Source organism: Gymnogyps californianus, chromosome 1 (assembly GCF_018139145.2).
Source record: "Gymnogyps californianus isolate 813 chromosome 1, ASM1813914v2, whole genome shotgun sequence".
NCBI lineage: Eukaryota > Metazoa > Chordata > Aves > Accipitriformes > Cathartidae > Gymnogyps > Gymnogyps californianus.
Genome location: NC_059471.1, coordinates 178,270,464 through 178,321,322, shown reverse-complemented (window position 1 = coordinate 178,321,322; position 50,859 = coordinate 178,270,464). Strand labels below are relative to the sequence as shown.

The 50,859-nt window shown below is 39.4% G+C and overlaps 1 protein-coding gene across 3 annotated transcripts; it reads left to right on the top strand.

The window, feature by feature from the left end:
• The first annotated feature begins 238 nt into the window (after positions 1-238).
• On the top strand, positions 239-28,193 carry TMEM19 (transmembrane protein 19). 3 transcript variants are annotated; one of them, XM_050897869.1, is made up of 8 exons: positions 239-328; positions 8,495-8,539; positions 12,272-12,422; positions 19,257-19,370; positions 21,515-21,652; positions 21,981-22,235; positions 23,343-23,552; positions 26,428-28,193. In XM_050897869.1, exons 3-8 carry the CDS (start codon positions 12,293-12,295, stop codon positions 26,589-26,591), a joined length of 1,011 nt encoding a protein of 336 aa, XP_050753826.1. In that variant the 5' UTR covers positions 239-328; positions 8,495-8,539; positions 12,272-12,292; the 3' UTR covers positions 26,592-28,193. The 3 variants fall into 3 exon arrangements, with proteins under 3 accessions (XP_050753826.1, XP_050753834.1, XP_050753817.1); XM_050897877.1 differs by lacking the exons at positions 239-328; positions 8,495-8,539 and adding an exon at positions 11,970-12,004; XM_050897860.1 differs by lacking the exons at positions 239-328; positions 8,495-8,539 and adding an exon at positions 12,082-12,141.
• Positions 28,194-50,859: the final 22,666 nt, after the last annotated feature.

Sequence of the window (50,859 nt, the reverse complement as noted above, 5' to 3'; positions counted from 1 at the left end):
AAAGAAATCTTTAATTGACACTGTCTTGGCATGAGAAGAGTGGATTGGGCTCCACCCTGTTTGTTAGCGCCTTGATTTCTCCATTTTTCATCTGCTTCATGACAGGATGTGGCATCACTTTACTGTTTGTGACTGAAAGAATAGGAATAAATTATCACGGCAAAGCAGCAGAATAGGCAGCTAAATATTCTTTCTGAGGAGAAACTTCAGTTGCTGAAAACGTTGGGAATCTGCAATTCTTTGTCATAGGACTTAAGCTCATCTTGCTTTTGAAATACTTTTTCTGCACTGGTGCTACTGAATCTGGACTGAACAGAAGTCTTGAAAGGTAAGTGATATTTCTGCATAACTTTTGAGCGCACATTGTTATAGCCACCTCTTTTAGGTAAAACTTTCCTTCCTCACTCCATAGTTTTGGTTTTCCAGGATGTCTTCACATTTCTTACAACTGAAAAACTCTTCAGCTCCTTAGCAGTGTTTAAAGTTAGATGTGCAGGTGTTTTCCCCAGGTGAACCAGGACTAAAATTCTGTATTGCCAAAATCAAAAGTATTGTATTTGCACAAGTAAAGTATTTAATGATACAAAAAATGTTCTTTATTAAAAAGCAAATCTCCTGAAATGCTGTTTGTTGGCTACAGAGAACTTGCTGCTTTCATCTATCTGCAAAATGTAGCTAAATCTGTAGTACGCTTAGCAAGTGTGTTATCCTCTAATATATATCTCTCCAAGGAAATAATATTTATCTGTTTTAACAGAAAAGTGAACATCTGTCCAGGTACTACACAATATATAATTTTTCAAATGCAAGCTTAGAAGTACATATTTACAATCTACTGTAAATCTAAGAATTATGGGTTTTAATTTATATTATAAACTTTATATCTTTACAATAATGCTGCAGTGTAGGTAAGAAAAATAACCCTCTTTAAAAACACATCAGACACCATTGCTGTCTGCAGTAGTTTTTAATAGGCTACTACTAATGTGTAGGGTCTTCTGTGTCCTGAGACCAAATCAATACAAGGCTTCTACAATGTATGAAATGTGTGGAAGGTCCCGTAGTGCTGTAGATTTGAATCCGGGTACAGCCCTCAGCTGGATAATTCCTACATGAACTTTCCTTACAGTTTCTTCGGTAGTTATTGAGGTAAGCGTTGAAGGATGATTTTATCATTTATTTTATTATAGGATTCAGAGACTCTGCTTAGGGCTTAAAGTATCTTTTACAAATGTTTAATATAACATTTCATTGTGTGTGAAAGAACTGGCAGATCATGTGGTTTTATGTTGGTCTTGGTTAAGTTACCCATGTGGTCTGGAACAAGACGTTTACCAATACTATGTCCCTCCCTTAAACTGTGCCAAAATGTAATGTTTGTGAAGCTTTTTAATCTCTTACGATTGAATGGCTATAGAAATACAAAATATGTGTTACTAATTCAGAGAGACAGAATACCCTCAGTACTTAAGCTGTGTTTTCATAATTGATGTTCCTGCCTCTCAGTTTCATATAACATCCAGCCATAATGTTACACTAATAGTGCCTTCATACCATAATTCATTCAGTTCAAAATTCAGATTGCTTTTGATACTTCACCTTCAGCTATCCCATACTTTTGGTAACCTAAAAAAAGTGAAATAAAGTTGCTTTGGAGTTGATTTAAGAGGCATTTTACATGCTTCACTAGATTTTATATAATGGATTATAAATTTAAGCTAAGAATATATAACTCCAGAAAAAAGTTGTGAAAGCTATTTTTCTATACTTCCCTAGTCAGACCTGAATTTAGTACATATGCAGTAACCTCTATTGTAACTAATCTTAATCAACTGAAACCAATAGAAATGAGGACTACATTCAATAGTGGATGAAGTGAAGTGATGACTACTTTATTTCTTCTATCAGAACTACCAGGAGCACATCAGTATTCATCATATGATTCAACTAGAAATATGAATTGTATCACTTTCATCCATGCGCCTAGTATCAGTCCAAACTGTAATGGCTTAGGCAACTAAAGCAAAATATACTAGCAGGGACAGTGCCTTCGTCATCTGTTCCTTGCTGTCATGTTTTTATCAACTCAGCAAAGGCTGGCTTGTGGCCCATAGCTTTGCTGTCTAGTAAGTATCTAAGCATAATTCTTCCGCTGGTTTAAAGGAGATATATCTACCAGGTAGAGGTAATCCAAACCCAGGCATTTTGCGATTTACCACTCTGAAAACATTTGTCACACTAACGAAAAATACCACTTCCACTTATTTCTCAGAAGCAATTAAAAAAAATTGTCAAGTGGAAATTTAATAAGGAACAAGCAGCAAAAAAGTAGAGACAAGAAAATAAATGCATTTAAGTGGTATTTGAGAACCAATCTCTCCTTTAATAAAAAGCAATTCTCACTGCTTTTGAAAGAATAATTAGTGAGCAAACGCATCCATTTGATGGTGTTAACAGCCTCTACCTTGAGTTGTGGGGTCAGATCTGCACATTGCATCACCATATCTTCACTGACTTGCGTGGCATTGCAGCGTCGTACAGCCAAAAAGGGTTCATCCCACAATTTATGTAGGTCTGTTTTGTTACAAAAGCATCCCACCCTCCCTCACATGGAAAAGGCAGAGAACTAGAGTCACTATAGCTCAGAGCAACTGAAAAAATGTTGGAAAAAGGGATTAGGAGGAGACACAAAGTCATGCCCTGACTGGAGACCTGGCAGGTGAAACACTACCACCCGTTGATGACACTGGCGAGTTACCCCTGCAAACAGCCATTGTGTAGTTCAGTGCTGTTTTATTTCAGATGCAGATAAAGACATGGTGAGCAACTGCTTGAAAAGTCTCAGTTAAAAGCTATTCACATAGACACAGCATTTTGGTACTTCAGCCACTGCTCAAGGAAAGCATAGTTTCCCATTCTATTAAGGAGATTATTTTTGAAATGTGAGTCACATATTTCCCTGTTGCTCTTCATCTTCCAGTGGCTTATAGAGTGGTCTACTTTTTGAACCTCTACAATGAAACGTAAATTCAACAAATAGTTCGACTTGATAGCCTGTTGGCACGGTTCCTCTATCAGGAAGAAATGTTTAGGAATTTTACAAACTTTTTTCTCCTTTTGGGAAGTGCTGTTGTGCTAAAATCAAAACATGTAAGTTTCGACTAATTTTTTTGTTGGGAAGCTCCTAAAGTCTGAACAGAATGTGGACAAAACTCTTATAATAGGGACATCCCTTAGAAAAGCCAGTAGTCTGATGGTTGGAGTAGTCAGTTAAAAATAGTAAACCCAATTTCAATCCTTGTTCTGCTTAGTTCTGTGAAGACAAATAAAGACCAGTAAACATTGGTCTTCTACATGCCCAGTGATTTCCAAGCCATTAAATCATTTGAAGGTGAATGCACTCAATTTAGATTTTTTGATGAAACTGTCGTGTCTGCAGCCAAATCTTTTTGAGCTCAGTTCATTTGATCTTGCTGACAAGAAGACAAAAAAAAGGGATTTCCTCTGTTCGCATTTAAGTCTGAAAATTGGTGTCGAGGTGTGTTGGAGCATCCACTTCACACTTGTGCATCCACTCATTATGTTACCACTTCTACCTTCCTACCTATGTGTTTCTTCTTCCTGATGTCATTCAGCAAAGCCTTTTCTACCTCTTGTTCTGCCTGAGGGTTCTTCCCATGTTCCAGCCTATCTCCACCAGTGTTTCCCAGGCATTCTGCCTGCCCTTCTTTTCTTTGCAATCCTCATTTTTGCCCTAGACTTTTTCTTAATTTTTTTTTTTTTACCTGAAGCCACCAGTCTTCTTTTATATGAACTCCCAGCTCAACAATTTCATAGCTCCCATCTGCCCTTCCGCTGGACTGCATTTCCAAGTATTTTCCTTTTAAAGAACTACAGCTTATGTCTTCACAGATATTTGGGCACCCATTTCCAGCTAAAATCAATGGGAGCTTGGCAAACCTGTAAGAATCCAGGCCTAGTTACTAATAACCTGGAGGACAATATTTTTTATTAAGACTTTATTCCATATCTAGATTTAGCTTTGGTTCATCCCCTACCCCCCAGTATCTCTTACAAATTTTTTTAAACACAGTAAAAAGAAGTTAGTTATCTTAAATCTTTAGCAGTATTTACCAGAGTTGTCCAATTCTGCTAAATGCCCTAAAGGTAAATGTGACATAGTTCTTTTGCTGAAAATCTTAAAATCTAACTGTGATCTATGTAGAAAAAAATCTGTATGTACATAGTTCCATCACTTCTGCTCAGTCTGTCTAAACAGGTCAAACTGCTGATTTGAATCATTATGTATGTATGACAAGTTACACCCACTTGTGTTGAGGCAGACGTGGAACGACATGTGTTTTCACAGGCTAAAAATGTATGTAACTTAATGATTCTGAATCATTTAAAAGTTATCTAAATCTAAAAGCCAGCCAATCCTGTTCCCTTGCATAGCTATTATTCTGTCATCATAGACTACGGTCTACCTAGTACAGTGATACAGAACAACAGTGCAGCTTTGACGCCAGTCCCATGGTTGTTCTCATCCACCATATGTCAGTATTCATTTCTCGAAGCAGTTTTGGTGTACATGAGCTAGATTCCTCCTGGAGGAGCCTAACCTCCCAGTTTCCTTCCAGACACACTCAAAGGCTTGAGGGGTCTGACCCCACATGTGGACCATGCCATCGCAAAGTCCTGCAGCGTGTACCACACAAATGCCAATAAGAGGTTCTCAAGCAGGGCAGAGCTCTCCAACACTGTGGATCCATCTGATGCTCTAGAGAGCCAAATGCCATGGGAGCATTTGCTTCTGCTGCCAGCTCTCAACTCTTTCCTGAAACTCTGCTGATCCTTCCTCAATCATCCACATTCCTTGTGCATAGTCCTTTCACATCTTTACCTGCCTTACTTCCTGTTACTGTTCCCCATTGCCGAACCCTTTATTTTTTTATTACCTTATTTTTACAGTCTGGTTCAACCTCTTTAACTTTCCTCCTATGTAAAATGCCTTCCACCTCTCAGAAATCCACTAACAACATTACTTGTTAATCCGAAGGGGACAAAGCTATCACAAAAACAATAGGATAACTTAGCAACAGTGCCAGGAGGTTGCTAACCTCAGGACTGCTACCAAATATAAGAGGATCACTGAGCAATAATTTATTAAATTTAAAGAAAAGCAGATGGTCTTCTCAAAGACATTGAACACTCCAGGAGTGTGCGTCTTGGGATGGACGCTGGATAGTAATGTGGATCCCCTCAACACTCTCTCAACTTTTTGGGAATGCAAAAGGACCAAAGGACAAAGTTCACTGGAACCATTATTCAAACAAAAAGTGTTTCACAGATGGCCTTGAAGACTTTGATCACTGTTTTGCCCACAGTGGACTTGTCTATGCAAAGCTGGTTAGCCACTCATTAGTAGGAGTTGGGGGTTGCAAGACTCCACAAGGCAGTGGGTACTCTTTTGAACACAAGTATGGATTCCAAAATACTGTCCAAAAATGGTAAAGGAAGGGAGCCAGCTCAGAGACACCTTCAAAAGGCACCTCTCCACATCTGAAAATTTCACACCCATTGTTGATTATCCCATATGTTATGATTATGCAGTTCCACAAGCCTGAGGTCACCTCCCATCCCCAGGAACTTCCAGTCAACCATGGGCAAAGCAGCTGGAGCAGCAACATCTTCAGAAGCACATTCTTCCACTGCTTCCTCAGTGAAAAGACATGCCAGAGGAAAGGAGACCACTTTGTTCATGGTGTCTTCCCAGCATTGCTGCTGCAGGTGCTGGATTAAGTCTGTTCTTCCCCACGTCTTCCTTGCAGTGTGTGTTGTTCAGACTCGGACAGAGGAGGTAGATCAGACAGCACAAGCCCTTGTGTCACTTGGAAATGGTACAAATAATAACACTAAAAAGGCTTTCATATGCATTTTTTTTATACTAGTGATAATAATATGGGCACTGGTGCGTTAATTCCATTGGCATGAACTAAATGAATGGAGAGGTTGGTGTTTCCAGAGGGACCCACAGAAAGGTTTGTAGGTTATCTTCCTTTCAGATAGTTTCAAACTACAAGTGTAATAGAGATGTGCAGCACTGGGCCAAATTATATGTCATCCAAAATAAACTCCCCAGATCAAATATACTAGAGATATCAGAAGCCTGAACACCCACTATTTTCAATATATTGATCCTTTCCTGAATTACTTGCTAAAGTAGATAAATACAGAGTAAACACATAGTAAAAAAGTAAGTCATGTGTAATAAATGTTTCCACCACTAGAAAAAGACAGTTTTGCTGCATCAGAAAGCTATCCTGGAATATAGGGCAGTCTCTGGGCATATAATGCCATCACAAAGTATGTCCAGCTGAGGAAATGGGAGACCAGAAGGGATGGACTTCTATCTCTGAAAGTATCCCAGAATCTCAAAGACTAAACAGTCCAGAGTTGATTTCATCTAATCAAAGGAACTGAAATAAATGGATCACTACCTATCCAGTGTAAGTTTTCAAACAATAAAAAATCCTCATAATATCACTGTCAGTTTGGGAACATCTGTTATACTCGTTAGGCACATGCAAAAATAAAGCATGGGAAAATCCTTTGTTAAGGTTCACAGACTATCAGTGATCAAGATAGGGAATAGAACTGATTCAGCAAAGCATTTTATCATAAACCAATAGGACTAATATGTTTAGAGTCAGGCGCTTGCAGACGTTTGCTAAACTGGGATAACAACTTGATATAGATTCGTGAAGCATTTCTCTACACCACACCTTCTCACAGTTGTTTCCAGTAGTACTCAAATGTGTTCACAAGCTTTATGAAAAACACAGTCCTTGTTGTGAAGTTACAGATGAGGAAGGAAGATGATAGTTCTACCTGGTATAAGTTCAGTTTTGCACAGCATGCAAAGTGTTCAAAATGCTTAACTTGAAATAAAATTGATATGTACTTTTTAAAAATTTGGCATGCCCAGTGAAATACCAAATCAATTTTGAAAGGCAAAGTAATACTTTGGATACTCTGAAAAGGTCAAAATATTTTAGGATATTATGAATGAATTTAACTGGTGTCATTGTCCTTGGATAAACTGAATCGACGCAAAGCTAAATCCTATCCACATATTTAATAAATTTAATATTTAAAGCATCATTCTGTGTTCTGTTCTTTTCAGTGAGGCAGTTGGATATTTACTTTACTCGTCATCATTTGTTGCTTTATAGTCCACAATCCAAATCCTGCTATGAATGGTTTTCCTATAGTGTTAATCACTGGCATTTTTGACTGCCTCAAAAATGTTATGAATTCATCTGTGTGAATGATACCACTCCTGTGGTATGAAAATGATTGTTTGCAATTTGGACGGTATTTTCACAGGTGACTACTAATTTTGGGTGCTCTACTTATGATGGATATTTACCTGCAGTATTATGGTTTTCCTTCTGTTTTCTGTAGACTATCTAATGACACTAGCAGCATAAAATTTTACAGTCTTACTATTTTGTTTTTTCTACGAGTGGGAATATTATTCAAGGCCCTTGCGAGTAGCTATACTTAGTACAACGTTAACAATGTTTACAGATTTTTAATTTCATGTATTTAACAGTATTTTGTCTTCAGTCAGTTTCTGGTTATTGAAAAGACAAGTTTAACAATGAAGAATAATTTTTTGAATTAGTATTTAAGTTTCAAGCTATATTATTCATAATGCGTTCTATCACGCACAAAAACTATGAAGGCAACTGATGAAAAGCAGGAATATTCCCTTAAGTAAATATATGTATAGATATAAATTCTGTGGAGTGCTACAAAGAAAATACACTATAAAAGTTCACGTCCAAGTATGGTGTTTTCTCCTGTAATAACCAAGTAAAAGAAAGCAGTAAAAATCAAGACCATCAAAGGGGTTCTTTTTCCTTCATTGTCATATTAACTGTAAGACAAACAATACTTGTCTCCAAAGACCATTTTAATAGCTTCATCTGTTTTTAAAAACCAATGGCCAGCTCCCTCTATCTTTCTTTTTTCCTCTACTATAAACAGTATTTCTTATCCTGTAAAACAGACTACGGAGGGAGGTGAAATAATAGATTCTTCCATGGCCAGATCAGCATTTCCTATTCATTTTATACCACTAAGAAAAAAGAATAGCGTAATGAAAACAGAGCTCTCACAAACATGAATAATGTTTTAAGCAGTGAAGAGAAATGGAAAGTACTATCTCAGAGAGACAAAAAAAAGGGGCAGAAAAGCAAAGCAGAACAGAAAGTCTACTTCTAAAATCTTCATGAAAATTTGGAAATTTTATGCTATATTATGGCAAATCTACTAAATTCTAATGTATTCCTAGGAAAAGAATGAATGTAAAAGAGTGATTAGCATGCTATGTGCAGTAACATGCTATTATCTTCAGTTTGTCATGCTGCCTTTAATCATCTCACATTCCTGTCTCCTATTAAATCGTACTTATTTTTACTTCTAGACTCTGTGCTGGTCGTGTTTTGCATCCTATAGATCTAGGTAAAAGGTAAGAAGAAACTCTTCTTCTAAATATTGGGCAGCTTATAATTCTAACAATTTTTATTTAAACTTCTCAGATTTTTCTTATTTCAACTATGTATTTGTATGGGAAAGTGGGGAAAAGCTTTCAGGTCTATTTGTCTCAAGCAACTGTTACTTGCTGGTTTTTTAATTATCAAGCTTATCAATATTATTAGGTATGAATGAGGAATGTGTTTTTTTCCTAAGTAAAAATTGTTTATGAAATGTTATGTATTGCATGTATTAAATATGCATAATACTCTTCTTACTGAGTCAAGATGGCATTTTAAGTACATGAATTCTAAATTCCCAATATTGTAAACATCTAGAGCAACATTTAAATTAAAAAAAAACCACACTTTTGCCCATTGAAAGCGTTGTGATTTTTTTTTTTATTATTGCAGGACCTGGGAGAAACAAAAGGGCAACATCTAGAAAAGAGGACTTTAAACAGAATATTTGGGCCCATGACAGTAACTGCTGTAGACATTACTTTCAAAAACATGGCTACTTCTTTCAGTTTCTAAATGTAGAAAGAAGTCTAACTTTGGGTTCCTTTATTTTTCATTTTCTTATCTATTTGTAACATTTAATGTGTACCAAGCAACTGCAGGAAAATTTGTTGGTTTCATATAATCGAAAACACAGGAGGAGGGATGTACGAAGCCACATTTAACGAAAGACTCAGAGCTGAAAGAGGAGTCAAAGCCAACATTATTCATGCAATGGTTGTTACAGATTTCATGACTAGAACGACCTTTCTCACGCCAGGCGTTGAGAACAGTACTCTCTTCTGCTTTTCTTACTTACGTAAACTCCAGCAGCAGCAGCAGCAACTGTGGCTTTAAGCCAAGATGCAAGGTCTGTGGATAAGCCAGTGTAGTAGTGTGGCATGTGTCTCTAAATCCGCACAAGTGCTACTTAACACAGGTATGGGATCTATGAAGGAAGCTGAAGGGTCCTTTAGAGCTCTGCAAACCTGCCCCCTGTTCACACCAGCTTGTGTGTTACCATTAATCATGGTCCCATGGCTGTACAGTCCCACAGGTATCAGCCAGGGCTGCATGATTCCGGCAGGAACCTTTATTTCTCCACCAGAAATTCCAGTATCAGTCTGTTACAGTTTAGGAAACAAAAAGTAAGCGATAAATTAAATAAAGCAATTTATTGCAGTTAAGGGTGTATTTGAATGAATAAATGTATGGGAGTTGGTTACACCTAAACAAGCAGCTACTTGTTCAGCCACCAGTCTACGTAGAGTTGATCTTGTTCTGGTTGAAAAATTTGGTTACTTAGATTTTGGCAGGAGCATCTAAGCAATGTCGTATCGATGTTATCCTTTGAAAGGTGTCCTGTTCTTACAAAGCAGCTCAGCTACTGAGCCCCTGATTTTTAGATTTCAAATCCAGATCTCAGATGGAATTTTAATGAAAATTTGGGAAGTAAGAAGGAAGACGAGATACACAAAAGTCAGTCCTGCTACATTAGTATTGATGTTTTGGTGATCTCTAGTTCAGAGAAAATTTGGGTGTTTCCAGTCTTTATTATCAATAAATATAGCAGAAAATAAGATAAAACCTGTACAGCCTTGTCTAAGGCACCTGGTCCAAATTTTGGCTCTAATTGCCTGGAGCCAATACATTGTAAACACCCAAGTGTTAACTTTAACCTCTGGAATAGGCCTACTGTCTTCAGCTAAAACCAAGCATCTGTAAATCTTTGCAGAATATGGTCCCTAGTTTAGACAACATCTGAAGAAGCAGCTCTGAGTGATAACTAAGTATTTCTTTCACAACAACACAAAAATATATCTAAGTTTCTGTTGCAAAAGAATCCACAGCCTGGACTGTGTTCACATCCTGTTAGAAACTTACTCCAGATGCTGAATGAAAAATAATAGAAGATGCCTCAAAGATGAATGGGTGCCAACAAGCCAGAAATAGTCTTAAATTCAGTAGGGAAATTGTCAACTCTTAAACCAAGATTATTAACTTGAATTTTCGAGCTTAAAAACTACTCCTGTTGTATGTAAAAGATCTTCTAATTCACTTTTTCCTATTACTCTGCCTCTCACTGAACACTTAAATATTCTATTCTGCTGCTGCTTCAAGTCCATGAAAACAAGCACCTGAGGTTATTCATGTTCATGAGGTGACTCATCTGTACCAGTGTTTGTAAATTTGCAGGTTTTTGGTCTACCTTCCACTGAACAAATGTTGAATACAAAAAGCTACTTCAAAATTATCTTCTGTGATGCCTAAAGCTGTTTATTTTATAGGCAGCTGCCTCAAAATGAAGGGAGGGTTTTTTGAAAGTTGTGGAGTTTCACATCTTTCTGTGCTTTGTTGACAAAGACTCTGATGTGTGGAACTGGAAGCCATGGAGTCCTTCTAGTAACTCATGTTAGCTTCTTTATTTACAGTGTTTTGAGAGTAATTCTGGCGTGCCAGAAGAAAAGCTACCAGGCAGGTTTGGCTTGTCTTCATCCCAAGTTAACTTTAGGAAATGTTTCAAGTCTCTTTCTTCTAGTGTTAATGAACTTTGCAGTGTTCCAACAAGTTTCAAACCTCATCCAGATACTCATTGGTATCACTAATTATCAACCGATTTCATACTTTTCACAGTGGTGTCATTCCTGTTTTTATTTCACAAACATTTTCTCACAAATTGGATTTACAGTTAATCAGTGTTTCTTCCTTTGGCACGTACACCAATTGTTATTGGAGCCCACCAGGTAAAGCACTAAACGCTCCGGTGCACAGGCCAGCCATGGGCCCACGGGCCCGGTGGGGGGGATGGCTGGCTCGGGGACGGTCGCTTGCCGCAGAGGAGGCACGCTTACAGCGTGGGGTTTTGCGAAGGACAGACCCTGGTCTCGCAGAGGACTACTGCTCGGGAGCCCACCCGCGGCTGGGGCGGGCTCTGGGTGGGGGACCGCAGCCCTAGCTCTGTACCGAGGCCTGCGGAGGAACGACGAACCTGCAGGCCCGCGCGTCAGCCTGGCTGTCCCGTGGGGAAGCTAGCGGGGAGAGGCCGGATCAGAGCGGTAGAGCGCCCCACGGGAGCGCCGCGGCGCGGGGCGGAGGGCACGGCCCTGTCAGCTGGCGAGGCCGGCCGGCTCCGCTCAGCTGCAATAGCCGCCCGCGGCAGCCAAGCAGCCGCCTCTCCCTGCGGAGGGGCAGGGGACGACGGAGCCCGTGCTGTGGCGACGGGCCGCTGCCGGAAGGACGTGGCCCCATCGCAGGGCCAGAAAGGGGAAGAGACGGGGCGCGGGAGCGTCGCTGCGGCGGCGAGGGGAGGGAAGGCGCGACCAGGGCCGTGCCGGCCCATGCCGCGCTGTGTGCCAAGACGCCCCCTCTCTCCCCCCCCGCCGACGGACACGCAGGCCGGGGCAGGCGCTGGCGCGGCGCCCGGCGGAGCATGCGCGCAGCGGTGGCGGGCCGGGGAGCAGGTCGGTGGCGGAGCTGCGGCGGGGGCCTGCAGCCACCCAGCGCCGCGCAGCCCAGCCCAGCCCAGCCCCGAGCGGGCGGGGGGTGGCCGCAGCTGCCTCCCCATGAACGCCTTGGTGTCTCCTAGCAGCGTCCCGAGGTGCCGGGGGCGACAGGCGGCCGCGGGGGCCGTGCGGGGCGGGCCGGGCCGCGGCTCGGGCCGGGCGGGAGGAGGAGGAGGAGGTGGTAGCGGTGTCGCTGATGCGCTGCGCCTTGTGCTTCCCCGCCAGGTGTTCTCCCTCTGGCTTCCTATGTCCTATTACCAGGAGGATTTCTTCAAAGAGTACCTCAAGATGATGGCGAATATTGTCGTCCTGAACTTGCTCATTTGTATTTCTCTGGCGTTCTGGATCGTGTCCATGACTGCCAGTACGTACTACGGTGAGTCCAAAGGCCGGGGGCTGGGGAGAGGCCGGCATGGCACGGCGAGGGGCGAACTGAGCTGCCCTCCCCCGCCCCCCCATCCGGTCCCTGCAGGCTGGAGATAGAGAATTGGAAGAGGGGTGTGCACAGCGCCTTCCATCGTCAGTAGAGCTGAAAACTTCAGTCCTGACAGTAGCTGATAATGGTTTAAACGGTGTTAACAGCCACTGTACCCTTCTTTGCAGCTCTGCCCAGAGATCCCCTTGAATTTAAAATGTTGTTATCCTTTGTGATTTATCTCCCTAAAAGAAAACAAATAAGATAAAAATGAAAAAGTGAAAAGAAAGAGCGACCTGATAGATGTCTTTCTCTATCAGGGGAAGTAGTGGTAGCACGAGAGGAGTGTGCCAGCGTTTATAACAGTTTTAGGAATGCACATGCAGCCTTTGAACAGGACACGCAAGAACTCCTTGGTCAAGGAACAGAGAAATGGGAAATGGTACAAGAAGAGAGGGATGTATGCATGGAGTCTCTGGCATGGGTGTGTACAGTCAGCTCTGTGTTCTTTTCAGGCAACTCAGGCTGCGGCTTAGTTGTGTGTAGTTGCAGGGACGCTAGTACTTTCTGTGGTCTGTCACTTCGGTTCTAGGACCATTTTTACAGCAATGTGCAAAAGCAGCAGTACTGCCTTTAGCATCAGTTCAAGCCTAGAAGAGTTTAACTGCTTTCCCAGGACAGGTAAAGACCCGTCCTTAAGACCTCAGCCAGTTTCATGCAGGAAGAGCTCCAGTGTCATTGCAGTGTTGCTGAGAGTGCCTAGGGATGCAGTATGAACATCCTCAACTGCTTAGCGTCACCTTGGATCCAGAAGAAGCTAGAATAAATATCCCACCGGTATAAGCTGACTTTTGCAGTGGCAGTTGGATGTCTCTGCTCAGTGTTTTTCAGTGCTTTTCAGTGCTTTGGGTTTTAGGATGGGGTATTAGTCCTGGTACAGCATTAAATCCGTGTTGTCTGGACACTTCTACTTTGGCTTGTAGTGGGATGCCAGACACATAGAAGGTATGCAGAAGCAGGCTTCACAGCCAGGTTTTGTTTGTGTCATTTAGCGCTAGCCAAGTTGAATTTAAACACGCAACTTAATTTGTGCATGTCTGGTCTCTATAGGTATAGCTCTCTGAGTTTTGCCTCTAATTAGGATATTCCATTCCTTGCTATCTAATGTGATTTAGAATTGACAGTGGAGAGTGGAGAGGCCTGAATCAGGATAGGGACAGATACAAAGGAGGAGACTGCAGACGAATCCTCCTTTTTGTAGAGAGTGATTATGAAACAAGAAGGACATACAACTTTAGTTGTCCATTTGCCTGAGACTGGAGAGACCTTGGCTTGAGGAGGTGAATGAAGCGTATAGTAGGAGTGGGCTTAATGAAGTGGGAGAGAGAATTTAAATAAGTTCAGTCTATAAAAGCAATTAAATTCACAGTCCTTAACCATAAATATAAAAATACTACAAACATGCATTTATGAATTTATAGTTCATAGTAATGCTTAGGCACCAAACAGTGACCAAAATGCTGATAAAACAGAAGTGTTAAAGAATCTGTAATAAAACAATAAATGTGTTCTATCTTAGTCTTAACTACTTACATTTAGTAGTAATTTAGTACTAATACTTCCTTTTTTTTTTTCCGCAAGGAAATACAAAAAAGTCAGTTTAAAAATGGCCTTAAAAAGATGAAAATTCTGTTTGTTAACCAACCAAAAAGAACCCCTTTGTCTTCTGGTACTGCTCACACTCAAGTTAATACCAAGAACCTTCTTGGTTTGTGATTAGCGATAGCAGACTACAGCACTGGAGATCTCTTCATACACAGCTGGTGGTGCTTTTCTTTTGAGTTTGAGTCAACCCTTGGCTGCAAGACTCGCTCGCTCACCTCCTATGGCATTGGGGCTTTTCAGTACACAGAATAGAAGTTTTCATCTTGGGAATCTTTGTGCTTCCGATGACAAGTGTTTTACTGTGAAATATGTTTGTCCTACTTTGCACCAGGGGCCTATATATCTGCAAAGCTCTAGGTATTGCTGACACAAAAGTTCTTGTTGAAAACCATCATGTTTAGCTTTCCAGCAAGACAAGCTGCTGTGCCTGTGTGAAATCTTTCCTCTGTGAGATTGACACCTAATTAATGCTAGACTTGTGATATCTTATATATGTATAGCAGATAGGATAAATAACTTGTCATGATTTTGTATTTTTTAGCTCAAAACCTACATTAACGATTAGCTTTACTTTTTGAAAATCTGTGGGTTTTTTAAACAAAAAGTGTCGCTTAAAATCTTACTGAGATAGTCGTCAGCTTAAAGTATATTTTTGAGAGCCTTACATCAAGTTCAAAAGAATTGAAAGGGCTGATATTTTAGAAAGTGGTCATACCACTTTCACCTAGTAGACTGCCTTTCTTGTCATTTTTCTGGTAGTGAAATTCTGTCAGAGTAAATAGTGTAGTTCAGGATATAATCAATAGCTTTCTTGTCTCCGACTGCAAAGATGGAAGACTTCTTTAACTGTAGTATTAAGAAAGAATTTCTTCTCAGACTTTTGAATTTCAGTATTCTGTAAGATGTACTTTTGGCATCTTTTGCAACGAAATTTGTGTCTTCCAATTTAAAGTCAAAATGAGGTGATAGAATATAAAGGTTGTAAGAATCTTACTGGTAAAGCAGTAATTTATTGAGTCAGTTTTACAATTAAAATAATATACCTTTTAACTGGACAAGAACAACTCCTTCATTAACTTTATTAACTGCTTTTATGTTAGTAAGTGTTCTGGAATTTTAGAAGGAAACAGATATGTTTAGGACATTGATAAATTGTCTCCTTGGAAGATAAGTTGCTATGGACACTGGTGCTTTATGGAATGGTGTGGAATTATGACAGCTAAGTGGGATATTGTTTTCCAGTTCTGCAAGCTTGTTTAAATTCAGATCATAGTGACTTGAATGACTAAGCAAAGGGAACAAACTGGGAACTCAAGAAAAAGCTTTTTAGAAGGCTCTGTAGATATTTTGATGAGAAAATAGCTTGATTTTTTGTATTCAGTTTTGTTTGTAAAAGTAAACCATTTATAGTTTTGACAACCAGCATTTTTTTATTTGCGAGTTGTTCAAGTGGTCTGTATTGGCAGTTTCAATTTAATAATTGTCAGTGAAGAATACCATTAAAAGCAATCCTTTCTTGTAAAAAGTTTTGGGTTTGACTAATTTCCAGTTAAATACTTCAAAACACTCTAAGTTGGGTTTATTTTCTGTGTAACAAGGAGGATAACAGGTGAGCCATTTTTGCATAGATGTTAATATTAGACCTGAGATAATTTATTTCTCTTCAGTTCCCAAAAAGCAGTATGCTTTCCAAATACAGAAGCTTTGATTATGTAGAATTGCTTTCATATGAAAGCAAGGAATTGATAGATTTAAACCATGCAATGTATTGCAACTGTTAGCTCTGTGAGAAAACCAATAAGCTACAATCAAATGTTTGAGTAGCTGTAACAGAGGAAGCTCAGTTTGATTAAATTACGTTGACCAGTAAACAAGGTAAAGAGGAAGCTCAGAGCTGTCTTATTAATTTTGCCACCCCTAAATTCACATGTACTCTTCACTTAGCAAATATGTAAACCTAAAATCCATACTCACGTGAAAGCACAAGGCAAGACTTGAGTAATGTGGCAATTCTGCTGAAGCTGCTGTCAGAGAACAAAATCGGTGGACAGGATTCCTGCACTACATGGGGCACATTATCTCATAGAAAAAGAAGGGTATCTCCTAGCTTACATATCTGTTTTCAGTCTATGCTGAATGTACCAATGCCACAAAGAAAATAATTGCTCGTGCGAACATGTTGTGCAAACGAAAAGAAATTCTCTTGTCACTCAATCTGTTTGGTTGCACTGCTCTAGATAAAATTGAGAAAAAATAACAGGGAGGACAGTGGAAAGTAGAAGTGGAAAAGGATTAGTCTAGAGAATCCTGAGAAAAGAAAAAATTTCTGAGAGTAAATATGTATTACAAGACATGAAATTGTTGGATGCAGCTTGCTTTTCAACAAGCCCAGCGCTCTAGACCAAAGTGTGCAGTTAGTTGTCTATACTGCTGCCAGGTTGGGAAGAGGCTGTGCATGCATGCATGTGCAGTGGAGAGGGACTATGCAAAGCAAAGAGTAAGAAGCCTAAATCATCTGTGATTCTCAGCTAAGCCAAATTTTCTGTAGATTAGAGAAACAGGATAAGGAGAACTGCACTAGATAGCTTCAGGCACTCTCGAGGATAAATACCTGGGTGGAAACCAGACCACATAACACCAAACTTGTATGTCACATGGCTACCTTTCCTTAAATGCAAAATTTATAGTGTATATTGTTCTTTATTAAAAATCATGATTTTGGGAACCCAGTGGCTTGCTGAAATAAGTTTAATTTTTTAAGTGTTCCTAGTTTTCTTTGCATGTTTCTAGGACTAGCCCTTTTGGTGAAAAATTCAGGGTTAATAAAGTCATAAGAACATCCATTGTAAAGATAATGGATGTGTTCTCAGGTCCTGAGGGATGTAAATTCTCCCTGAGATATGGTAGAGAGAGGGACCCAAGAGCTTCGTTACCATGGATAAAGGTGATCAGATAGTAATGCAAGAAAAGATGATGAGAAGAACAGGGAGCAGCAGAGCAAATACGTTTTACACCACAGCTGCCTGTAATTAATATCCTGCATGACTGAAGAGGTCAGTAGCCTGGTTCAATACAAGCAGGTAATCAGGGAAGGGGAATTACACCATCCAGGTTACTTAATACATTCTCATCTTTTTTTTTTTGGAAAAGAAACACCTTTCACTCAGCCAAAAAATCAATAGATTGTTGGAAATTGTGAAATTTTGGTGTCTCTCTGCTATGAGTACTGCATGCACTTGCAGTCATCCCATTTCAAAATGCCCATAGCAGAATTAGAAAGGAACAGTGAAGGCAGCAAGGATGATCAGAGGAGGTAACAGCATCCTTTTGAAGAGGACTTAAATAGGTAAAGATATTTCAGCATAGAAAGGGGACATCTATATAGGTCATGAATGGCAGGAAGAATGTGAATAGGGAGTCATTATTCAGTTCGTCATAAAATTTAGCAGGTGTCCAATGAAACTTGAGGCAGCAGGATCTTTGTTGTTCAGCCTTTTGAAACGCCTTTTTCAGTGCATCTAAAACCAGATTTCAGTTCTGTGGGTGGTTGTGGAGATGAAAATTATAACTGTTTTTAAAAATGGATTGGACGAATATATGGGGCATTTTAGAAATGCCAGCATAAAAGTTCCCAATAAAACAGGGAAGGTCAGTCTGTATCTGTTCCTTATACTCTTTCCTTGCACATGTGCAGCTCGCCACTGCCAGATGGGATTCTGAGTCAGACAGATGTTTGGCTTGATCCAGTTTGGAAGTTCTCATATTTCAACCAAGTATAGTGTGGAAACACTCAGAACATTTTGGATACGAACAAAAGAGGAATATTTCTTTTTTAAAACTGTAGAAGAAGGCCAAGCATCTCAACTTCCTTGCTTGCATCAGTGTAAATTATCAGTGATGCTGTGATTAAACTGATGAATTGTTTACAGACCAGCAGAAGGACAGAATCAGTGTACAAAATAAGTGCTAGTTTTATTGGATGACATCAAGTATCACTGTGGCTCAACTAAGCACTTAAATATATTACAGAATATGCAAGTTTTCCAAACTAGAATAAAAAGGATATGGTAGTAGTATTAAAGCTATAGAAACACAGCCATTAGCTAGCTTATATGCATGCTGATGTCTTCTCTCCACATAGACATGAAACTACTTCTGAAGTCTTCTGTCAGCCCAGTAGCAGCAGTCCCATTAACATAGTGTAAAATTCTAATTGAGGGCATAGACAACAAAGTGACAACATTAGGCACATCCTAGGAATAATTAATACATAGATGATGAAAAAAGTCGCCTGCTTTCATAGCCAAAAGCTACCAAGCTAAAGCTTTTGATAAATAAGAATGTCTTTTCCTAAAAACACTGGTATTTGGGATGGCTTGAAAAAGAAGGTAAAGCTTTCAATTTATTGTTCTAATTTTCCTTCCATTACAATGCTAAAAAGCATTAGTGACCACAGACAGTATTGTTCATTCCCTTTATTGCTGCCATACTTCCTGAAACTTCATCAAAAAAAGAATCATCATAATAATAAAAAATTCAGATTTGTTATTGTAGTTAACAGAGAATCAGTCATAACATGATCTGTGAGGGAAGCTCTTGCACCAATTCATTTACTTAAAGTTGCTTTGCAGTCTCTTTACATGTTTTGTTAACTGGAATTTTAGTTTGATTCTTATTAATGTTTGAAACTGAGTTCTACGTAACTTACTGTGGATGTATGGGTGGTTGTTTTTTTTTTTTTCTAAATCTGAACTTACCCATTTTATCCAAATGAGGTTTCAGCTGTTCTTAACATTTTGAATGTTAATCTTTGGAGTTTATAAATCCCTTTTAGAATGGAAAATATCACCATGCTTATTTCTTGACACATTTGCTATTTCTTTGGAATTAATTTTAGTTAATTTAATGTATTTTCTTTTTTCTGTGCAGGCTGAATAGAAAAATTGAGTAGATAATTGCAGATATTTTGGTCTTCCATTCATAAGAATATACTTCTTCTAAAGGGTAACAAGCTTAATCTCTATTAAGATCAGATTTTAAATATATAGTGGAAGGTAATTACTTTTAAGATATAAAGGCATTAAAAAGGCTTATAAGGATCATCTGTAACCATTCCATTTGACTTATCAGGTACTTTACGACCCATTTCTCCATGGCGCTGGCTTTTTTCAGTCTTGGTTCCACTAATAATTGCTACACAGGGTTTTAAGAAGAAGAGTCTTGATCACAGTGGTGCATTGGGAGGTATGTTTTTTCTGAGAGTATTCAGCTAAACATTTAATAAACTAAATTAAGGTCCTTTTTATTGTACATAATATTCTTTTAAGACTTTCCTACCTAGTTCTATTATAATGAAAAGTATAAATGTAAGCATGTATACCTTGAATTCATACTGATTTTTTCCTCATGCCTGCTTAAGTAGTCAAGTTAATTTTTGCTGCTGTTTGTAATTCATTTGATTAATACTGTCATTAGATTTATATAAACCTATAAGATTGTTTCAAACTTCAGTGCAGCATGCAGTTAAATCACATGTTTTTGTTTAACATATAGGTGGATTCACATAAAGATAATGAAATGGCAGAGTGTCCTGGTTTCGGCTGGGACAGAGTTAATTCTCTTCTTAGTAGCTGGTACAGTGCTATGTTTTGGATTTAGGGTGAGAATAATGTTGATAACACACTGATGTTTTAGTTGTTGCTAAGTAGCGCTTACCCTAAGTTAAGGATTTTTCAGTTTCCCATGCTCTGCCAGCAAGCAGGTGTGCAAGAAGCTGGGAGGGAGCACAGCCAGGACAGCTGACTCAAACTAGCCAAAGGGATATTCCATACCATGGAACATCATGCCCAGTATATAAACAGGGGGGAGTTGGCCGGGAGGGGCGGATCGCCACTCAGGCATCGGTCAGCGGGTGGTGAGCAACTGCATTGTGCATCACTTGTCTTGTCTTGGGTTTTATTTCTCTTTTTTTTGTTGTTATATTCCTTTTCATTTCAATTATTATTATTGTTATTATATTTATTGTTATTACTGTATTTTATTTTACTTTAGGTATTAAACTGTTCTTATCTCAACCCACAAGTTTTACCTTTTTTTTTTTTCCTCCTCCTCATGCCACTGGGAGGGGGAAGCAGCTGCATGGTGCTTAGTTGCTGGCTGGGATTAAAGCACGACACAGAGGCAGTGGTAAAGAAATACCATAAAACTGAGCCATGTCAGCAGCCTGCCTGCCTGGTAGGAAACAATAAAGATAACAGCGTTCTCTTTTCTGTAATATGAGCAGTTTTAGGCATTTTTTGTTTCCCAAAAATGAGAAGAAAATTAAATCTGTACTTCAAGCAAATGACTGCTTCAACAAAGGTTTTTCTTGACCACGTGAGAAAAGCCCCACCGTAGTGTACAGTAGTGTTTGTTGGAATCTGATACAAGATATCCCTGTGAGGTGATTCACCCTTGTCTTGTGACATTGTCTGAACTGATGGTCAATGGAAAGAAACAGGACCTCAAATCCTTTCCTTCCGTATCACCCATTTTGCAAATCTTGTTCTGTCTGTGAGTTAAGGGGAGCATTTTCTAAATTAAAAAAAAAAAAATCTTTTCTCTTCTGCTATGTTTTTGCCTCTTAACAACTCTGCTAGCCAGCATATATTGGCATTTGCTTTAAGTGTGGCCAGTTTTCTTTCAGTCATGAAGAACTGTAATCTCATGGTGGGCAGTGAGAATCAGACCTCCCCCTGTGAAGGAGGAGATAAAAAAGAAGCACATCCAGGAGATCAAATACTTAAGAAAATTACAGAAAGAAAAAGGTGGCATAAAAATCAGAAATGGAAAAAGAAAATTAAGAACACAAGGGAGAAGTAGCACCTGTTAAGATATGGAGGAGGGTTATCCAGGTTATCGTAGAGACCTTGGGGGAGGGATTTGATTCCCAAACTGAAGATAAACTTGCTGATAGAGACACAGCCATAGCTGTATGTATGCTTCATATACAAATAATGATATTCTTCAGGCAGAGTACTTACATTTCAATTATATATCCTTTGGCGCTTTTTTTTGTTGTTGCTCTGTCTTTTGTTTTTGCACAGTACTACTGATTTGTGGCAACAGGAGGTCTTAAAAATCACACATTTTAGCAGTAGCAATAAAATGAGCAATTTAGCAATAAAATTTAAGAGAAAATGATAAAGATAACTGATTTTTTTTCAGTCAAGATGTCTCTGGAATTCTCATACAGGTATTAGGCGCTTGAGTAATTCTCTTACTGCATGATTGTCTTAGGTTTATCATGAAGATACTCTTCATATTCAAGAGATTCAAAATACTTAATTGCTTTGCAAAGCAGACATTGTTAATGAAGGAACTTCATATACTGTTTTTTTTCTTCGTAGGATTGGTGGTTGGATTTATCCTTACAGTTGCAAATTACAGTTTCTTCACTTCTTTGTTTGTATTTTTTGTTACTTCTTCAAAACTTACTAAATGGAAAAAAGATATAAAGAAGCAAATAGATTCAGAATACAAAGAAGGTAAACTGTAACATTTTAATTCTTTCAGATCCCTTCTGGAGAATAACTACTGCATATTCCTCTTCCTTTCAAAGGGACAGATGAGATGTAACATCCAGAGTAGGGAACACTGTTGTCGTGCCTCCCCTCCACCCCCATCCCTGTGAACATTAGCAAGCAACTTTGCTTTTCCTTCTGTTCTATTTAATAAATTGCTATCTAGTTTCTGTTTTGAAAGTGTGTCTTTTTAAATTTAACTTTATGTATGTGTATTTTGCTTTTGTCTCATGCTGTTGCCTGTCAAGGTATTTTGCCTGAAAATACTAAAATTTCGTTTTCGTCACTTTAGGTGGACAGAGGAATTGGATGCAAGTATTCTGTAACGGTGGTGTTCCTACTGAGCTGGCTGTCTTATATATGATAGAAAATGGACCGGGTGAAATTCCTATTGACTTTTCAAAGCAATACACAGCATCATGGATGTGCTTATCCCTTTTGGGAGCTTTGGCATGCTCTGCTGGTGATACATGGGCTTCAGAGATTGGTAGTGTTATGAGTAAAAGCAAGCCAAGGTTGATAACAACCTGGGAAAAGGTTCCAGTAGGTGAGGTGTTACCTGTTCTACATGTTCTTAATATTTTGCTGATCTGTTTTGAATTATGCATCCAACTTGAACAGTTCCAAAAAAGCCCCAGAAAAACAAACATGAGAAATCTGGGATTAAAAAATGTTAGCAGGAATGCATTCTCTGAAATGGAATAGACTCAATTTTGTTTCTGCTGCATCTCGTTGGTGAGATGCACCAACATAGCATCCAGGGAGCTAAAATCATTCTTGGTGAATGCTGTCACTTCTCTTCTTTTAAAACACTATTAAAAGTGTTTATATTGCCAATAATATAAAGAGTACAAGTTATCAGCTGAATTTTTCAGACATTAAAATTTTAATCAGTAGAAGAATATATATATTCAATACAGACACTACAAAAATGCACTTAACTAAATCACTCATTTCCTTTAATGTCTTACCAAGGGTGGGTAAAGTGAACCTTCTGTCTGTCAAACCCTGTCTACACAGTGGATGACATTGCTACCTTAAGGCAGTGTGTCTTTTTTGAGTCTTGCTGGCATGTTGATCTGAGTTTTAGATCTTGTGGGATAGGATTCAATGCGTGGGCATTTTTTTTTTTTCTTTTTGTAAGTGTTCTTCAGATGTTTATTCAGTGAGCTGTCAAACATCTTCCTTTCTGTGGATTTTGGTCCTTCTTTTAAATTTGTTGGTGAAATATATCTTGGTATACTTCTGAAAGAGGCATTGTTTTGATAACATGCACATCTCAAGCTCTGTATTTTTGGAGCAAATATCTTTTTCTCCACCCCTTTCCCCCCCCCCCCCCCCCCCCTTACAGCACACAAATACCAGGCGACATTGTGAGGTGTGCTATCTGGTTTTGTTTAATTTAATGCTAGTGAATATGTCTAGATAACTAGCCTTAGAGAAGGGAAAAGTAATAGTAATAGGCTGTAATGGTACAGGTTAAGCTTCTCGGCAGCATAGTGGGAATTGTAAATAAAAGCTGTGGTAGCAGAGCCTTGTGGATATAAGGGCGGAAGATCACTACGAACACAGTTTTGATTTCACATAAAACATTTGAACAAATATAAGTCTTAAAGAAAAAGTTTGTAAATCAGCTTGGTTTTGTTTGATTTAGGTACGAATGGAGCAATTACTTCAGTGGGCCTGCTCTCAAGTTTGCTTGGGGGCATGGCAGTAGGTATAGCCTACTTCATAACACAACTAATTTTTGTGACTGATCTGGAAATATCTGCTCCGCAATGGCCCATTATTGTGTTTGGTGCAGCAGCTGGCTTACTGGGATCAATTGTTGATTCATATTTGGGAGCTACGATGCAATACAGCGGTAAGATTCTTCTCTTTTTTTTTTTTTTCCCCCCCTCCCTCCTCTCCTAATGTGACCTAAAAATGGACTTGAATTTCAAGAAGGGCTGAGGACATGATTTTTAAATGGAAAAAATACAGAATTAGCAACACAAAGGACAAAGGGAGCCAAAGTGATGGACATGATAATGAAAACAAGAGCAAGGGCAGTTGGTCCTTTTCCACATTTTGATTTGTTTATCTTAATGTTACTGTCTCGTAACAGATCTCCAGCATGGTACCTTGGAACAAGCAATTGCTGCCCTCTCCTTTTCTATATACCTAATTATGGTAACACTTTATAAGAGAAAATATCAGCCTAATTTTATCCATTTACTCAGATTAAGTTGTCACTGCAGAAGCTCCATTTCTAACTCTGAAGACTTAGCAATAGTCTCAGCTTTAAGAATTAAATAAGAAAAGCTCCAGGAAAATGTGCACAGTATTTTACCTTCTGGTTTTTTTCACCGCTTAATAGAGTACTTTTTCCTGTAATTTAAGCTTATCACAAACTACCTGTGACTTCAAAAAAAAAAAAATCATGTCCATTTTTAAAAAAATGGTTGGCTGGCTGGTTCTAAATGATTTCAGTATTTATTTACTCATTGCCCTTAAGGATCATTGTCTGTGAATAAACACTACAGACAACCTTTAGGCTAAACTGTAAATTTACCCTATGTTTAAAAATTGTTTAAAGACTGTATCTGACACTATTCTGTTTAACAGCTGGTTTACAGAGAGAACTTAAGTTTTCAGACTTCGTTGTCAGTATACTTATGTGTTGGAAGTCAAGGTTTGAATGTGCAGATGAACTGCCTGAGAGATACCAGTCCTTTAAATCTGCCATCACAGTGAGAACTGCAAACTGTTTTTGATGCTGTGGATTTGGCTTTGCAGCAGTTTTTATGCTCTATTCCTTGTGGTTCCGGGAAAGTCCAAAATATAATGGAGTGTTTAACCATTTGAGGAATTTTTAGATATTTCTGTACTAAAGAGAAACACTGCAACACTCGGACAATGTTTCATGGTCCTAATGAGGCAGATGCATTAAGAGAATGTGGTAAATGTAGCTAATGCATGCCTGCATTTATCAGCATCTGTCTGTTCTTCACTTAAGATTTTTTTTCATGCTCAGCAACTTTGCTAGCTGCAGCAGGGACAGTATGCAAGTTCCACAATTTCTTTTACAAATTCATAAGCATTGCTGGAGTATGTATACTATATATACATATATGCTATGGTATATATATATTGTGATATAGATGAAATAGTGCTGCTCATGTGGTGCACACTGTTAGGTTTTGTGTCCCTCCTTACTTTAACCCACTTTTCCAATCCCTATTCAATGTGGTCTCATAAGAAATACTCCAGTGTCTCTGCAGCATCTTGAAAAACAATAAATAAATATGGCAGTGGTAACAAAGAATTGTGTCTTTTTTTGAAAACATTATGCTACCACTGCTAATCCCTTCTGTCAGTGTTTTTCCTGTTGGTAATCTTCCTCGATTTGGTTTATGTAGTAGTCTGTGATACCCACTGTTTCTAAGGGAAAGTCCTTCCCTGCCCACACATTTACTAAGTAAAACTTGTCTGAATAGCTGCGCAGAGTTAGATTCAAATTTTCCTGTGTTACCAGTCTGAAGCTATACCTATTCTGTAAGTAACAAAGCTAACGGAAGGACTTACTGTTACCTTTCCTACTTGTTTATGCTCTGAATCTACAATTTATGTGCATTTGAGGTATATATTTCTAAAAATTTGTTCCCAGTTTTTCCTCTCAAGAAAACCTACGACTTTCTAAAACATAGCAAGTGTTAAGAGTTAAACTATTAGGCTTTGAAGTTTGATTTTTCTGTAGCTCTTTTGCATTATCCAAAGCTAGATTTAAATGTATGATTCAAATGGAACAGTAATACCAGCTATATACCTGCCAAGCAGGTTTGTGATGCGGGGTTTTTTTAAGTTTTGTCTGAGGTGCTGAAAATTTTTTTGTAATAAAGCAGCAGCTCAAAATGAAATTTCCATGTTGTGGGTATTAGCAGATATTCAAATCTACAGAGAAAAATGATGTTAATATAAAATACACTAATTTGTTTTGGAATGTTTCTTCATGTCAACCTTAAATGTGTGCATATGCACATGCCCAGTTATACTTCACTACAGTGTGAGTTGACATTAAAATCAAGCATGCTAGAATTTTATGCTTTTATCAGCATATAAAATTATGCAGCTGGACAAAACATAGGATAAGGGGGTGCGTACAGTAACAGCTAATGAAACACAGTGCTAGAGTACTGATAATACAGAGGTAGAACAAGAAATGGCTTAAGTACTAGGAAAAAAAATCCAGCTGCTGGTAGTATAAAACTGCTGTGTAAACGATAAATTCAACCTCTGTAAGGAGCTTGTTTTCTGTCAGATCAAGTAATAATGTCATTTCCGTAATTTTCCTTTGAAAACAACTACATCTTCTTGACAGGAAATACATGTTGCTAATCAGTTGTTTCTGTTCTGTTCAAAACAGCATCCTTTGCCTTAGAATGGCTCTTGGAACAGCTTTTTCCTCTTCTGATTTAGCTTGTTTCATTCCTTTCTTTGCTATGAAACTACATAAAGAGAGAAGTAGACCTGACAGAAGTGTAACTTTTCAAGAGAAGTAACTTCTAATGTAAAGTATTGCATTTATATCCCATTCTTTGAAGCAACCAGATTAATTTAGTTTAGTCTGTTGGTGTTTTTTCTTACAGAGGTTTAACACCATAATGGTAACCTAAAATTAGGAAGTTGCATACACTTAGTTACTAAGTTTCTTTTCAGCTTGGTTGGCTTTGTAAAATGAAGTCTTTATCTTTTCCCAGGTTTTGACCAGAATATTGGCATGGTTGTCAACCACCAAACAAAAGACTCCAAGCACATATCTGGAAAACCTATATTAGACAACAACACAGTAAATCTTTTTTCTTCTATAATCATTGCTTTGGTGCTTCCAGGCGTGGCGTGGTTTTTCTGGCCCAGGGGTTGAAATGGTTTAAGGTTTAAGGTTTTCTGCATGTGATTCATTTATGCTCAGTCTTACTCAAAGACTCTGAAGAGTTCTCTTTGAACTCTCTTGAAGAGAGGGATCTGAAACTTTCAGAGAGCCAAAGGACTTTTCATCTCAACTTATTAAGGCTGTAAGCTTCATATGGCAATTGGCATCTCTCAGGGCAAGGAAGGGGTTTTGTCAATACGCTCTTGCTGCTCTTCAGATGGATGTAGATTATTGCCAAGTGAGGTGAAGCACTTCATTTATCCTCATGGAGCTGAAGGGTTGGCGTCTTATGTTCTCTCCAGTCCCCAGCATCTGGAAGGGCAAGAAGCGGGAAACAGCAGTCTCATCTACATCAGTCAGTGTGATGGAGCATTGTGGCTACTGTCCAAGGCAGACACAAAGTACACTGCAGCTTTATGTAGGCAGTGGTAACGTGGGTGAAATGGGTGAATTCTGGTATTTCCCGTAATCTACAGTACATAAGGTTTTATGGAAATATTTGGGGGGGCAGGGGAGAGAAGTAAGCCCTGTTGCCTATTCTGTATCCTGATACTATCTCCACTTCCCTGAGAATAGGGTTGTTGAAAGTGATGCCACTATATAATGTTTGAAGCAAAAGACTAAATTTAAAATAAAAACTCACTAGTTTTTCCAGTAAGAATAATAAATTTGTCTGTGCTTTTTTGACATCTTTATTTCAAAACTAATGATATTTATGAAGATTGTCAATACTGTGGTACTTATTAAATTATTTAAAATTAAAGATTACAGTTGTGAATTCACATTCATCTCTTTAGAAATAGAACATTTTTTCCATAAGCATAGAATTCTTCCATAATGTTTAGCATTCTGACTCTTTGGTTCTTTCTCAGCAGTGGAAGTGTTTCCCATTTTGTTTGGGATTGCTGTTCAGAGATGATGGCCTCAGCCAAAGAAGCTACAGAGGTTATCCTCGTAGTGAATGGGGAAAGTCTCACTTATAAACCATTTCAAAACAGGAATTTAACTTTTGGTGCTCAGGCTCCTATGTTGGGTGATTCCATCTTCCATCATTAATTTATAAAAGAGGTGGAAGTAATTTAGCCAGCACAGATTGTATTTAAACTTTAGAGATACCCTCATAATAACATGTCACTGTTGACATTCAGAAGTTAGGGCCCATACTGTTAACTTATAAAAAGCTTTTTCTTTTTATCTGTAGAGATAGGTGAGTATTTTGTATTAAACATCTGATTTTTTTTTACGAAAGTCTTGTGTATATTGCCTGTCTTAATTCACTTGAATTGTGTATTATGTCACCTTTTATGGGAATATTAAAAAATTTTAACACCTTCCATGTTGAGTTTACTCTTTTGAAATCTAGTCTATATAAATCTGGAATTTATCACTAGAACTAGTTCACTGTATTATCCAATTATAAAGACGAGATTTCAAACTAGTAAAAGCTTTCTGAAAAGAACAAATTGTGTAGCTGCTGTATGTCTGTTCCTGTGGAAAGGCACAAAATTATAAAAGGAATGTATGCACTTAAACTGTAATAATAAATGCTTGAGATTTTTATGCATTGTTTGAATTTATGCTGCTTCTAAATAAACACTGTATTGTCTTTTAAGATTTTGTTAATACTGTTGTGATTTCTAGAATTAAGACACACACAGTTTTTGTAAGATACTTTTTAATTAAATGCTTTATTTTTGTATTCTTTTGTTTCCTGAAACAAAGCATACTTTCAAATACTGAAGTGGAAATGGTCAGCTTCTCACTATTTAATATGGGTCTCATTTGAAAAACAGCTTGCGAGTGAGAAGACATCTGTGATTTTAAATTCATAGCAGCATGAAGTGCTTTGATCTGTTATCATATGAATGAAAGTGATCTGAATGAACTCGTGCAAGTAGGACCTTCAAAGGCCATTATTCAGAATTTTTTATTTGTCATATCTGAGTGATGACACTGAGTTGCTTTTGAAATTGCCACTCATAAATCTCCAGTATTTAGAAAGGTCTGAGTGCTCTTGAACTCTAAAAAGGACAGTGTTAACTCCGAGTGTATTATATTGAGTGGAGTATAGCTTATGCAAATATTGTTACATTTAACTATTTAGTAGCTGTAAAACTGTTAGCTTGGGGGTGGGGGGGAGTAGGGGATACAGGGAAGAAGTTACAGAATGTGACAAACTGCCTGTAAATTGGTGTGTGTCACTAAGACCAGTTCCTGAGCTCAGAAAGGAGCAGACGGGGATACTGCCTGCCCACATGCTACTTGGAGAGACGGACAATGCAGGAAATAAAAGGGAAAGTGATAAAAAGAGGAGGAGCTAGGAGAAAACCAAGGAAATTGGTAGATTTGAAGGTGTAAAATAGGTCACTGCAGTAAGCAAATTTAATTCCATTCTTTAAATGCTCGAATATTTCTTTTGCTTCAGAGCCATTGGTACCCTTAGTACATAACTCTCTCACTGATTTTCCTTTCATACTGAAGTGGCACCAATATTTCCACAGCACCAAGAGGATACACTCAATATTTTTTTAACTGAAGAGGTTACAATTGTAAAGCATTGGTCCTCATTCTTGGTTTGATTTCTAGATGTGTTAGAAGTTCAAGTAAGAGTATGATTATGACATAATGGCATATGAGAAATCTTTAGGCAGGTCTTGCTTAGGCTTGGTGTCTTGATCCTGGGTATCAGTCACCAATATTCAGTTATTTTTTGTATTTCTATTTTGTTGTTACAGCTATAGATTGTCAACATGGTCCATCATTGCAGATGTAAACCACAGTTCCCTGGGACAACAAAAGTGGTATAAAAAATGAAGGGGATATACCACCTCTCTTGGGTATTAAGGACTAGCTGGTGTTCAGAAGACTGACTTTTTCTGGCAATAAAGGGCTGAAATATCTTGAAATGCTGTTGGTATTTTACAGAACCTCATTTGGGCACTGGATAAATGTGGCAATAGATTGATATTCACATTAAAATCTGTTAGGATTGGGCATCCCAGATTTGTAAGTAGGATTTGTTTTCCCTGTAGTTCTCCCAGCAGTGCTTTGGTCCCCACTCAGCCTTTTTTTAAATTTCATTATCTAGCATATTAAATTGCAGTAAGTCACTTTTCTTCAAGCAGGAGTTCACCTGTTTTACAGAAAGTTTATTCACTTAAAGCTTTGTAGCTACATTACAGTCTCTGCTTCTGGCTATTGCCGTAACTGGATAATAACTTTCAATTTAAATACTACTTCTGTTGGGGGTGGGGTGCAGCTCTCACAATTATGGGCCTGTTGTAATGTGTAAATCAGAGCAGGTCCTTGAATTCACTCATGCTATGTGGATCCGTGCAGTGCTCCCAAGCCTGCAGCCACCTTCAGTAAATATTAATGCAAGTCCAAAATGAAGATGAAATATGGGAATGCGGAAATAAAGCTGCCAGGCAAATGGCAAAAGTCTGTAAAACTTGAGTCCAAGTAAAGAAATTCCACCAGGAAAGCATTTATTCAGTAGCTTTTCTACAACTTTTTTCCCCCAGGAGAAAATGGGTCAATTTTAGTATCTTGCCACTACAACAACTAACTAAATCGTAGAATCATAGAACAGCCCAGGTTGGAAGGGATCTTGACAGATCAGCTGGTCCAACCTTTTGTGGAAAAGGGAGCTTAGATGAGATTATCTAGCACCTTGTCCAATTGCATCTTGAAAACCTCCGGTAATGGGCACTCTACCACATCCCTAAATGTCACAGTTTTCCTTGAAACGGTAAGGCGGATGCACAGGAAAGCAGAAGACCACAGTTACGTGAGTTCTGACCAGGAAACCTTCCACGTGACTGACTGATAATAGGAAGTAGTAATGTCATACACATCATCACTTTCAAAATATCTTCAGAATAAATGTATCTTCCCTTGGCAGACCTTCTAGCAGGATTGTTTGCTCTGTGCTGCTCTGGGATTTGCCATCTTAGAGCAAGGGCAAGTGCTCGTTCTTAATCAGGGTGGTTGACTGAAGAAGAAAAGATTGAGTTTAGCTGAAATGAGGAAGAACGGGTCTGACCCGTGTTGAGGGAAGGGGGTTTGGAAAGGGGAATACCACCAAGATGGAAACAACTGTCAGTTTGGGGGAGCTACCTGGTTGGACTTGCAGAGCCACCTGTGAAGCCCTGTATAACTTGTTTGCACTTCTCTTGCCTGGTGGCTGCTCATTTGTGGCTTTGTTCAAACAAGCATAAAGCAGAATTAAACACTGCAATGTGATCACCATCCAAATTGGTCTTGGAGGTTCAAACCCACGCCACTAGCAAGGATGACAGTGGTTTAAAAAAATAGGGATGCATTCTGCAATTAGAGGAAATGTCAGTAGAAAGCAGTGAGAAAAGTCTCCTGGTACTCATTTGTTAATATCCTGTAGTAACTTCAGTAACTAGTTTTGTAAGGTCTTTGCAACTGCAGCCCTAGCTGCAAAGCTAAGAAGGTAGAAGGACATCATAACAAATCATGTCGCCCTAGGAAACAACATCATGCACATAATGCAGAAGTAAACGCCTGTGCACAAACCTCTTGTTGCAAAGGCTGAGCTCTGCACCCCAACCTTGTCGTTCTGCAACTGTGGACAATATGCTGGGTTTAATTCTCTCTTTCAATTAACCCAGTTACAGGCTTCACACAACCTCTTGGGTTCCCAACACGTTTGTTTGGATAAATGCATCAATGAACCTCTACCCTTACAACCCAGCACAGCTACACATTTATAAAAGCATTAAAATCCCCATGAAACAGCCCAGATCACCACTTCTTATGAATACTTGGCTGGTATCAATCATGGGGGCAACAGTAGTGACTGTGCTCTGTTGTTTCTTGCTGAAGTACTCTTGCTGCAGTGACTTCTGCAGAGTTCAGCCCAGTACTAGAAAAGCAATGACTTCTGTCATCCTGATTTTTTTGTTACCACTACTCGTTATCCTCATATTTCCTTATTCCATTTGTTGACTTCCTAAGTCCTGAAATCATTCCACTGTTGAAAGCTGCTGCAATCAAATGCTCCCCCAAAGCAACAGTAGTTTCAGTCTGCCTTAAGCTGCCAAATGCCTCTGGTTATGGTGCTTCCAATATACGTGTATCGTCTCGTTGCACTAAGTGTCTCCTCCTAATATAATTTAAAATGAAAAAGTGAAAGGAGCTGATTCATGATGCATTGGGACAAGATGCATGAGTGCAATTCACCTCTGGAATTCTCGAAACCCTATGTCTTTTGCTAGGTGCCATAAGAAAACAAAGAAATGGGTGTCAGCATCTGACATTGCACTCAGTGGTGTCTGCCCGAGGGGCTCTATAGTTGATTTAACCTGTGCAAAGCTATGCCAGAAAAAAAAAAAAATACCACCAACCAAACCCTAGAAAGTGCCCGAAGCCATTATCACAAGATAAAAAGGAAGCATAATTTAATTTATTGTACTTCAGAGTTTGAAGTTAAATGAACAAAAATATTCTCACACTGGTTGCCTATAGTTTTATGAGTAATACACCACTTAGATTCAGATAGGTTTGGTTTGGACTGGATTAACGTGTACTTCACTCAGGTTCAGAACTCACCTGAAATAAGAATGTAATCTAGATGTTAAGCTTAGATGCCTTTCCTTTTTCTTTCTTATCTCTAATGAAGCCAGTTTTTTACTATATATTTTTATTTTTTTCCACAATGGAAAACTGCTAGTCATCTGTCTTCACTTACTGTTCTATGTGAGAAACTATCTTAATTCTTAAGGTATAAAAAAAGTCAAGAGAACAGAGGCAAGGATAAACCCATGTGTAGTTTTGAAAATGCTTTGCCCAATTCTTCCTTGCAGATGTTTTTGCACTAGACTGCAGGCTCTAGCTTGATTACAACGTGCTCCACTTTGTTGACTTGTACTCTTAAATCATACTTAGGCAAACTGTTCTTCTGCCTCCAGCCCTTCATGCAATCGCAGGAACACAGGCCTTGCGCAGTGCATGGCTTAAGTGAGCTTGTAATAGCATTTTTAGAAGGAGAATAAAGTCCAAATTCACAAAATACACAAGGGCTTAATTTAAATATTCTCCAACCCAGGATGTTCTCCAACCCCGTCTAGTGACTTTTGCCACAAATTTCTTCCTTGTTAGAGAATGTCTGTAGTTTCATAGCCAATAGATTATATTTCACTCCTGATATTTGGCACATTTAAAGTGAAAGAGATGTTGTATTTCAGATATTTTCCCTGAATTCTTAGTTAGTTTCACTGTAACAGGGCAGTGTTGTTGTTACCCTCTATTTTCCTGAGATTTTTGAGAATACTGCTTTTATTGAAAAAAGTAAACCTTCCATGTGCTCACTTAATACTTATGCTAAAAACTAAGTTACTGGTGCTACCAAACCATTATCTGCCATAGGAGAAAAGCGAGTGCTTAAGAATTTTGTAAGTGGTCAAACTGAAAAGAAGAAATTAATTAATGCAACAACTGATTTCATATTAAGGAACACAAATGAACATACCATTTAATGGCAGCCTGAATTCCAGCAGGCACGTGTTAATGTTGATATTAAGCATTTAAAGATTGTCCTGAAGAATGAAATGTGTTAACAATTAACTGTTGCTGACATTTGTACATAGTGTAACAGCAAAATCCCGCTAGATTTAATAGGCACTGCTATAAAGACTGCTTTTTGCCACCTCTAATTTTCAAAAATTAAAACTGTCAAGAGTGTTCTCTTTAAGGACTAGCCATTTGCTGAAGTTAAAATCCAACTTTTTTAAAAGCTTTTTTTAATAATTTGTTTTATATGGAACAGATAGTACATTTTAGATTAGTAATTTTCTTCATACCGTTACAGGATAACATTTTGTTTAAAGGTTACTCACACTTCTTGTCCAAGAAGCAAATATTAAAAATGCAAGCCCAAACAAATTTTTAAAAATTTAAATGGAGTTAAAGTTATTGAAAATTACTGTTAAATCTGTGATACCACTTTAATTCCCTCAAATGATGTCTGTATGCACTTGCATACAGCAGCTCTACTTTGGTATTTAAGCTAGAAGGTAAGAGGAAAAGGATTGTAATAGTAATGTATATGTATGAGTCTATGCCCATGTCTTCACGGAATTTGCAAGTCCAAAAAGAACACCTGCACGTATGCCATTTTCAGGTTGTTGTCCCTAGTTCTTTGCAAGTATAATGATTAAAGGATTTTTAAAATTGTTAAATATCCTCTCCTGTTTATTTTCTGTCATTATCTGAAGAATCCAGTTTTCTTCATTCCAGTTTCCTTTCTCTCTTTCTCTGTTTTACTGTCCTAGCTCCTGGAGTGGAGTCCGCAGCTACTCTCTGATCCTCATGAATGTGAATTAGAGGAACCACAGAACAGTGACTCTTTTCATAGCAGCAGATACAAAGTTGTTGTCTGCTCTTCTGTGCATGGCACAGGACTGATCTGTTTTGTGCAATTATTTTTTCTTTGCTAGTGCAAATAGTCACATAAAAGTACTATTTGATGTCCTCTGGGGCCTATAATGTCTTCCTTCCCATCCAGGTTTAGGGAAAAGTGAAATGTAAAACAACAAAAGCTGACAGCTAGGGCTGAAAGTTGCAGAAAGCTGAGCTCCACTTCTGCATTAAGGATGCCGAGGAGTGCTAAGGTACCCTCACCTGTAACAAGAGTGTCCTGGTTTTGGCTGGGACAGAGTTAACTCTCTTCTTAGTAGCTGGTACAGTGCTGTGTTTTGGATTTAGGGTGAGAATAATGTTGATAACACACTGATGTTTTAGTTGTTGCTAAGTAGTGCTTATCTTAAGCCAAGGACTTTTCAGTTTCCCATGCTCTGCCAGCAAGCAGGTGTACCAGAAGCTGGGAGGGAGCAGAGCCAGGACAGCTGACCTGAACTAGCCAAAGGGATATTCCATACCATAGAATGTCATGCCCAGTATATAAACAGGACTCGGCCGGGAGGGGCAGAACGCTGCTCTGGCATCGGTCAGTGAGTGGTGAGCAACTGCATTGTGCATCATTTGTCTTTTCTTGGGTGTTATTTCTCTTTTTTTTTTTTTAATATTCCTTTTCATTACAATTATTATTATTATTATTATTTTATTCTTAGTATTATATTTTATTTTACTGTAGTTATTATCTCAACCCATGAGTCTTACTTTTTTTCCTGATCCTCCTCCCCATCCCACTGGGAGGGGGGAGGGGGAAGTGGCTGCATGGTGCTTAGTTGCTGGCTGGGGTCAAACCATGACACAACAATATGTTTTGGCTTGATGGTCTGTGAACTTAGTGAACTGACCACTTACATGAGCCTAGAAATGTATCTGAACAAGCAGTGACTCTCAAAATGGTGTGCCTAATTTGCGAGTGACAATGTTCTCATCAATATTGGTGGGGGTTATTGATGCATAACAGCCATTTAACCACACACTAATTACGTGGCAGACAAGTGACATGAATATGCAATTATACAGTCTTATAAAATGTCTCATCAACTAATTAAACAATGAAGGTTATCAATATTTCAGTTTTATATCCCACTGAAAACACAGGCATCCCCTGACACCAGAAAGTGCCTTTCATGCTATGCTACTTTAGCAAGAAATCTGTCATCTCTACAGTGTTGCTTCCTGAAGCACTGGGATTTGCCCGGAGGTGGGAGAGCTCTGTGGAATGGCTTAGCTATGTTCATTGACTTTCACTGTGTGGTATCACATCACCAGGCTACAGCAAAGTAAATTTAATGATAAGCAGCAATCTAGGACCTATCCTTAACGTTTCACAAATCTTGTGTGGTTTTTTGATCAGCTTGTTATTTTCATACAGCTATGCAAATGTACTCTGTCCTGCTACTTTAGCTCATCCTGTCCTCCATTTTGCATTAAAAAAAGCAAAATATTTTCCTTTTACAGAGAACAGAGTTATCAGCTGGTGCCTGTTGACAGAAGCACAGTTTAATATCAAAGGAAGCATTTGTTTGCCTTGAATTTGGCATTAGATACACAGTTTCTTCATCTGCTAACACTGGTACATTTAAAATTTATTTGGACACAAAAATACCTAAGCAGCCTAAAGTGTTCAGATCCAAAACAATTTGCAGGCCTTTAACGGTGAGCAGAAGTGATTTCCTGACAAAAACACAGAATTACTAAATACAGTAGGGTTTCCAAAGTGGTTTGCCTCAGCGGAGCTGTTGCAATAACACCAGTGGAAGAATTTAAGCCATATTTCCATTATTGCTACAGGTCTGTGTGCTCTGTGAGTTGCCATTTAATTGCGCTTGCTGAGAGGACTGTTTGAATGTATTACAGCAACTCCTGAGGTAGGACTGGGACAGCAGGTCTGGGTTGACTTCTCCTACCAGGCTGAACTGGCAGCACCAGGGGGAGAACTTGCTCTGCCCATGTTACAGTCTTCTGGTTCTACTGTACCAAAGTATTCAATGGGAAGAGAAGGGAAGTCCTCCTACCTTCCTGATCCTCAAGAATTTTAGTTTGCTTCTGTGAATCATCTGAACTCTTCCAGTTGTTGCAAATAGGTTTTGTCTCAGGTCCTGCAGCGCCTGAAAGCAGAAGCCCAAAGTTGGCTACCTGAATACACCCATATTTGCACAGACGAGCACTGTATTCTCTTACATGGTGTAGCCTCCCATAACCAAGGACCCTCTTGTATAATTTACACAGAGGGAGTAGGCAAAAGGTGTAACCTGGCAGATTGGTGTAACCTGGGACAATCTGGCTGTACTGATGTGAGGACCCAGGTAAACATGATACAAAATCAAGAGATTTTGGATGGTTCCTTGATAGCCTCATTCCTCAATGCTGAAGTTATTCTGCTATTTATAGGGACGTCTCTGATGTTGATGGCATGTATGGGTTGTTGCAATGAAAGATCCTATAGAGTTTAGTGAAAAGAGCAGAGGTTAGCACTATCTTCTAGATGACTTGCATGCTGGGTTACTACAGTCGGTCTCATTCATAAGTGTCCTGGTGAGTTGAAAGTTTACAGCATTGTTCATTTCTTTCTCCTCAACTTTTCCACACTGGAGGTTGTACTGTAACTTCCTTTCACCATGCTTCAGTGATGTCTGCTCGTTTTATCTGCTGGTGAAGTTCCCATATTTTGTACAGAAGCATAGATCAAAGATGACAAACAGCCAGGGAATGTTTAATGAAACGCGTTACCTAAGAATCAGTTGTCCTCTTTTCAATATTAACCTTCAGAGACTAGTTAGCTTCACTTTTACAAAATAAAGGCCATTTCCTGAAAAGCTCCATGAAACTATTTTTTCCCTTTGTTGCTATGCCAAAATCACAAACCTTCCAGTTTTGCAAACCCTATTTTACAGCTCACGTTCCTAATCTGCTCGGATTCATGATCTCCACCAGCAGCACCTCCTCTGCAGTGCCGCTCCCCAAAGCTCTCACACTGTAGGTACAGGCATTGCTGCCTTGAAGGTGGGAAGGTCTATTCCACCTTTGGTCAGAGAAAACCGTCATACACAGAACAATGCATGGAAAAGTGCGGAGAGTGAGTGATATTATAGCATACTTATAGCATCAGAGAGACCATGTCATTGTGTTGAAGTACATAAGCAATTGTTTTATGTTTCCCCATGGAACAGGTCAATTCAGAAACACAGGTAATTTCAGCCTTCACCTTTTAAACAAGCTGTTTATATTGATAGATGATTTCCTTCATGTCTTCCTTTATGATGTTAACAGACTGTGGGGAAAAACAAGAGTCCAAGAAATTGCTCACATTTCCTTGGAGAATTCACAATTACAGCTCAATGGAAAGAGAAGTGGAAAACTCATCATCACCTGTAACTTCAGACCTTTTTCTAGAACGCCTCCATTGAAATAGGATCATTCTCCAACTCCTTCTGTCTCTTCCTTTAACAGTAGCAACAGGTGTCCTGTACGGAAGTGAAGTAGGGAGCCACCAAAATGGACCCTGAGGCTTCAAGGCACTAGCTTGTTGCCTGTAATTCCCATATCCCGGCCATGTGAAAGTACGCTGTTTCCCTCCTCTACGTTCCTGGATCTTGTATTGCTCCTTTGTCAAACACATGTAGAGACATCAGCTTTTCTAGGAACCATGAAACGTACCATCAAATCAGAGCAGAAGTCTCAGCATCCCTCCTGGAAACTGGCCAGTGCTAGATGCCTCGAAGGAAGAATCAACCTGAAGTAAGAGAACTGGCCTGGACATTTAGGAGCTGACCTGCACGTAGTGGACGTTTCTTAACTCACCTTAGTTAGAGGATGAATTTCCTGAAGCTTCGGAGTTCATATCATTACTTCAGTCACTGCTGCACATCTGGGGAGCTCAGGAGTCAAGAAGTGAGACTTGACGGAGCTGGGAGCTCAGAGGTGCCTGCTATATAGCTTTTTAAAACTCCTATCATGCTTTCACCACCTGAAAGGCGAAGATGACTGAACCTAGCCTTATGCCTGTCGCCCTTGATGACTCACAGCATTCCCCTTGCAGTTGTCCTCATGTGGTAAGGACAAGGCAGATGAGAAAGTGCCACCGTTTAAACTAACCTTTGCTGTTACATGAGACAATAAGGTGCAGAACAGCCAACACAAAACCAAGCTCAGGCATCGTTAATTGTTAAAGGCTTTCTTCAGCTTTTGTTTGAACTGGTATGCATATTTGAAATGAATGAACAAGTTGAAACCAGCTTGATTACAAAACATCAAGAATAAAATAAAGTTTTATTAGTATTAATCACGCTAGCCATGATTTCTGTGCCTTGCTAGGTGAAGCTATTAAGCAGCTAGTCCTGTTCAGTCAGCAAAGGCTATTCTGTGAGAAAATTCAGGATTTGAACACGATCCTGATAGGAACTTTCATTCTGGAGAAGCAGCATCTAGTTCAAAGTGAATAACACATGCTCCACGTCCCTCTGGCTTGCAGCAAACAAACCCTCCTTCCCTGCCTGCAATACTTCTTTAACTGAGCAAACGGGACTCCCCCTGAGCATGGTGGGCTGGGGAACAGAAAAGCTGGCTCACTCATCCTGCCTCCTCCTGCCTCAGCAGGGGCTTCTTTCATTGCTGGAAACAGACACTGGCAGTAAAGAAAAAGTCCTTTTGGTCAATTCACAACTAATAACTGGACTTATAAACACACACATCTTCCCTCCCTTCTTCATGTTTTTATTTGTAGTAGATACTGTTTAGTAAACCTTACCAAGCTCCCACCCCTGCACTCATGGAAAAAATGTATTAACCAAGGATGCAATGGTATTTTGAATCAAAGTGCTTGTAAGGAGGACTTGGAAAACCAGATTTCCCCCAGAGGGTTTGTTTTGGGTTTTTTTGCTGGATCTTGGCTGTTCTAGTTGGCAAAACCTGTTGTTTCCTAGAAATCTGTTAATAAATCTGTGTTTTGGGTTTTTTTTAATGAACACAGCAATATGTCTTGTAGCCATCAGTGTCTCCACAAGGGAAAAACAAAACTACCAAAATACTGCAGAGAATCCCTAACCATGGATACATTCATTTTAAAAAAAGTAGTTCACAGGAGAACTGCTGTTTATGGTCTTACTAGTCGCTTTTTCTGAAGTGCATACAACTAACGTCTTACAAAACCTGTTTTACTCCTCCATATAGATTCAGATAGAGCTTCAGATGAAGGAAATGAGAGGATCACGCTTTTCAGATAAAACGTGAGCTCCTTGTTTCCCCTCATCTACTGGAAAAGTAGTGCAATCTACCTGGCCCAGCAAGCTTTGGGAATGTTATCAGGGCTTAGTGAAACACTCACCAGGTTGAGGGGAATATAGTTATTCCTTCACAATTTGCTCCAAGTAACCCAATTACAAGCAGTCTCCAATTCTCACTTTACAAAGAAAGAACTTAGGGGTAAAAACTCCCTGCTAAGCGCAGGGCGTTGATTGTGGCTCTACCATCTCTGTGCCAGTCCTGTCCACAGCCCCACAGCAGTCCCTGACTCTGCACATTTCCTGGCACCTCGAAGGTCACCAGGTAATCTCAAATTAAGATGATTCCTCCCTTTTCAACCCAAGATTTTTAGTGTCACAACTCCTCAGGGGATATCTGCATATATCCTCTCCAAGTCTGGCAAACGCTGTTGTGTGTTTGCTTTTTGTCTGTCTTTTTAAACTTGTGTCCACTACAAACTCGAAGAATTATGCTCACACGGAAGTATAAGGTTCAGAAAAATAATTTGTGTGGGGAAAGAAAAGCACACGATTACACAATACAACAAGGAATCTTTCAACTGTTTAATTATGCTAGTGATTAAATATTTAATGATGGCTAACTGCCACCTCAAGGTTCTGTATAAATTCACCTGCAAACTACATGTCCTAATGGTACAATACCATCAGGATTAAGGACAAGTCTTCCAGAAGTGCTCATTCAATGGGAGACAAGGGGTCTGTTTGGAGGTTCATCACCTCAGACCTTTCCAGTGAAATCCCCATGAGCCTACAAAGTCTCAAAGGTCTCGCTCCAGAAGTAAGTTTCAAAGTAAGCAGCTTACCGGAAAACGAAACACTGAAGATTTGCATGATTTGTCCTCGGAAAGCTGTATTGAGCAAACTGGGTTGAGTCCCAAGACCTCAACTGGGGTTGAGAGATGTTTTGTAGTAACGGTATGAGGGCTATAACTATAGGATTAAAATAAAATATAAAACCCAAAGCAGAACACAGAGAAAATGGGTATGGGAAACCATGACAGTCCCATACCGTTTATCTGCAACTTCATCTTCATTGTGGGTAATGACATATTTTGTACGTCCAGCACTAAGGACTGCTATCTTTGGCTCCAAACCTGTTCTCTGTGGCTTTAGTTTCAGGCCTGAAGAGTCTGTAAAAGCCACCTCTGTGGGTGGGGGTGCAGCCTCAGGCACGCACCCAGCAGGGGAGGGGGCAGGTGTCACCCCACACAGGTGACAGCCGCAGCAGAGCAGGCTGGTGCCCACCGCAGCCCCTCTGCCCCCCTGCCCCGCTCCAGGGAAGTGCCTCTCCCCATGTCCCGCCGGGCTGAGGTCACCGGCCCCCGCGCTGCCACAGCTGGGAAGGTGCGGGAACCAGCCGAGCAGCCTCCCCTGAAGGCCATCTTGCTTTACATTGGCAAAGTTTCTGCTGGCTGGATGTGCAAACCTGCCATGGGGGATGTTTTTTACCGATTAACTAAGAAACCGCTTGATATAAATAATGGCTTTCCAAAGGGGCTCCCGCTTGAAGAGACATACATTGTTATTTGAATGACTATGATGAGCATAATCTTACCCTTAATCTCGCTTTTTATATACACAACATATATACATACAATAGAAAATTACATATACATATATATCTCTCCATATATACATGCACACAGTGTACGTACACCGCTGTGCCTACCCTCCAGAGGCTGTCTAACCCAGCGCTGGCAGGCAGCCTCCTCTGGGGTACAATGCAACAGCATCTTGGTGTAGGGCTCTCACTCACGGGCAGGTGGAGGATTTTGGCCAGAAACACATCACTGCTGTCGCTTGTTACAACATGGTTCTCAAAAACGTAATCCTAATCTAATCAGGCAACCTGGAACCCAGCGGGACCGCTCATGTTAAGCATCTCCTCACTTAGCACAGGAGGTTTCTTGTTTCCTGCAGAACTGAAATGATGGGTGTAAACCCCGCCAGCCCCTCATACCGCCCTGGAGCATCAGCTGCTTCAGGCTTGGGGGCAGGACTCGTACTTAAGCATTTTTCTAGACAGAAAATGAGACCAATATTTCTGTCACTACAGCTCTCCACTTCTAAGAACAAGAGGTTTTGCATTTTAAAAGTGAATACTTCACTGCTCAAAGCAGCAAGATGATGATTGTTTTTATGGGATGTGTTCTTCTGACAGTAATATGCAATTGCCCTTGATAAACTATACTCTCTTTCCCATTGTGTCCATGTGACTCTCTTGAAACTGGGTTACTTAGTGTAATTGTCGTGGTTTAACCCCAGTCAGCAGCCAAGCACCACACAGCTGCTCCCTCACTCCCCTGCCCCTGCTCCCAGTGGGATGGGGAGGAGGATCAGGAAAGAAGGCAGAACTCGTGGGTTGAGGTAAGAACAGTTTAATAACTAAAGTAAAATAAAATACTAACAATAATAATAACAACAATAATAATGAAATATAATAATAATAGTAATGAAAAGGAATATAACAAAAAAAAAAGAGGGGAAAAAAAAGAAAAAAAACACAGTGATGCACAATGTAATTGCTCACCACCCACTGACCGATGCCTGAGCAGCAATCCACCCCTCCTGGCTAACTACCCCCCAGTTTATGTACTGGGCATGAAGTTCTATGGTATGGAATATCCCTTTGGCTAATTCGGGTCAGCTGTCCTGGCTGTGTCCCCTCCCAGCTTCTTGCACACCTGCTTGCTGGCAGAGCATGGGAAACTGAAAAGTCCTTGCTTAAGATAAGTGCTACTTAGCAACAACTAAAACATCAGGGTGTTATCAACATTATTCTCACCCTAAATCCAAAACACAGCACTGTACCAGCTACTAAGAAGAGAGTTAACTCTGTCCCAGCCAAAACCAGGACACGTTGCCATCAACCAGTCTCACCTCCTGGTAGAGAGGCTGGCTTTAAATTAGAAATTTCTAAGGGAAGAAATGATGAGGGGAAGGAATAGGCTGGCTGATTCTATTTTATCTGTTCAGTCAGTAGAAATGAAAGCACTTGCTTTAAGAGTTTACATGATAATTCTGGTGTCCAGTCACTTGCCCTTTATACAATATTTTTAAATGCAGGACTGAACAGGAGTGATAATTGAGCACGTAATTGTTGTTGCTTATTTGTTTACTTGCTCATTGCCAGTATCTGTACTGCAAAGCACTTTAAGGAACACTTTGCAAAGGAAAAAATCCATTAAATTAATGTATTTTAAGAGTGCAGCAATAAGTTTTATACCAATGGTAGGAATTGAATGATACTATTAAAAAGTGGCTTATCGTTTTTTTCCTCGTTTTGAAGGTTGCTTTAGGATAAACTGCTTCAATTTAAACCATACAATGTAGTCCTAGGATTGCTCCACTCATTCCCATGAAGTATATGTTTAGAATGCAAGTTTTCCTCCAAATTTTAGAAGTCTTAGATGAATGCACTACATTTTAGTGAGATGTGATTCTCATTTGGGCCATTAATAATTCTGACTGGCTTATTTTCATCAATAACTATGATGAATACAATATTGAAAAAATAAATTATTTTAAAATTATTATTAAGTTTCAGAGCTGGCAGAGATGGTCAGTCTCCTGTGAACTGAGCCTGGTGACTGCCTGAAATACTATCTGTGTCTGGCCAAAGTCATGGCAGCAGGCTCCCCATCAACCCTCATGCAAAGCTGCCAGAAGATGAGGAATCGTTTGCTTCACTTGGTAGTTTGTCCTGGTTTTAAAACTTGTGTTTCGTTTTGAATCTGAATGTGTCTGGCTTTGAATTCCTGCTCTTAGGTCTTTCATTGTGCCCGCCCCTGCTACAGCATTGATGAGCTGACCAAAGCGAGCCCTTTCCTGCTCTTTGCCCTATTTTTAAACTGCGTGCCAAATTCCAATATCAGTTTTATCAATGCTATACACTGAGATAAAATCATCTCTTCGTTACTTCCTTATTTCATATCTAGGAAATACCTCAGCCCTTTTGCTGCAGTCATATACTGAGATACCTCTTAGGTTTTGACCCTTGTATTCTTTACGTTGCCTAAGAGTTATCACTTTTATATCCTTTACAGTGTTCCTACTTTTCAGGAGATAGCTTTTCATACAGTTCTTGCTGGCTGCCTTATTCTTACCACTGTTTATCACACTGACAGTGCCACATCACTTCAAGTTTGATTAGCACTGATTTTATATTTACTTTCCAGGCCATTTAGGAAACCCAAGAAGCCCCAAAGGAAACATCAGTTTTCAAAGACGAATGTCCTACCAACAGCTACTCTGATCTGCTCATCCAGTTCTTGACACACTGAATCTGTGCTTCATTGCACTATAATTTTTTTCTGATCATTAACATGTGGTGCTAAGTCAAGCACCTTAAAAAATTAGTACAGCTATGACACTACCTTCTAATAGCCAAGCCTGTAATCTCATCTCAGGTTTCTCTGATGAGACCTATTTTTCCATTAGACTTTGTTGACTGGCACACATAATATTTGAATGTTCCATTTAATTGTTAGCTGTTCTTTTGCGTCATTACTTTTCTTCATGTCATCATCTGCTCCTCCCCACAACTGAAGGTATGAATGCCATAGTAAAGATGGGTGTATCAAGGCTTGTGCGTACGCAGAAGGCCGTACAAGCCTATGCGCAACACGCAATTATCATTACCAAAGAGTCGGTCTGTGAACAGGCTGGTTGCTGTTATGCAGATGATGATCTGGATGAAGATACATAGTTGATTAAGTAAGCTTTCCATGACCCAAAGCAGACTGGTTTTGCTCAGAAAAGCTCATTCCTTTCCTCACCCATGCGATTATCACTGCTTAACTGCAGCTAAGTAGCACTGAAACGGGTGGGCTTTAGGATGTCCCTGAGGAACTCCGTTAGCACCCACACTTCCTTTCCATGTTCCCGTTCCCACTATAGGACCTCTTGGAAAATTTACTGGCTCATCAGCCAGTAAGTACAAAACCTTTCTTTTATTATTACTGCTGTGACTGACCCGCAGTCAGCACACTGCAAGATCTCACCGGGGATCAGCTTGCACATCACTCTCACTCAGAGCAGAGTCTGAGGGAACCTACGGTGCCACCGACTTCCTCATCTTCTGCTGCACCACGCAGCAGCAAGTTACTCTGGTGGAAAGTTTCATCCTTTATACATCCCAGGAAGTAAATACAGACCTGCTGCCTCTGTACTTGAACCTGCCTGCTTCTGTATTTGAAAACATTGGCATGATTGTTTAACAAGGTTTGCCAAGGACTGATATTAATCTAGGTAGTTTCTGATTGCATGGGTCCCATTTTTAGTTTTTTAATTTTGACATAATCTTACCAGTTCTGCCTTCCTCTGGAATTTCCCTGGTCTGCCAGCATGTGTTTAAAATGAGCACTTCTGCTTTTTTTTATGTTTTCATTCTTAACGCTGTTATAGCATATATATATTAAATAGACTTTTGGGGGAGGGAAGTATTGGCTTTCGTAACTAGGACACTTCAAAGCCTATTAACTTTATAAGCAGTGGGTTTACCCTCTACTGTTTGGCTACCCCGCTCATATTCTGCCTGTCATTATCTTAAATGACTACTAATTGCTTTCTACTTCCCCTGTCTTACCTCTCTTTTTTTAAACTTAATTTCCGCTCCTACTCATCCAGGTAGGGCATTTAGTAAAAGTTACCTCTTTACCTTTCTTTTTTAAATTATGGAATTGTGATTTTTCTACCCTTACAAGCTCTTCTTAGAGGAGTCACAATTACGATTTCCACTTTTCTTTGTAAGCAAAAATTTTTCTTCCATTGTAAAATCAGCTCCTTAGCTAGTCCTATGATCAGAGGGATGGAACACCTCTGCTATGAAGAAAGGCTGGGAGAGTTGGGGTTGTTCAGCCTGGAGAAGAGAAGGCTCCAGGGAGACCTTATTGCAGCCTCTCAATACTTAAAGGGGGCTTATAAGAAAGATGGGGACAAAGTTTTTAGCAGGGTCTATTGCAATAGGCCAAGGGGTAATGGTTTTAAACTAAAAGAGGGTAGATTCAGACTGGATATAAGGAAGAAATTTTTTACAATGAGGGTGGTGAAACACTGGAGCAGGTTGCCCAGAGAGGTGGTAGATGCCCCATCCCTGGAAACATTCAAGGTCAGGCTGGATGGGGCTCTGAGCAACCTGATCTAGTTGAAGATGTCCCTGCTTATTGCAGGGGGGTTGGACTAGATGACCTGTAAAGGTCCCTTCCAACCCAAACTATTCTATGATTCTACTAACTGGTGATGTTCTTTTTCTGCCCATATTCATGTCCCTGATGCCAGGAAACCATCTCCAATGCCATGATTCTTTTTAAGCATTAAGTCCAAAGCAGGGTTGCCTCGTGCTGTGTGCTCTACTGTTTGTTTTCAGAAACGAAAATGAGGCATTCCTGAAATTCAGCTGATAGTTCATAGCTGGTCTCCAGGTCCTCCAATACAGACTTTCTAAATGGACTGTCACACCATTTCCTCTCCTTCTCAACTGTACGGGCAGAATATAGACAAGTTTCTATGACAAAATTCAAACTAATTTTCCGTTTTTTCTCGTGGTCTTCTATTGATCCCCAGCAATGTCTCTTTCTCGGGTTTTACCAGTTAAAATGATGCATTCAAGGTTCTCTGTGTCTGAGTTGTTAATAATTTCCATACAAGTTACAGTGTCTTCAAAACAAGTTATAGGGTCCAGTGTGTACTTTTTCACTATCTTTATGCTTGTTAAATAGATTATAGCATATTATTTTTATATTCCAGCTGTTCAAATTGTCCATGCAAGCTTCAGAAATGCTATTCATAGCATATTTCTTCTCATTAGTGATTTTTTTTTATTCCTCTTGCTCCTTTCTTGCCGTTAATATAAATACAAAACAATGTAGATGCCCTTGTAATGTATTTATTCTCTCAGTACCCTCTTCTGATTTCACCTGGGTTGCCAACCAGGAGGACTAATCCTCATAAATGAAACCTTCAGACCACCTGCTGGAATGTGGACAAATGCTCCACAAAGCCCTGACCTCGCATTTGTAGCAGCCAAGGACCCAACAATTCATATTGTGTATCTTCTTCTGGGGCCTCTCCCCAGAAGAAAGGGGCTGCCACCACGGTGCTCTACGCTGGCCCTGAGCCCCAGTAGCCAAACTTCCTGGAGCGGGGCTGCTCTCAGGGCCCCCACACAGGGCTGAAGAGCGGGATCGTGGATTAACGCTGAAAGGAGTTACACCACCATTTGTCTCTTCTTCATTGCTTTGAGATTCTGTGTAGTTTCCAGGGGATGCCAACCTATTTGTTCTAATGTGTCAACGAAGAGAAATTTCCGTATCTTCCAGTCCTGGGGAATCTCGCTGTTACATGCTGCATTTCTGCCCTGAAATAAGTAGTGCAACAGATTCTGTCTTCATGGTCTTTGCTGCAAGTTCTGAATAACTAAAATTCACATTAAAGGCCTGTGGGAAATGAAATGGTGTGTGAGCATAGTTACATTCAGTCAAACTTGGGAACACCTGGACTGAAGCTACGCCATTCTGACAAAAGGCATTCTTGTGGATGACAACATTTGCCTCATGTACATATTTTACATCTTAAATGTTTTATTTCCTATAATAAATATGGCACATCCACACATCATTTTGAGTAATGTTGTCAGAGAACACAAGAATTATTATTATAGCTTAATTATTAATACAGCAAGAACTGCAGCAACTTAGATGGGTGACTCTAAAAACATACACTAATCAGTCAAGCATATTCAAGATAACGGCCAAATTTTCCAAAACTGAGGCACCTGGAGAAAAATTTCAGGTATGAATATGAGAGCAAGAACTTAAAAAAGAGAGGGGGGAGAAACCGAGGAAAAAGTTTTACTTCCTCCGCATTCTTAGCCCAGATCATTATTCTCTCTCCTATTCTTCTTTTCCTAGGGAATGGCAGAATTGCAATAAATTAATAAAGCATTTACCCGACTGCTTCTCTTGAGTCCTTCCTTTTTTCTTTTTTTTTTTAATTCAGATCTCCAGTGTCTCTCTTTCTCTGAGCTTGCTCTAAGCATGCTGATCACCCCATCTTGCCCTCAAGTTTCGCTCTTGCTTTCACTCCAGTGTTCCTTTCCTAAAGGGTTTGAGGGATGTTCATTCCAGGGAGAGCAAGAGAAGAAGAAACACTGAACAGAATATTTAGAGCCTGAACAGAGCCTTTGCTCCTGCAAGTGAAAACGCCAAGAGCAGGGGGTGAATGAATGGTGGAGCAGCATGCTGCTTGCTGTTCTCAGCGTGCATCCAGGATGCTGCTTGTCAGTGAGGGGATCTATCAGGATTGCATGGGGATGGTATTCGGCATTGCTGTATGTGCTCCAGTGCATGTATGAAAAAGGTAACGCAAAGCGGCAAAGGAGTCAGAATTGCTTATCCCGAGGGGGAATGACATTTACAGACAATTCCTCTTCAACATGGAGAACTGAACTTTTAAAAAGCAATCATCTTTTTCTTTACAAGAAAAAATAAGTTGTCCCTTGCTGGCATTGTTTCTTAGCTAGAAATCAGATTCTATGTTTTACTTGTTTCTACAAATTAGAAACAAATTTCATGCTGCACAAAGCCTCCAAGAACATTACGGAACCTGTCAAGTACATCCCCAGGGGTCCATGGAGGCTCTTAGCAGTGAGTGAGCGGGTAAAACATGTTCAGAAAAGTCCCTCTGGGTCAAGGTTCTTTCTGAATTATTTGTTCTTTTCTCTTCAGGTTCATATGCTCTGCTCTTCATCTTTATTCTTCATCTTCAGAACCTGAAGTGTCATCTTTCTTTTTGGAGCAGTCTGCAACTTTTTACTACATTGACATTTCTTAACATGTGCTTACTGAATTATCATGATTTAAGCAACCCAAAGTATTGACCTCACCCTAGATAGATATACCTATTTTATTTTTGATGGATGGGTTGATGTTACCTGTGACTGATTGCCATTTGGTAGAACAGTGTTCACTGTCTGTCCGTCTAGACTGGATGTTTATATCAGTCATGTTAGAAGCACAAATACACACATTTCATTCTGAGCATCTCTCTTTCCTGCCAGTACTGAGACTATATTACTAACTTCATTTTAAGTGGTTTTTTTTGTCATTGCTTTTTTTTCCCTTGTTCTGATTTCTTGCTTTTATGGACATCTGTACAGTTTCAAGAGTCATTTGATCTTCTACAGCTGTACATTATTTGGCTGAGATTTCATACTATCTTTCTTTTCCAAGTAAACCTGATAAAATCAGAGCATTTTACCGCAACTATAACAGTTATGCTCAGAAATATTCTCCAAGGGAAAAAATGCAAATATAAGACTGACATTATCTGCAAAACAACTGCCACCTTTATAATTTACAGGAAACTCGTAATTATCCCAGAAATCAGTTGCGTGTTGTCAATGGCATGGGAGATGTTCATGCCGTTGTAGGTTTGACAAACTAGATTATCTCCTCTGTACAGCTACTATATGCACTTAAGTTTACACTGGAATTAAGACATCTAACATTTTTATAAGGATATCTAACAATGCAAGCTGAATGAAGCACATGATTTTCACTTTCAGAGATGACACTGCCTGTGAAGTAAAAGGCTTGAGTAAAGTCTTACCAACAATGACAAAAGGTAATGGCAATGGATACAATGGTGCTATTTGTTTTGGTATAATAACATACAGGGTATTGTAGTTTCTTTGTGAAATAGAAAATATGTCTCAAAAGGCATTTTTCATGCAGATGTAATCAGCAACACAGTTAAAACAGAAGGTCTGCAAAAGTATTTTTAGGAAGCTGTGTAAAAAGGGGAAGCACACCAAATTAAATGAAAAAGAGGCATTCTCTTCTCAAACATGCTGAAATAAAATAAACACTTCCCAAATTAAATTAACTCTATTAAAATAAAGTAACTTGATAACTATCACGGATAGTTAAACCTGCAGATTTTAATAAGTCATGCGTATCAGATCACAGTGAAATGTGACACTTCAGGTAGCTCTGACAGAATTTTCTGTTCTCAGCCAGATCAGCCTTTTAATTTCATTTAGTACTGGTGGCTGAAGTTTTGGAAGGTACAGGACTTCTCATACAAGAAAATCAGTAATCACAGGTTCCAGACGAGAGAGAGGAAAACAGAAATGATGGAATACAGTAGTTACTCGCAGCAGCCTACTGTCAGTGGAAAGATGCATCTTCTGACTCCGCACCACGGCAGATGATTCTTGGAGAAACAGTCTGCCAGAATTGAGCTTCAGTTAGTGTCTTACACTCTGCTGTGCCCTCTGTTAGAAAAACAGTGCTCACAGTTACACTGTCAGGCACATTCAGGACACAGACTTCATACAGGGTGTCTCTCCTGTAGCCGTTTTCAAAGCTTCAGCTCTCTTTCTCACTGGCAGATAGCCTGTATTTCCATCACAGTGCTCAGTATAATAATACACTTGACTTAAGATTGATGAAAAATCACCCATGCAGAAAGTACCCTTTTAACCAGTAAGATGTAACTGATATATGGATCATTTCTATTCAAAGGAGAACTGAAAAGTACAAATCAGGCGTATTCTTCAGTATAATCCTGTGTATTTATAAAGAATGTACATAGAATCTGCTTTTGTTGAAAACAGTAAAAAGCTACAAGAACAGGAAGTTTTTTTGCTAAGTTTTCAAGACAGCCTTCCACATAGCCCTGTGTCTCAGCAGATGCACTTGCCACCAGTTACCAAGGAAAGCCTCAACCTGCTGGGCCCTGCAAGCAGCTTGTGCTCATGAACATTGATTTCCATTGTCTCTGGCAACCTGAATCTGCACCCGATCTTACCTCCTTCTTCTATTCAGCCTGAAAGAAGAATAACTAACACGCCAGTCAGTTTTACTGCCTGTGCACAGAAGGCATGACTGACAGAAGCCAGCATCGCTTTCCAGCAAGACAGTATTTTTATAGTAACTTGCTGAAACCACCTATGTGCTAATAAAACTGGGAATTTATTTAAAGAAAAGATACTCCTGAAGATTGTGTCTGCATTGATTTTTTACCTTGTCCCATTTCCTTTATTTACATCTGGATAAAATAAAAAGGTTTACTTTATTTACATCTGGAGAAAATAAGAACAATCCATTTTGTATGTGAATGTAATGCTGTTCAGTAATGAGGCTTCTTGCTTCAGGAAATTTGATCTTTGTTCTCCTGGATGCATTCTTTGTTCTTTCCTCTATTCTTTCTCACACAACAGAGCATTAATACTATCTGACAGAGTAAAAGGAAATTGCACTATGATGCCTTTTCATAAGCATTATTTTTCTTACCACTAAATGATCACTAGAGAGAAGTTATGCTGCAGTAGTTTGGATTGGTTTGTGAGGAGTGCTTTTAATTAAGGAATCACATCCAGTTTTACAAGGCAATTATCTAGTTCTTGAGTGTACGAAACACTACCAAACCCCTACAATCAAGGAACCCAACAGAAGAACATTTTTTTTGTGCCTTTTTCATCACCTGCTCCCACATCTCTGTTTTAAAGCATCTTATTATAGACTAGTTTTTTGCAAAAAATTAGTTTCATA

Coding starts and splice junctions, on each gene's coding strand:
- TMEM19 (XM_050897869.1), top strand. CDS start 12,293: ATGTCCTATTACCAGGAGGATTTCTTCAAAGAGTACCTCAAGATGATG. Junction 21,653..21,980: donor AGATTCAGAATACAAAGAAG/GTAAACTGTAAC, acceptor TCGTCACTTTAG/GTGGACAGAGGAATTGGATG. Junction 23,553..26,427: donor AGCTACGATGCAATACAGCG/GTAAGATTCTTC, acceptor ATCTTTTCCCAG/GTTTTGACCAGAATATTGGC.